Consider the following 72,089-nt stretch of genomic DNA (forward strand, 5'->3'; position numbering starts at 1 on the left):
GCCCAGATCTTGAACCTTTGAACCTTGAATGTATATGGGTAGAAATCAGCGATCCTACCTGCACTATTCTCCTCTGCTGTGTGTATCGTCCTCCTAACTCCGATAATTCATTTTGGAAAAAGTTTAAATGGTCCCTTGAAAAAGCTGTTGATATATCCGATAGAATTGTAATCTTAGGTGACGTAAATGTAAACTTTCTAAATCTCCAAATCACACATGTAGTCAATGAAATTCTCTTAAAATACTCCTTTCCAAATACAGTATGCGACGCAACTAGAGTCATGAAAAACACGAAATCTCTCATAGACCCAATTCTTGTTAGCGAAAATCTACACGTCGATGTATTGGACTCTGGGACAATAGACGTTGAACACTCTCTCAGCGACCACAAAGGCACATACATCTATATTAAATCACATACAATACAAAAACAATCATATGATAGGAAAATATGGCTATACAAAAATGCAGATTTTGATACACTAAACACACCGAAAAAATAGTAACTTTAAGGCCTAAAGATAAACCCTGGTTTGATTCCGCAATGCGGAAAACAGTTCGTATGAGAAATCGCGCAAGAAATAAAGCCCACAAAACAAAAAAATTTTCAGATTTGGATAAGTTTAAAAAACTACGGAACAAAGTTAATAATATGAAAAAAAGAGATGGCAAACAACTATTTTGCTTCGATTTCGTCGTCGCAGGATGTCGAACCTGCATTACCAGTTTTTTTTTCTTTATTGTGTAATAGTGTTCTTAATAGTATTGAAATAGTTGAGCAAGACATTATTGATATAATTTCTATTCTCCCTGTGAACAAGGCCATAGGACCTGACAATATTAGTCATAAAATGTTAAAAGCTACTATTTTTAGCGTCTCATTTCCCTTGTGTATTCTGTTAAATAGATCTTTAAGAGAATGTGTATTTCCTAAACAGTTGAAAGTAGCTAATGTACTTCCTTTATTTAGAAAAGGTGACCCATCATTATTATCAAATTATAGACCTGTATCATTATTAAGCTGCGTAGGTAAAATTATGGAGCGAGTCATTTTTAAATATGTTTATAATTATTTTCATTCAAACAATCTTTTTTATAAATATCAGGCTGGTTTTTTACCAGGTCATTCAACTGTTTAAAAACTTATTGAGACATACGATTACATAGCTAAAGCTATAGATAAAGGAAAACACTGTTGTATGGTTTTCTGTGATTTGTCTAAGGCATTTGATCGGGTATGGTATAAAGGTCTTCTATTTAAGTCACAAACTTATGGTGTTAGTGATAAATTATTGCTATGGTTTCAAAGTTATTTAGATTTAAGGACACAAAGGGTATTGCACAGGAATACTATGTCTAATTTTAAACCTTTACATGCTGGAGTCCCTCAGGGGTCTGTATTGGGACAACTTTTATTTTTGATATATGTCAATGATGTTGCTGAAAATATGTCGAGTTTAAGCAGGTTGTATGCTGATGATATTTTTTTACAGAACTGTTCTGAAAATATACATGATATTCAAGTAGGATTGAATTATGATTTAAATCAACTTGAACAGTGGTCTAAACAGTGGCTATTGAAATTTACTCCTTCGAAAACCAAAGCTATTTCTTTTTAGTACTAAGAAAAATGTCGATCTACCATGGCTTAAATTTCAGGACTGTTATTTAGATTTTGTATCATCACACAACCACTTAGGTATTCTCTTTCCACACGACCTTACATGGTCAGCGTACATTGATTCTATCGTTGCCAATGCATATAAAAAATTAGGTCTACTTAAAAAATTGCAGTTCAGGGTAAGTGCTAAAACTTTATCTTTTTTATATACTACTTTTATAAGACTTCAGTTAGAATACGCAACTAAAGTTTGGTGTGGGTGTTTTAGTCAAGATTCCGAAAAACTAGAAAAATTACAGTTAGCAGTAGCAAGAATAGTCACTGGATTAACTTCTTTGGCATCGCGAGATACTCTCTATTTTGAAACTGGATGGGAACCACTTGCTATTATAGAAGAATGTCCAAAGTAAGAACAACTATGTATAAAATTTTTCATAATATGGCACCCGAGTATCTGAAAGAAATATTTCCAGACATTCGATCACACGAATCAAATTACGTAACAAGACAATCACAAAATTATTGCATCCCTAAGTGTAGATTAAATATTTATAAATCATCTTTTGTCCCAGTAGCAATAAGGGAATGGAACTCTTTACCTCCTGAAACAAGACAATCCACTACTATAGGTTCCTTCAAAAATTGTATAAACTCTCAAAAAACACCTATTCCTGCCTCTTTTCTTTTAGTGTTCGTTACTGGAATGTAATTCATACTAGATTAAGACACAATTGCGTTCTGAATAAAGATTTATTTAGGTGCAACATCATTGACAGTCCATTATGCACTTGTGGAAAAATAGAAGACGCATATCATTACTTTTTTTCTTGTGCAAAATACACTGTCCCAAGAAACGATTTGTTTAATGCTATTTTTAGAATGATTTATTTGCGTATTGTAGACACTCACGTACTGTTATGGGGAGATGATTCGATTAGCATTTCTGAAAATGAAAGTTTATTTTTAAATGTGCAATTGTTTATTAAGAGATCTGGTCGTTTTTGAATTTATATATTTAGATTCATTTTGTACATATTACATCAAATCAATTTTGCACATGCATAACCTATGTAAGATAATCATATTGACCTTTGATTCCAGTGTAGTTTAATTTTTTAACATTATTTTGTGTAATTAATTGTTATAAAGGAGAGGACGTTCTAAGTTTTAAGAACTTGTGTCCAATCCTTTTGTTGTAATAACTAAACAATAAAATATGTTCAAACCAAATGATATACTCGTATTTTAAGGGGATGAAGGACACATGGTCACATGACTCTGTTTAACTACATGTACGTCATAGTCTCCGTTTATATAAGTGCAAAACGTGTAAAGGAACAGTTCTTGTATAAATTTTTGACATTTTTTTAAACTTTAATTACCATCTTATATAAAAAAAAATGAAAAAGTTTTAACATTTTTGTAAACATTAACAAATTATGGAAAAGATTGATCCACCTCTCTGTTTCCCTAAACTGCGAGTCCAACAAGTCGGTGACGTCACACACGATCTGTTAGTACAGCAAGATCATATTCGGTGAAAACAGGGGCGGTATTATTATGTAAAAACAGGTCATAACCAGTACATGATGAAATATTTAGAGAAACGGGGAACACAAAAATTATTTTTGCATGGCTAATGGCGGAAATCTTATGTAGGTATATCTTATTTCGCTTATTTAGCTTACGTGTGACGTCATAGTTGGTTTTTCCCGTACTCTAGAAATGTAATATGACACGTTTTTGTCATGCTTATGTCCTCTTTAACGATGTCCTGTGAAATATTGAGGTCAGCTTCATCATTCGAAATTTTTACAGTAAATCAATAATTTGAAGGATTTGCATTTCAACATAAATTAAAAAATATTGAACGATAGAATTTTTTGTAAATTACGTTTTATATTGTTTAAGTTGTCTTAAAAAGTGAGTAGTTTTCCCTGTCCGGATGCAGTGTGATAGACGAAACTTGCTTTTTCGAATTTTAAACCCTATTCATACTCTGAAATATTTTAAACGATACATGTCAAATTTTAATATTTTTTATATATGTTAAAAAAATCCCACTATGGACAGAGTAATAAGCCCGGAAACATGGATACTTAAAAATCCACTTAGATGCTACAGGGCCTAGTATTTGTCAATCAATATCTCCAAAATAAGATATGAAACCTAATGATATAACTGCTTTAAGATATGTGGGACATACTTAATTAGAAATATACAAAATATGAAAAAAATTGAATGACAAGTATTTTTTCAGCTCAAGATCCTTCTCCTCCTTAATAACGAGGAAATATTTTTTTAAAGCGCAGAGATAAAGCCTGGAAAAAGAAATGCAAGAGAAAATATTCGTCAAGCTATATTTCGACTAGTTTCGTATATTATAAAAAAAAATAGGTCTTTCTTAAAAAAAAATATTCCATGGGTTTTCCTGAAGAATACTAGTACCGGGTAATATTCAAAGTGTGCTAATTTATCAAAGATTACTAAATTGATTAGTCACGGGTTGTCATTTTTTGTGAACAAAACAACTAGCAAAGGGATTAGGCATCAGGGGGTCGTAACATAAAGCTTGCTAAGTTTTTACTTAAGTATGGTCATAAGTATGTTTTAGGTGCAATCTTACGACCTGCCTAAGTACTACTTAAGTATGTCTTAAGGACATACGCAACGTACCTTACCTACTGATAATTTTTTGAGATATTCTTAATTTAAGATTATAGTGCAATCAGATGTTCGTAGACAAAAAATCAGCATGTATTACCAGGGCTTTTGAAAAGATAACAATTGATGAAAATTCTTGTATAATTCAAAGAAAAATATACAAAAATTACTAAACATATATTCTAGATGTTTTGCTTATCCGCACTTGTTTTAGAAGAAGTGTACAATAGCATATATTGACATTAAAATGTAGGACACAGTTCTTTTAAGTATTGGAACTCTTCAACTCCAGGGAAAAATACAATAAAGTTCAAACTACGTTGCGTATGTCCTTAAACCGTAACCTAAAACGGACTTAGCTAGGTCTTAGCTTAGTCAAACTTATGATCAAAATATGTTTTGTTAATCATCCTAGTTTTTCAATTTATTTAATATGTATTTGTAAAAATGATTTAGTTACGTTTTTAATCACATGTATATTAAAGTTGACGTCCTTACCTATCAGTTTTAGCTAGGTTAGATTATATTTCGTATTTAATTAAAGTTAATTCTGTTTAAATAATTCTGAATATTTGAAAACAAATATTGCACGGTCACAAAGTGGCACTAGTGGTTCATTGTAAATGCCTGAATATTGTTTATCACTCGAGACTGCGATGTTTTCAGTTTACCGTTTGTTGTTATTCTTCCGTTTGACAAATGTTCACTTGCTTTCAAATTGTCATTCTCGCAGACATGGCACGATAACCGAACGTCTACGTACTTGAAATTGAAACTCTTAATAAAAAAGTTTAAAAAAAAAAATAGGGGCATTTTGAATTTTTCTCCTCCCATATCAGCAAGCAGAGACTGCAGACGTTTTATGATATACTTATTTACAATTTAATGAAGGGTGGAAAAGAATTGTTTTCAGAAAACAATTTTTCGTACAACAACTCTCTCTCTCTCTCTCGAACTCTCTCGTGTTAACGGTAGTGAACCCCTGTCTGAATCCTCGCTTGTTGCGTTCTACATTCAATCTAATTTACAGAAAATCTTTATTAGTTTTCTACTCATCATCCTTTACTTCACTACAATTTTTAAAATCATTTCATCTCATTTTTTCACAGTAAACAAACAAATCCATGATTACTGTATACCATTTACTTATAATGATTAGTGTTAATAACCTAGGTCCCACTTATATTTCAAACGTATCCCAAAAATAATATTTTGCATTTACATGTATGTCATTTAGAGAGTGATATTAGAATAAGTGATGTATAACCCCCCACCCCACCCCCACCCGGACGAAAAAATAAAATTCTTATACCAGTATATTAAATAGAGAAAATTATTTTTTTAATGCATAATATTAATAGAAGAATGTTTTAACATAGTAAGTCAACCTTAAAATAGTTCTAAATATGTGTTTAAGAAAGCAACATTATGTAAGACATACTTAAGTCACCTCTACCGACCGCTTAAGTTTTGCTAAGATTGTCAAATCTTAACACTCTTCTAGTTACGGTCCTAAGTTTAAGACTGTACTTAAGTCTTACTTAAGCAAGGTCTTAGACTTAAGTATCCTTTATGTTACGACCCCCAGAAATGAAAACTCACTGGTTTCAATTTGTTTGTTTTTCTTTTGTCTGTATTTTAACGTTTTATATCTCTTGAATTCATGTGTAATTTCAAATTATAATAGACAGTTTTGTTTAAATGTTAACAGCCTAAAGAGTACATCAATATCCAGGTGATTCTATTTACACACATGTACATGTATTCTACAGTTACAGGCTACCTTAATATACAGGTAGTTTTAAATACATTTTATACTTATACTTCCTATATGTGTAGAACATGGAAATTTGCCGTGGTATGAATGCTTTTCTCATAATTTTCATGACTGAGTACATTGTTCACTTGCTTGGAAATGGTATGTAAAATAATTTCATTTGCTTTGTTTTCGTACTTCACAATTATTTCATGATAATAATTCACAGGAAAAGAGACAGGATATACATTGAATCAATAATTATTTTGATCACATGTTTACTCCTTTTAAAACTTAGGAATACACATGTGCAATATGAAAGTCATAGCTCCAACCAATCAAAAGTTATGGGCAAACAGACAGACAAAGAGACGGACAGGGCAATAACTATATACCCCCGAATCTTCGATACGGGGACATATAAACAATTCATTTTACGGTAGGAAAATTCAACGTAAGGTAAAGTATAACATGAAAAGATATATAACTCGAATGTCGTCTTTCTGGAAAGCGAAATTCTCTTTTGTCTGTCTGAATATCTGCAACCAGAGAGTAAAAGATCTGTAGCTCATATATACATTGTACCTATAAACATTAACTTTAATTTTTAATATTATTTGATTTTAGACGATTTATCGTTTGGTAAAACAGCATTTCAAAGTACAACTGACTTGTGTGTGGATGTCAAATGTTGAGCTGGTAATGCTCTGGATAGAAATACTTCTACATGCATGAAGACTTACAATGTATCCAATCAGTCCTAATTATATTGATTATACCGTATGGTGGTATGTAGATTTGGGTGGCATCTTCAGTATATATGTACAACATTAGGATATTGTTTAAAAACTACGGAAATAAAATGGCGAGTATTATTTTTTAATTACATTTTTCACTTTTCCTAAACACAGGTTTAAATACCTCAATAATATATAACTTTCCCAAGAACTTGTGCTTGAAGTACTGAAAACTTTGATGCTGTTACCTTTATTATACCACTGGACAGCTGTTGGATATCACTTAAATTGCTAATATTACACTTTGTTGTGTATATGTCTTTTAAAACAAACTGAAAACAGTTTAGAAAGCACGAAATAATAATAATCATAAATATTTTTGAAAAGTTGAAAAGAAATGCAAAATCAGATATTCGAGTAACATATCGTCAGACTTGAAGCCAGTCAAAGATTCTCCCTACATTTCTACATTCCCACATACCTATCTTTATCTGTATAGAACAATTCAGATACCTAATGATTCAAAAACTCAATGAAACCTCTTACCCTTTATATAGATTTCGAACAACATTTTGAATAAATCAAATATTTTGTTGAAAACTATGTTACATGCATCTGAAAAAAACATATTTGGAAGACAAAAAACTCATTACGAGAATTTTATATAATCTTTGTTACAGAATATTATTAATATATGAATGTCTTCTTGAACGGATTAACTCGCTGACCTGACATAAACGTTTCTTACTTTTAAAACATTTTCAACAAATAATAACGATTAAGAGCAAGAGTCACGAACCATCAAAAATGGACCTATCTAAAAAAAATTATTTTTTTTTAGTTAATTGATAGTGTAGACTTTAAGCTTTTCTTTATTGCTTTTCTTTTTTCGATATCGATTATATTTCACACTTTCCAACAACACGCTTGCCTAAAGGCGCGTTATAAGACAAAATGAGTTACATACACATGTATGAAAAAGAAGCACATGTATGTTGTCCTCTAACATTTAAAGTATAGTACCCATCTTGAATCGAAACTTTATTTTGTGTAAATAGAGGGCCGAATATTATGATTCGTGGATTTAGCTCTTTAAATATACTCTTGTCGGTAGAATGAATTATAAACATTAGTGTACATCATTGTACGAATGCAGGGAACTAATTTCGTTACATAAATCATCATAAGCAAAATACATGTAAGCATCAGCATCAAGCCAGTATCAGCATTTAGAAATTGCATTGCCAGGATCAACATCAGCAAACAAAGGATAGAACTTAGATAACAAGCATTATACTTTTTTTTTAAATCAGCATAAAAATTCTATGAGGATCTAACAGTAAAAAAAATGAAAACTAATTAAATAATTCAGAATATTGATATATGATAAAAATAAAAGTAATATTATTATATAAAGTATTTTATTGTTTTAGACTGCAATGCTGATATTCAGTTATGTACTTTTGGTGTTATCAAGATTTAGTAATAAACATTATGATCTGGTCTTACCCTTACCTTGCTTAATTGACAGTTTTAAAACAGAGAGGCAGAATTGCTGGATTTTCCCTTTATCTTTTAATTACTACTAAAATACAAAACGAATTTAGATGTTACAAAGACGGAACAGAGTTGCCTTCTTTAGATTTCACTACAAATTGTATCGGACATGGTCGATAGGTCATTTATTACAACGAGAGAATGAAAAATGTCACTTACCCTGGTGGATATGAGACCATATCTTACAACAACCTATGCGAAGTTATCGAGAAAGTTCAGTATATATATGTTAAAAAAAGTCGTAAAATGATCATCACAGCTGCCAACTACTTTGTTTTCTTACAATAAATACAGTGTACGTTTCATATGTACTTGAGGGAAATTTTAGTTTTCAAAAATCGTATTTCAGTGCACATGATGCTTAGCTAAAATTCTCCAATGCTCTCTTTTTATAACTCAATGCTTAAATATTTTTTGCTTGATGAATTATCTCCGGGGTAGTGTTGAACTTTTCACTTATTCGTTAAGGCAATTTTTCTATTTATAGACGTCACGTGATGACGTCGTAGTGGAGTGCTTCTTTTAGCCTGAGACTCAATGACGTCTATACAATGGATAATAATAGTAAATGTTTTATCTAATGCTTTTCCGATTTATCAATGTTACATTTTTCAAAAAAAGTCTAAATTCGCCGAAATATGATCTGGGCACTGCCTTAACATACCTGCGTTATATCAGGAACAAAGCGGTCTCCTCAAGTCCCACTTATGCAAGAGAGGCTACAATGTCCGCACCGTACAAACTGCTATTGATGAGATGGCGGGACATGACAGGCAAAACCTATTACGCTACAAGGAAAAAGACAATAGCAGCAGGGTCCCTCTGGTAACCACATACCATCCCGTCCTTCAGAACCTCAGCGGTATCCTTCAAAAGAATCTGCCAATTCTCCACTCAAATAAACGAATGGCAGAGGTCTTTAAGGAGCCTCCATTGGCTGCATACAGACGCCCGAGGAATCTAAAGGACATGGTAGTAAGAACCAGATTGGACAATCCATTACCTAACGGGGGCTTTAAAACTTGCTCTGACAGAAGATATCTTCTCTGCACAGCTCTGACAAAGACAGCTTTAACAGCCCCGTTACAGGCCGCAGCTACAAAATACTAGGGAATTTGTCCTGTCAAACAGACAACTGCATTTATCTCATCAGTTGCAAAGTTTGCTCCAAACAGTATGTTGGTGAAACAGGAGATCTCCGCAGGAGAGTCAATAATCACCGTTCTACCATTAGGACCAAAAAACTCAATGAACCCGTTGGGGAACACTTCAACCTTGAAGGTCACAAATGGGAGGGCATGACAGTAGTGGTTATTGACCATAATCCAAGATGGACAGACGCTCAGAGAAAAGGCAAGGAAAAGTTTTGGATGCACAGGCTGAAGTCATTTCGCCCTAATGGTATAAACAATCTTAATGACTTCACCAGGATGAAGGTGAACTAGACCCAATCCCGGATTGCAACAAACAAGTTCATTCTCTCTATATAGTGTAAACTTTACCATTAATTCGCATTGGCAATTCTGGAACAACCTATTCAGATATTTACAGCTTACATTTTTGTGTATTTCTATTATCCGATTTCCAAATTTATAATATATCCAAATTCATATTTTTAAAATTGCCCTTCCATATTATCTTTCTTTAATTTCTTTTTATGTTCCTTTGTTATTGTTGCAAGTCTGAAGCCAAGTCAACTGAGCTAGTTTTTTGATGGATAGAAGAAAATAACAACAGTATTGGAAGTGAAAAATGTCATTTATTTAAGTAAATGACGCAAAACAAAAATACACATAGTAAGGGGGTCAGAGAGACTAGAAAAACTTCTAAGAACACAAAAATCTTTGGCATCATATTATGCAAACTGACCCCCTTTAAAATAAACATACCATAAAGCAGGCACTGATATGCGTGCCATCAAAAAGGGTGGGATAAAACAAATAGCACAAAAATCTTTGGCATCATATTATGCAAACTGACCCCCTTTAAAATAAACATACCATAAAGCAGGCACTGATATGCGTGCCATCAAAAAAGGGTGGGATAAAACAAAATGAACACGCAAAGTATGATCTCTAATACATGAATAACAATAAAAAAAAAAAAAAAAAAAAAAGACGGAGGAAGAAAGGGGATGGATGGAGGGTTTTTTCGACAAAATTTTCCCTTGCAATTTAGCGTGGCTTTCTCCTCTGGTAAATAAATAAACAATGGTCACGTGATTGGGAGAAGCCACGCTGATTGGCTGTATATTAAGACAATGGTGTCATCGATTAAAAATAGGCAATTGATCCCGAGATAAATAGTTTGTAAACATCAAACAAAATTACAACAATTACCAAAATACAATCATGTCACATCAAAATTAAATTAAAACAAATAAAACAAATACAGTTTCTTTATCTCCGTCACATAAAGGATATTATCATTTGTAAATAATAATAACTGATTTATGTTCCTTTGTTATTGTTGCAAGTCTGAAGCCAAGTCAACTGAGCTAGTTTTTTGATGGATAGAAGAAAATAACAACAGTATTGAAAGTGAAAAAATGTCATTTATTTAAGTAAATGACGCAAAACAAAAATACACATAGTAAGGGGGTCAGAGAGACTAGAAAAACTTCTAAGAACACAAAAATCTTTGGCATCATATTATGCAAACTGACCCCCTTTAAAATAAACATACCATAAAGCAGGCACTGATATGCGTGCCATCAAAAAAGGGTGGGATAAAACAAAATGAACGCCACAGTCCAATTGCAAATTGGATCCACCCTCCCAAGGCGACTTGGCAAGGCGCAAAATAAAAAGGAGACAAATGCTCATGATACATGTTAAAGTATATGTCATAACAACAAAAAATTAAATAAATATGGACATATATATATATATATATATATATATATATATATATATATATATATATATATATATATATATATATATAATACAACACTAGCTAATAAAAAATAGTTCTATTGAAGACATTTTGTTATTTGACATTAGAGCATGTGGTGGCCAGCAAGATAGCTATGTTCAATATGCCCTAAAAAAAAAAAAAGTTTTTACCAATAATGTTATATACAAACATAGGGAGATAGAAAATTATGTCAGCAGAAGACTTCTGACCTGACATGTTGAAAACAATAACTTTCAGGCAGCAGAAAACTTCTGACCTGCCGTGTACCCAAAAATATGTGTATGGAACAGGATCTGACCAGGGATTGAAAGACAGCAGAATACTTCTGACCTGTCTCCTATATACAAATGCTTGATAAAGGGCAGCAGATAACTTCTGTCCTGCCCTACAAAGTCTATGTGGTTATTTGTGACAGCAGAAAACTTCTGACCTGTCTAAAAGTTTTTCTTACACATGTGTATGTTTTGGGGGGCTACACCGGGGTATGCACTAAAAATTGAGCATGTCAATTACTTATAGATGAAAGGACTTAATACGAATGTAGTGCTTAAAAGCATCGGAATTCCACCTTCCCAGTTTTTGAATGACATTGTCTGAAAATCCAAGTGAGGCTGCATGTGTTGCTGCCCCAATTCTGAAACTGTGACCTTTAAATTGATCCGGACTTAGTCCAATAAACTGAATTGCTGCTTTGAGATGTGAAGTAACAACCGAGTATGTAATTGGCAAGCCATCCATGGTCTGGAACAATGGCCCGGATGTATGTTTGTACAAGGCAAGATACTTATGCAACGCCTTAACTGGACAGTATAAGGAACTGGGACATGCTTGAAGGAAAATGATTATTGGAGCATGGTGTTTATTCGTTTTATAATCCCTCATAATTATTTGAACTCCCTCTAACAAAGCGTTTTCCTGTTTGAATGTTATGTCAGACCTCTGTAAAATACAATTCGTAGCTTTAACTGATTTCGCTGTTATTTCCCCTAATCTCAAAAAAGCATGAAAGGCTACCAAGAAAAGTGCTTGCAAAAGAAGTCTGAGTGAATACTGAGACACAGTGTGTTCTAAGGCTGCAATGAGTTTCTGTAAGATAGGTGCTGTGATAGGCAGGCGTGTGTCCCTCCTTGAGCCTACAGCTTGACACCCTTTAAGAATTTTTTTGGTCACAAAGGCTTGAGTAGGGTCTGAGATACTTCATAACTTGTGAATAAAACTGATAGCTGAAATGTGGGAAAAAATTGTACTGGGTGAGTAATTTTGAAGAAATAAATGGCCTATGAAGTTACAAACATCTGTCACTGAGACTGGAAGTGATATGTCAGGTTTCCATTTGAGGAGCAAATTCCAACTTCGGCGATAAGCTTTTGAGGTTGATGATGAGAGAGCAGATTCTAGTAGTTTCATGCAGACTGGATTCAAATTGTTAAGAGGTCCTTGGGAACTTCTGTCTGTACAGGACTGAGATGAGGGGCTATCTGGAAGGCTTCCTGCAATTTAAATCGTGAAAGATGATCTGCCAGAGTATTTGTTTTGCCTGGAATATGTTTAGCTTTGAAAAGGATGTTGTGTGAAAGTGCTGTTAGAACTAATCTGCGAATCAACTTCATGAGAATTTTGTCTTTACAAGTCTGTTTATTAATGGCATGTACTATGGCCATGTTGTCGGTCATGAATAGGAGCTTTTTGTTGGCTAAAGCAGGACCCCAGATTTCCTGTGCTAACACAATGGGTAACAACTCTTTAATGGCTATCTGGTATTGTGCTAAATCTAGAACTTCCTCCCAACTTAATGCAAACCAGTTGGTTCCCAAAACTGCCGCAAAACCCAATGAGCCTGATGCGTCAGTAAATAACAATTCTTTATCGGAAGATGACCAAACATCAGGAAGTATAACTGACCTGCCATTATAAGATTCTACAAAATGTGACCACATATGCAAGTCCGCTCTTGCCTCACAAGTTAGGCGGATGAAATGATTAGGGTTGGAGACCCCACATGTTAAATCAATGAGGCGACGCAAAAAGGTTCGACCTGGAACAACAACTAAACAAGCGAAATTTAACAATCCTATCAAAGATTGTAGGTCATGTAAAGTAATTTTCTTTCTGCGTTTTGCTGCTTGTAAACTGTCCCTGACTTTGTTTAGTTTAGATTCAGGCAAACGACATACCAATGTATTCGAGTCAATCTCAATCCCATATATGGTTAATACGGTAGTAGGAAAAACTGTTTTTTCCTCTTTGATGGGTATGCCTGATTTTGCACAAATAGACAAGAATCTTTCAAGATCAGCTTGACATTTAGTAGAACCCTTGGGCCCGATAAAGAAAAAATCGTCTAACATATGAGACATTCCGGAAGCAGAAAATTTTTCACACATTGCCCACTGCAAACTACTACTAAGGCGTTCAAAGATCTGACACGAACTACTCGCACCCATTGGTAGACACTTATCATAGAAGAACCTACTGTCCCAAGAAAATCCTAAGAGTTTGTAATCATCAGGATGAATTGGAATTATGCGGAAAGCATCCTGAATGTCTGTCTTAGCCATCAATGCACCGCGACCAAATTTTCTAAGTAGGTCTGTTACAACATCTAAAGAGTCATATTTCACTTTTGAATTTTCTTCAGGGATCATAAAGTTGACTGAATTATGTTTTGGAAAAGAGAGATCGTGTATAACTCGGAATTTACCAGGGTCTGATTTAGGAACAACTCCTAAAGGAGAAGATATAAACTGGGAAAATGGTGGAGAGGGGAAGGGCCCAGCTATTCTCCCTGATTCAATACCACTATTAATGAATTCCTGTATAACAGAACTATGTTCAAGTGCACTTTTATGATTCCTAGATATTTTTGAGCTTGGTATACCACTACAACCTAAGTGAAAACCATAGGTGAATCCATTTTTGATAACTAAAAGTTTGTCTTTGTCATAACCTTGCAGGATTTCAAGCAGATTTTTTACTTTGATTGGAGTTGGGAGTTCTTGAGTGTGAATTCTGCATTCTGGGCTTGGAAGAATCTGTGCATTTGGACTTGGGATGGTTTCCTCTGCATTGCATGCAGATGTGACGAAAGGGACAGGGGTTTTTACTACAACGTTCCCCTCTGTTGTATTGAAAACAAAACTTGATGCGAAAGGGCTGGGTTTGATTATTCTGTGATTGTTTGGGAGGGAAAGCTTTTGAGAGTGTGGCTGCCCTCAGCCTTAATTCCTGAATAGGTTGCTGCCAAGGTACATTAACAGTTTCTTTTAACTTTCGAAACTGCTCATCATATGAACGAAATGCATTGTCCCCATGAAGTTGTTGAATTTCCCTTACCATGTGCCCATACTTTAAAAGATTGGGGGCTTCAGCAGGGTACTTTTCAATGTACACTGCTGCAAACAAAAAGAAAGCATCTGTCCATTGGGAAATACTTATGGGGCTTTTGAATTTTGGACTTTGGTGCAATTTTATGACCCCAGTGGAAATCGAAACACTCAAAGGTTCTTCCCTTGTATTTTGTAGGGATCGAAAGTCAATGAATTCATTATTCCAAATTTTTGTCTTAAGTTTGCTAGAAACTGAAGACCCAAGGGGAATGCCATCACTAACAATAGTAGATGAGTAAGGAAGATCAGTTGCCCTTGCTGGCTCACCTGCAAAAACTTGATCTAACAGATCCCCCAACAATGGCGTTGAACTTGACACACTGTTTGTTGGTTGCAGAGATGAAGGACCTGGAACTGAAGGTGGTTGTGGATCTGCTGTAGGTTTTGGTGATGTGTCAGCTGAGTGGGACGTAGGTGCTGGCACTGAAGGGGCCTCCTGAGTTGGAACGTTTAGCCCATTGTGCCCTTGTGAGTGCTTTAGAATTGCCACAGCTAATTTGTCATAGTCAATGTTTGTGAGTCCATTGTTTTGAGCAGGTGGTCCCACAGGCGGCAGGTCTAGTGATATGGCTTGACTTCCTTCTGTCGGTTGGACTGCCCTTCGCTTTTTGGCTGTTGTAGCACCTGAGGACTTCTGTCCCCTCTTTGGAGGCATGGCTGTACACCTCGACAATAAAGCATAATGAACACAATTAATAATTATTCATTGAATGATACTGAAATGTCCCAAAGGGCTCAGTAGAAATACAGCTATATAAATATTTATATACACATGTATATGTATATATATAGCCTTGGACACAAAATAAACATATACAGCCTCAATGCTGCATAATACAGATTATGGCTAAAGAATGAGGTATAAATTTTTATACAATTTTTATCATTATACCTGAAAAGTAGCTGAAAACAGAACAACACCAAAGGAGAATCTGAAGCTTGTCTGACCCAATTTTAAGATTTAAAATTTTCAGCTAGTTAAACAAATTAGAAGGTTACAAAGACCTGAAGCCATACCTTAGTGAAATATATTGTATGTACATATGATGATTACAAGGATGTTGCGTGTGGTCCCGCAACAGTTGAATATATAACCATATTTTATAGAGTGTATAAAAATACTGTCGAGTAAACAGTAGTGTCTTATGTGGATGAATCACCACCAGAATAAATATTGAAATAGTACAGATAAGGTGCACATGATCCTGCACTAAAGAAAAATGCATATGGAATGTAATATAGTATATCTATCATAGTATGATGATATTGCATATGTTCCCACAACATCCAACAAAAACAAACTACCAATTCATGTACAGTCATAAAATGATAATGCGTATGGTCCCGCAACATCAAACAACAACAGACTGCGAATTGGTGTACGGTCATGAAAACAGTTGTGTAAGGTGTATGGTCCCACAATACAACAACCAAATGAGCATGTCTTTGGTGGTATGGTCCCGCACCAAAAGAAAATGCACATACAATTATATACTCATACAAGATGAAGCGTATGGTCCCGCAACATCAACCGTAAGCATTATGTAATGTGTATGGTCCCACAATACAAAGAGAAATTGCTTACAAAGTATATAAACCAGTCAAACATATAGGAGTTAATAAATGCCTACTCCAATAAAGTTTATGTAAGCTGTATTTATGTTGTTCATTGACCACAAAAAACAAACTGAATGTCTAATAATCATCAGTAAGTTTGATGAAACACATAAAGCATTTGACATTAAAGCCTATGACAGAATGTGATGCATGCACTCAATGACTTAAGTAGACCATAGTTATGGTCTCAGAATATGGAGGTGCATTATTTAAATAGAACATTTATATTGAAATACATCCCTGAATGTACTTAGTTACAGAATATGGTTATATATATGTAAAGCAATTGAAAAACAAGGTCAGACAAGCAAACTTAAGCAGAATGATACTGGCCTGAAATGTGTCTATGATGTAAGATAGCTGAGCGAACACTTCGCCAAAAACGATGCATAGGAGAGGCGGTCACAACAAGAGGCGATGGGGTAGGGCATCGGAGATGTACCCCGTCATGGCACAGGAATGTCAAGTCTTCCCAGAAGCCTCTATGAGGCCAGAAATGTACACCGTTCATAGCTGCACACTGTTCTTTTAGCATAACGTTGATGGCGACGATGCGATCGTTGAAGTCCGAAGACGAAGCCCAAGGCTGGCGGCGTAGAAGCTGGCCTACAATGACTGTTCGTATGCCCACACCCGAATGCAGATAAGACGCTAATGATAAAATATCACGCACAATCACTTCGTCACTATTCAACAGAATGTCATTCTCCCCAATCTGCATGAAGCATATGTGTGGCAACACATCAAAAGTCAACAAGTCTCTGGAACGAGCAATGCTAGAGATCCGTAAACCACCACAATTTTCCCTTGCAATTTAGCGTGGCTTTCTCCTCTGGTAAATAAATAAACAATGGTCACGTGATTGGGAGAAGCCACGCTGATTGGCTGTATATTAAGACAATGATGTCATCGATTAAAAATAGGCAATTGATCCCGAGATAAATAGTTTGTAAACATCAAACAAAATTACAACAATTACCAAAATACAATCATGTCACATCAAAATTAAATTAAAACAAATAAAACAAATACAGTTTCTTTATCTCCGTCACATAAAGGATATTATCATTTGTAAATAATAATAACTGATTTATCATGTATAGTTACGCTATTTTGAGAGAATAAGACAATGTACGATTTACTGCTTGTCGTAATTAATTAGCGATAATTAATTCGTTCAATTATGTAAATCGCACTTCACCAGAGTTCACCCGATAGACCGGAAGCAATTCATAGCGCTCCGGATTTCTTTCTTCACGACTGTTTATTAACTTGAAATTAAACATGTAACACTGTAAATATTTAGTGTTTGGTAGTTAAGTAGTAGTGCTAGTTGTTTTGGTTTCTCTATTTCCCTTGTTTTTATGATTTATTAACTTATTCTTTGTCCTGAGGAAGGGGCAGGTCGTCCCGAAAATTTGACAATTATTATTGTTCGTGTCGTTGGTCATTTTTAGTGCTTTGTGTAAATTTCCATCCGTAACCTTGTATCTACTTAGTAGATCCGACACTTAAGACATGCAGTGTTGTTCGTTTTTAGTGCTTTATATATATATATATATATATATATATATATATATATATATATATATATATATATATATATATATATATATATATATATATATATATATATATATTATGTCAACTGCATATTTGACAACGTAAAACAGATCCCGTAATTTCTGTTAGGTTGTTCCAATGGATTTTATGGTGTGTATTGCGAAAACATATGTCCCTCTAATTGTCAAGACAACAAATGTGATGTCATCCAAGGCACATGTCTTGGATGTAAGCCGGGGTTGATTGGAAGGAGCAGTCAAACACGTAAAGCTTTTTGAATATGTTTATAAGACAAAGTTTTGTGCCAACGTGAGATATTTTGCGCTTCAAATTTGTTAACTGTTTATTTTTTAGCTTGTCAAAGTGGCTCATACGGTCTAGAATGTAAATTCCAATGTACAGGGAAGTGCAAGAAAAGACTTACATGTAATCATATATCTGGTACTTGTATTGATGGATGTGCCACAGGTAAGTTATTGAAAAATGACAAGACAAAATAAGTAGTGAAATTTTATTTGTCCTTCTTCAAATTATAATATTCAAATGCGTGTACATTGTATATTCTTTTTAAAGAATTTTAGTGGTAGAATACCAAATCTTATATGGTCCGCTCTCTGACAAAACCGGGCTTAATGACATAAACCTTGACGTTGAGAAAAACGTGTTTATTGTGACGTCAAATTTTAGCGTCTAAAACGCACATTTTCTCCCTTTCCACTTTCCGTTGTTCAGTTTTATTTTCAGAGTGAAAGTATATAATGAATACGTATGTTGATCGTCATATCGTGTGTAGAATACGTTTCTTTGCCATTTTTAAAATATTTTCTTAAGATACCACCGACGAATATTCTAATATTATTATATTTTATGTTTGAATCCTACATGTGCACTTCACGAACAATTTTAAGTTGAATGTACACGATATACAAATGTATTTATTTAACTTTTGTTCAGTTATTTTCGCTAGTTTTGATATCCTAGTATAATGAATAATTAACCATACACCGAAACAAATAGATGTCAAAATTTCTATTTATACGTTAACCCGCCTGTATGAATGTAAAGTGTTATGATCCACTAAACATCACATGCTGAAAAGCCAACTTGATTTACAATACGTCACTCGGGCAAGACCTCATTTAGTGACAGAAAGGATAGGCCTAAGTAAAGAAAACAGAATGGACGATGAATTTTCAGTAAGTAATATAAGTATGAAATGTTTATACTTTGAAAGTTTGCATGCATGAAAATTGACAATATTAAATGAGTTCGATTATTTTATAATCTTCATGCGTTCTCGTAACATACAGCACCTGTTCTATGCAGCATTTGTTGGTTGGTAGATTGAAATTAATTTTTTTTTTCTGAAATTTTCATGTATGAAACTGCAGTTCGTGTTAAGATTTTTTTTTTCTCATTGTATTGCTTGCAGTTCTTCATGTAGACATTTTATATATTCACAAATCAGCAAATACTTTAAAAGCAAGTTCCACGTTTGCACTGCTGTTTTTTTTTTTTTTCTGTGTGTGTTTTAACGCCGGCGTTGCTTCTGGATTTTACGTTATATATAAAATTCCTGAATATTTCTCTAAAAGTTTAATTAAATCAAATCAATATCTAAACACTCAACATATTTTTAATGCTATTCCAATGCGGGGATCTAGAGGGGGTCTGGACACCCCCCCCCTCCCCCGAATTTGTGGAGTAATCAAATGTAGATAGTAAATTAGCTAAAAATGACCTTGGACCCTCTTCCTCTCCTAAAAAACAAGGACACCTATTAAGATAGTAGGAGGAGTAATTCTTTTGAAGCTTAACAAGTGAAGTCCACACACCCATCCCCAACCAACCCCTTTACGAAATAAGGTTTTCACGTTTGAAGCAGTGTGCGTTTTTGTTTGTTTATGTTTTTTTTTTTTCATTTTACTCGTCATCAAATTATGGTCTAGATAATTTTTTACTGGGGTGGACTCCCCCCCCCCCCCCCCCCCCCGGAAAAAATCCCAGATCCTTGCTTGATTCCGATACATAATGGAGGGATACAGAGAGAGTGGGATACTTATATACCACTTAAACATGGCTGGAGTGTCGCTAGCCAAGAGTTTGCGATTCACAAACCATTGCTAGCAAAGATGGACCAACCCCCTCCCGCTAATAACCATAAAATATCTTTAAAAACATTCTCCGCCAAATCTGTCATTCTTATTCTGTACCTTTATTAAGAATTCACCCACATATTAACTTACTATAATCGGTTTAGTAGTAGTGTATATTTGTTAGTATCGAATAATTTTTGCATTAAGTATTCTACAAATATGTAGTGACGACTATTTAAAAAATCCTTACTAGGTAAATACAGTATATTTTATAGCATTTTTGTTCTTTCGGGTGATTATTTTCCACAGCATTTACAATCTGTAAAATAATATATAAATAGTGCACGTTTTTGAGGGGTAACAGTTGAAGTTGACACCCCAAGGAAAACCATTGTCAACCGACGCGTCAGCGGCCGCGGAGGTTGACAATGGTTTTCCGAGGGGTGTCAATTTCAACTGTTACCTTCAGAAACGTGCACTATTTATTTTATTATACTGAATGTCTTATTGATTTCGGATGTCATAAAAAAAATTCAGTGATCGTCGTTAAGTTCATGCTTAGAAAGCTTTCAAACTCCCCGCTTCTATTTTTCTCAATAAGAAAGCTTCGGAAAAGATTTACCAACCTCTTTATTGTTTGTTTGCTACTCAAAAAGTTCTTTATCATCTAAAGTTTGCACTCGCAAGGATGTTTCGTCTGTCGTTTGTTGTTTTCAAGTAAGTTACATCGGGCGCAAACTGTTATTGACTTCGTTTATTCGGTTTCTTTCAAACGCACAACCTACGTTTTGAGAATTCTACGGTGAACCGTACGCGCATGATTTGAACGCATGTGATATTTTCGTAATGTTACCCGTTGTCAAGTGTGTTGCTCTCGCTGAGGGTAACATTACGGATTGTTAAATGCGTCTAAACCAATCAGATTTTAGTATTTAACATGAAAGTATAATAACCGTATATAACTATCATCAGTAAGTAGAAACTAATACAATCTGTGCAAGCATAGAAAACAAAAGTGTGTAAATAAATACGATTAAATAAAAAAAAAAATCAGTTTTTACAATATTTGGGATAGATAAAGCATCAATTGCAAATTAAACTTTAGTTTAATATTAAATTAAATTTTGACATCTAAACAGCCATGTGTTTTTCCTAGTTTCGGTTTATGAATTTCTGAAGATCGAAAGGTGCATGTCGTTTTAAGATATACAAAATCAGGAAAAGCTGGCAAAAGGGGAGATACTACCGAGACAAATTAAAAGCAAAGGCGTTCACCGAAAATGGGTCTCCGACATGGTTGATTTTAATAGAGCATATCATGAAAAGTAACTCAACTTAAACTCCGTCCGAATGGGGGGGGGGGGTTGACTTGACGATAAGTTCATGTCCTAAATCCACTATTCAGGTGCCTGTGGGAAGTACATTACTTAGCTTGTGGTTTGTATTGAAAATAAATAATTCTTATATACCTGCATATATTAAATATATTTTATTGAATGTTACACAAACTTCCAGTGCTCATGGAGAGATATGACCTAAAATTGCATAGTAAGAAAAAGAATTATCCTTCATTCTGTACTATATACAATATCCACAAGAACAGGGGAAGGGGAGGGGGCAATATTTTTACAATTATATACTTAACAATAGAAAACAAAGCTTATCAAAAGTTTTACCCCTCAAAAATACTTTACAAAATAATATACATGTAAAGCTATGTTACGGTTGTTCCCTTTTCAAAAGTAAATTGACTTTTTTGGTTTTGTTTGCTAACATTTTCTTTTAGGCTGACACCCCCTTTCAACTAAAGTTAGCTCCTACAGCCTGTGCATATAAAGTTTAGTCTACTTTAATCTTATTTCGTTACATTTAATAACATCTTAAAAAATATATGTAGCAAGTTAAATTTATGCGTGTTAATTATTTATTACTTGGCAAACATAATTTAAATAGAGTTCTGGTTTATTTACAGGAGCTTGGCAGTTTCAGCGGTCATCACTTCTCCCGTACCCCATGCAATAATCCAGTTACATCACAAAAACTGATTTTCCGATACCAGTGAGTAAACCTCATTATGCCCTAAAAAATGGGGCCACTCTATTTCTTGACTCTTTGCAAAATCCAGATCTTTGGGTTTCGAGTAGACGATATCCTAAAGCAATTTTTAAAAAAGAAAAAAAAATTCTTAACATGAAACTATAGTATGTAAAGGTACAAATACTCATGGACCAGATTCAGTTCTTCAAACTAGTCGTTTTCTCAATACAGAACTTACAATTCATACTGATATAATTGCAACCGCCAAAACAAGAAACAGTTTATGATTGGAATGCATGTATTTCAAGTGGCATATTATGACGGGACAGCAGTACAAACAGTATATATGGTGCAACTTCAGCGTCATACACTTTGCAGCATACAGTCCCTGAAACGTTCTACTTTCCCACTTGAACGGTGAGCGAACGGTGAACGAACGCTGAACGAACGCAGAGCGAACGGTGAGTGAACGATGTATGAACGCTGGACGCAACTTGTTGAACGATGTGTGAACGCTGAACGGTGAGCGAACGCAGAACGCGAACGGAGCGCAAACGCGAACGCAAAGTGAACGGTGAACGAACGGTGAACGCAAGATGAACGATATATTCGGAAGGCCTCTGATCTTTTCCTTGCATTGAAACTATTTTATTGTATTATAATGTCAGGTGCCAAAAAAAAAAAAAAATAATAAATAAGTAAACCAATAAATGAATGAATAAATAAGTCAATAAAATAAATTCTCCAAAATTGTCCTAAGAAAGACGATGCATGCACATTAAGTTTTTAATCACACGATTTTTATCGCATTAAAACATTGCAATTGTTGCCGAACGCTGAAGCATAAACAAATCAGAGAAAACTCTGACTTATAGAATGAATTAAAGCAGTTGTAACATCCATTCATATATCTCCGATTTCGTGTAAAGTAATGAAAAAAAATTAATTACAAAGGTCAGTGGACGTTTTGCATTTATACGCTCGTATTTTAAATTTTTAATACAATAATATATTATGTGTCATTTTTATTTTTCATGATGATTTATTGAGCTGACTTCTACATGTATATGTAGATGGCCGTGGTTATACTCGGACAAGATAATACAAAGATACATATTCATATTATTTGTTATAAATTCAATTTTCAGAACTTGATATTTAAGTTTTATGCTGTTATAGTTTTTATTAAACAGACAAATGAGAGAGAGAGAGAGAGAGAGAGAGAGAGAGAGAGAGAGAGAGAGATTCCGTTTTAGCCCACCCCCTCCTCCTTTCAGGCTTCACTAATTGTTTGTACCTATATCAAACAAAAACTCTGAAATTTTTTTTCTATATATATCGGACATTGAAAGTAACTTTTTTATCAACAAATCATATCCATTTGTTTGACAGTCATACTCGTTTTTATTTTCCTGCTTCAAGTTCACATGAAGTCCACGTGCTTGTCCTGTCAATCAAAGTCATTCGACACTGTGCAGGTGTGAAAATTTCGTCACATCGAAGACGAAGTGCGAGTATTTCCAACAAGTTATAACATCTATTTTTATTATTTCTAGATTTGATCCAAACATTTGATTAATAAATGAATAAAATACATTGGGCATTAACACTTAATTTGAAACATACTCTCAGCCAATTTCAAATACCAACGCCGACACGTGTACATTTTGAACTGCTATTGTTTTGTGATATTTTTAGATGCATGTTTGTTTTGAGACTGAAATTTTTGTTCTAAAAAAGACCTTAACTTTAAAAAAAAAAAAAAAAAAAATGTTAATTAAAATATTCTGGAAATACAGCACTGACTAAGTAACCAATCTAGGGGGAAAAGGGGAGGGGGGGTATTAATCATATTGAATGGCAAACATATAAAGTTCGGTGAAGAAAGATTTTTTTTCTCTATAACTATATATAGACTTTACATATTATAGTAGAGAAAATTCTGTACTGCAGTGCATTTCAGATAAATATTTCCTTTAACCACACTATCAATTTAATTCGCTCCAATATAAAATAAAATAATAGGATATAAAAATATAAAATAACAGGATATCCGCAGTACTATGTATAACTCTCAGAACTAGTTCTGTTATATTTTCTGTAGTGATTGAAAAAAAAAAACGTGTTAGAAATAAATATTTTCGTAATTTTGCTGTGTAATTATTTGACTTGGATAATTATATCACCATTAACAATTTGTCGTCTTTAACAATACAACAAAATGTTGCAGTGCTTGAAGTATTTGCATATTGCCCTTAGTTAAATTTAATATTTCAGCATGCATCGTTCTACATAGGTACAGAATGTGCTTATAGCAAAATTTATTTTCCAGAGCAATTTAATAAATAACCTAACAGCTACATGTAGCTGGTGGATTTGTTTTAATCAAATAACTTTAGAGACCAACTCCATTGATAAGCTTCAAACAATCGTAGACCAGTTTTCAGTCGCAATTTCGGCTCCCCAGTACCATGCATGACAGTGGCTGGAATGGAAGACTTTCCTAAGCCTCTAAAGGGAATACAAAAGTACCACTGATTTCAAAGAACAGAGATTGGTATTGTGTCCGTAGATGAATGAGTTTCATTAGCAGAAGTGAGGATCAGCATATTTAAAGCAATCGTAACCAGGATAGGCCAGTTATTTTATATCCCATTGGTCTCACTGACTCTCGCAAGCATTTACCTGGTCATAAATTTCCCATCGGGTCTGTCAACCGCTTGAATACCGTACATGTAATGACACAGCTTTGTTTTGTATTTATTTTCCTCTTTCTTTGTTATCATAATTATTTTCTTTGCCGTTTTCAACAATATTTATTGAAAGCAAGAAGTATAGTCTACTTTATGAAATAAAGTTGATATACATAAACATGTTTTTATTGTAGGAAAGCACTGTACAACATGTACAGATACACACAAAATGTCCTTAGTTTTATTCAAAACTATTATTTTTATTCAAAATGTGTAAGGATAAAGTTAGGTTAAAATTCTATTTCATCATCAAATTAATCTTAGTCTCTGTTTCTAAGACGTCATTTTTTTTAAAAAGATGACGTTATTGAATAACGTCAATGACGTTATCGTTTTATTAGAAAATGATGATTTCAAACATATTATGTGTAATTGGGTTTTCCCGTGAATAAAGAAAACGCTGGTCAGTTTGTAGAGTTCTTTAATTCTGACATGGATGGTTAATTCTGACATGGATGGTATTTTATATATAAATGAATCAGCCCAACAAAACATGTAAACATAATAAATATTTCATATTATTATATAGTCTATTTATAGTCCCCGTATAATCTATACAAACGCAAACGGTTCATAACACTACATATTCACTGGTTTTGAAGCCATATTCACCGGAGGATCGGTGCGCGTGCAGCGGTATTGTTACGTCACAATCAACACCTCAAACAACGTTGTAAACAATAGTTGCAACGGCCGGAGCCAGCCTTGTATTTGAGCAGGAAAAACATAAGCCAAGCCTATCGCAAGATTATTTTCTGAACATTTTGATGTCTTATAGTCCCTGAAGCGTTCTACTTTCCCATTTTTCCGTTCGCTGACCGTTCGTTCAGCGTGCGTTCACCGTTCGCTCTCCGTTCACAGTTTTGCGTTCAGCTTTCAACTTGCGCTGGCGTTCACCGTTCATAAAGCGTTCAGCGTTCGCTCTTCGTCTGTTCACTTTGCGTTCATCTTACGTTCAGCGTTCACTAATCGTTCAGTCTTCATTGTCATTCGGAACTCCAAAGTGAAAGGACTTATCTCTTTTTACAGTGTAAGTAAGGATTTACAGGTTTTTCAATTTAATGATTAACATATCGTGTTTAAAGAATCATTATTTCATGGCAAAAAAATTATCTACAATATTTTCTTTATTATTGTAACTTAACTTATTGATTTACTCTGGAAAATAAATGTTGTTACAAGTATGTACCTATAAAGAACGATGCTGAAAAATTAAATTTAAATACGGACAATATACAGATACTTCAAGCACTACTGCAACATTTTGCTGCTTTGTTAAAGACGAAAAATCGATAATAATCCAAGTCAATTAATTTACCAACTGCAGCAAAGTACTAAAATATTTATTTCTAACACTTTTTTTCAATTACTGTAGAAAGAAACATTAGCAGTAGTTCTGAGAATTATAAATAGTGCTGCGGATATCCATTCAATTAAATATCTTTGGAGTGAATAAAATTGATAGTGTGGTTTAAAAAATATTTATTTAAAAATAAAATACACTACAGAATTTTTTTTTACTTAACATATGTATAAAGTCTATAGTTAGAGGGAAAAAAATCCCTTCCTTCATGATCACCGTAACTTTATATGTTTGCCATTCGATATGTTTAAGAGCCCCCCCCTTTTTTTCCCCCTTAATCTGTTACTTTGTCAATATTTCCAGTATATTTTAATTAACATTAAAAAAGAAGATAATGCGTTTTGTAGCATAAAAAAATTCAGTCTCAAAACATACACGCATCTAAAAAAAAAGTCATTACGGGTAAACAACTGCATTTCAAAATATACACGTGCCGGCGGTGGTACATGTATTTTAAAATTGCAGGGAGTATGTTTCACATTCACGTGGCTGAATCATGCCAAGTGTTTATTCCCATGGGTCAATGTATTTTATTTATTTACTTAAAAAAAAATGTTAAAAAATCTTGGAAATACTAGCACTTCATCTTCGATGTGACGAGACTTTCACACCTGCACACGGTTGAATGATTTTGATTGACAGGTCAAGCATGTGGATACCGTGTGAACTTGAAGCAGGAAAATAAAACCCCCCGATTATGACTGTCAAACAGATGGATTTATTGATAAAATAAAATGGTTATATACTTTCACTGCCTGATATACTTTAAAAAAAAAAGTTTGATACAGGTACAGACATTTGGAGAAGGGGGGTAAAACGGAATCTCTCTCTCTCTCTCTCTCATTTGTCGGATTGATAAAACCATGACAGCATATTACTTTTATACATGTTTCAAGTACTGAAAATTTAATCTATAACAAATTATATGAATGCCTCATTGTATCATCTTGTCCGCGAATAATCACTGGGAAATGTCTACAGATACTTGTAGAAGTCTGCTCAATAAATCGACATAAAAAAAAAAAATAGAAATGACACATAAATATATTTTTGCATTACAATTTTAAAATACGGGTGTATTTATGCAATACGTCCACACACCTTTGTAAATTATTTCAATTTCGTTATTTTACACGGAATCGCCTTGACACGGAAATACCTGTATGGTTGTTACAACCGTAGTAATTCATTCTGTAAATCAGTAGTTTTCTCTTCTAAAATCCACATTATTTATTATGATTTTATGTATAAGATAAGAATAAACATTTATATTTTACAACTAGAATAATTAAATCTTTTATACTACAGTGTTCGGTAACAATTACAATGTTTTACAATGATAAAAATCGTGTGAACATCATACATACATGTATGTGCAGAAGATATTGTAAGAAACTCAAATTAATAGTTTTACTTATTGTCTTTCTTTGGTCAATTTTGGAACATTTCTTTTATTAATTTATAAATTCAATGATTTGTTTATTTATTTATTTATTTTCTGGCACCTGACATTAGAATACAGTGGAGTAGGTTCAATGCAAGGAAAAGATCAGAGGCATTCCGAATAAATCGTTCATCTTGCGTTCACCGTTCGTTCACCGTTCACTTTGCGCTCGCGTTTGCGCTCCGTTCGCTAACCGTTCACCAACCGTTCACCAAGTTGCGTTCAGCGTTCACACATCGTTCACTCACCGTTCGCTCTGCGTTCGTTCAGCGTTCGTTCACCGTTCGTTCAGCGTTCGCTCACCGTTCAAGTGGGAAAGTAGAACGTTTCAGGGACTGTACAAACAGCAAAAGGAAAACAGGGGTACGGAAGCTATAACTTGAAATTTGGATTTTTTTTTATTTTTCCACGACAGAAGTTCGTAAATGAAAGTGGTATCATCATGCAGCCTTCAATGTCTTATTTTTTCAAATCCGGACTATATAACAAAACAAATATGGACTCTTTCGGTGGTGAATATGGTTTGTTATTCACCACAAACCATATTCACCACTGGCAGAGTCCATAATTGTATAACTTTAACATAAGTATATATTTTATCCAATTTATTAGATTTATTTAGCATAAAATCCATATTACACTGATATTCTTACCCATTTACTCATTATCACTTAATAGTTCACAATTGAAGGGAAGTAACTCTTATTTCTTCATATGCATAAAACTCAAGTAAATTTATATAATGTACCAAAAATATTTACAAATCTCAAAATGAGCAATAATATTGATAAATACCAAGTTGTGGACCTAGGCTGCATATGTATATAAATCAGTGTTACAGCTACATGTGTCAATCCTGACATTAACAATATCTGGACCTGTACACACAACATATAGTTGTATTTACTAATTTTTTTATAATATACAATATTAACAAATTCCTCCAGGTCAGATCTCATCATAAAAGATATTTCATATATCAGTGTAACTTTAAAACAGGTCTCTTATATATTTATCTTCATTTAAATCATTTACTGTATCATTTACAAATTTTCTATTTACTCATCAACAGGGCTCTCCATCATTTGAAGTATTACTGTGTGCAGACTTTACGTGAACCACTAATATCCACGATATTTTAGCGATCAAATTCGCAGCCGAACCACTATTCATTATAATTACAAAAGCACCCTCCCCCCCCCCCCCCCTACACACACACAACGATTTTGAATTACCAATTCGTACATATGATCGTGCATATTGATAAAAAAATAAATAAATGGAATGGATATTTAAAACAATTAGAATTTTTCCATATAATAATGTACATACAATAGTACAGTGCTATAAGACCAACCAACTGTAACACCCCCCACCCCCAAACACACACACACACACAACAAGCAACTTAAAAAAATAAGTACGATATATAAAAAAAATTAAATAATGTACTTGTATCACTCTCAACAAGTTGTACGTGTGTATTAAACCTTGATATTGTTGTATATACAATGTATATTTAACTTCGTATTTTACACATGCTCTAAAGAGCAGAGGGACTTCTGGTGGACAAAATCGATCTACTTCCCCACTTTAAAAGTAAATTTGCCCCGATTTTTGTCAGTTGATCAAATTTCGGAATTTAAAAAAGAAATTTTAGAATAGTTAAAATACTTTTAGAGGGTGCCTTTACTTCTTCAAAAATACATGTACATTTATATCAATGAATTTTAAAGCAATCATTAATGTCTTTAAAACAACGTTTACATACTAGAATCATGTGTTCAACTTTGCGCCAAATTTCAGTCAAAGTTTTAACTCGCCATCATGTCTTATTTTCGAGCTTTCTTCGGAAAACTGACTCCATTGTTGTTACATGAATTTATTTCAACATTTTCACTGATTAACAGTTTAACTGTGCTTTCATGTTGATTTTTACGTGCTATATCCAGAGGACTGACTTCATTGAAGTTACATGAATTGATGTCTGCGTTGTTTTTTAGTAAAAGTTTAACAATGCTTTCATGCCCATTTTGACAAGCTATCCACAGAGGATATTTTCCATCTTTGTCACATAAATTTAAGCTAGCGTTTTTGTTCAGTAAAATTTGAACTGTGCTGTCATGTCCATTTTGACAAGCCATCCACAAAGGACTAGCACCATCGTTGTCAATAAGATTGACGTCAAAGCCTTTGTTCAATAAATGTTGTACAATGGTGTCATGTCCCTTGTAACAGGCTACATGGAAGGGGCTAATGCCATTTTTATCACATAAATTGATGTCGGCAGCGTTGTTCAGTAATAGCTGTACCGTGCTGTCATGTCCATTTTGACTTGCTATCCAAAGAGGACTGGCACCATCGTTATTATATAGATTGATATCAGCGCCGTTGCGCAGTAAAATTTTAACAGTACTATTATGTCCATTTGCACAAGCTATCCACAAAGGACTGGTACCATTGTTATGATAAAGATTGATGTCCGCGCCGTTGCTCAGTAATATTTTCACCGTGCTGTCAAGTCCGTTTTCACAAGCTATATAGAGAGGACTGACTCCATTCTTGTTACAGAAATTGACATTAACCCCTTTACTCAGTAAAACTTGAACCGTGCTGTCATGTCCATTTTGACAAGCTATCCAAAGAGGACTGGCACCATCGTAATGATTTATATTGATGTCAGCGCTGTTGCGAAGTAAAATTTGAACCGTGTTGTCATGTCCATTTGCACAGGCTATATAAAGAGGACTGACTCCATCCTGGTTACAGAAATTAACATCAACCCCTTTTCGCAGTAAAACTTGAACCGTGCTCTCATGTCCATTTTGACAAGCTATCCAAAGAGGACTGACACAATCGTTAGGATAAAGACTGGTGTCTGCACCATTGCTCAGTAATATTTTCACAGTGCTGTCACGTCCGGCTGCACAAGCTATATAAAGAGGACTGACTCCATTCTTGTTACAGAAGTTGACATCAACCCCTTTACTCAGTAATAGTTGCACTGTGCTGTCATATCCATTTTGACTTGCTATCCAAAGAGGACTGGTACCATCGTTATGATGAAGATTGATGTCTCCGCCGTTGCTCATTAATATTTTCACCGTGCTGTCATGTCCGTTTTCACAAGCTATATAAAGAGGACTGATTCCATTCTTGTTGCAGAAATTGACGTCAACTCCTTCCCTTAGTAAAAGTTGTACTGTGCTGTCATGTCCATTTTGACTTGCTATCCAAAGAGGACTGGCACCTTCGTTATGATATATATTCATGTCAGCGCCGTTGTGGAGTAAAATTTGAACCGTGCTGTAATGTCCATTTGCACAAGCTATCCACAGAGTACTAGTACCATCGTCATTAAAAAAATTGATGTCTGCGCCATTGCTTAGTAATAGTTTCACTGTGCTGTCATGTCCGGCTGCACAAGCTATATAAAGAGGACTGACTACATTCCTGTTGCAGAAATTAACATCAACTCCTTTACTTAGTAAAACTTGAACCGTGCTGTCATGTCCATTTGCACAGGCTATATAAAGAGGACTCACTCCATTCTGGTTACAGAAATTGACGTCCATCTTTTCACTCAGTAAAAATTCAACCGTGCTGTTATGTCCGTTTTGACAAGCTATCCACAAAGGACTGGTACCATCATTATGATAAAGATTGATGTCTGCACCATTGCTCAGTAATATTTTCACTGTGCTGTCACGTCCGGCTGCACAAGCTATATAAAGAGGACTGACTCCATTCTTGTTACAGAAGTTGACATCAACCCCTTTACTCAGTAATAGTTGCACTGTGCTGTCATGTCCATTTTGACTTGCTATCCAAAGAGGACTGGTACCATCGTTATGATAAAAATTGATGTCCGCACCGTTGCTCATTAATATTTTCACCGTGCTGTCATGTCCATTCTGACAAGCTATATAAAGAGGACTGACTCCATTAATACCACATAAATTGATTTCAGCTCCATTGTTTAATAAGCAAAGAATTGTTTTATTACGTCTTTTTCCTCCTTCTGTCTGTCTACCAGCCTCTTTTAAATGTTCTTCGTCATTATATGCTGCCAATATTAACGGTGTCCATTCATTATCAGTCGTAAGCATGTTGACGTTGGCACCAAGTCTTACCAATTCTTCAATGATTGAAAAGCTATGGAATACAGAAGCAATATGAATTGGTAACAATATTCCCCACTTTTCCAACATAGCTGTTTCTTTATACTCTTGGCTAAGAAACTCTAAGAACTTTGAATCACCATTTGCGCAAATAGCAGAAAATATGGGCATTTCTCGAGTTGTCAATTGAATGATGTTTTTCAAAAGAAATATAGAAATATCATCATGACAAAATGTAATGAATCCAATCAGCGGACATGTTTCACCTTTCAAATCAAGAAAACCAAGTCGAGACAAAGTAAAACTCCGGTATGATTTAAGAAATTCTGATTTGTCTATTTCACATCCCATAATTAAAAGAAGCTTTGGAAGAACTTCAGGCAAGTCAATTTTTTCTTTTATACATCTGATCACACTTTCTTTCCTTAAACATGGATTTAAGAGTACGTCTATCACATTTTCTGTCTGAATGTCAGTGATAAACCTGTCCACAAGATCACCTATGTACACTTCAGGCAGGTAAATTGTGAAGGGATCATGGTCTTTCTCTTTTTTCTCAATCTTCATCCGTCGTCTCAGAAAACCACTGTCTGCGTACTGTATTGTCTCCTGAGGACAATCAACACCAAAAACCAATGTCGTTATCTCCATAATGAAGTCATGGAGGAATTGAAAAGCATGCCCGACACATTTGACGTAAGATCCTTTCATTTCATGAAGAGTACTGCGAATGACTGAAATATTTGTGCTTTCTTGTAATTCACACATTCCTAATATGTCTTTATATTTTTTCATGGAATTTTTATTCCCTTTAATAGCATCGATATCCAAATTGTTTTTAAAGACAACAATCAGAATCAGAGCGCAAAATTTCTTACTTTCTGTTTTCTTCCACATTTCAATTTCTTTTTTAATAAAGTTGTATGGACATTGGAAAAAATCAACCCCCTTCTTGTATTCTGAATCCCTAGAGAAAAGCTTACAAAGCAATGGAAAGTAAGCTTCTGTTTTGATAATTTCTGAAACAAACTTTCGGGACAGTTTCAAATTTTGTGTGTACTGGTTTAGGATCGTTCTTTTCTCTACATCTGTCATTCTATTTTTTTCGTCGTCAATTTCTGCTACTGTGGATTCATCCAATAATATTCCCTTCACTCTCTTATCGTACAGAACCCATCTTCTACATGACACCACTAGTTTAACCTTCTTCAAGCAAATCTCCAGCGTTTCTTTACACATTTTCCATGAATTATACAATACTACATCTATAGAATCCTTACCCAAAGGGTCGTTGAGAACAAAAAACAGTTTTTCTGAGATGCCAGGCGAGCAGATCTTTCTAATTTCTTTCACTTCAGCCACTGGTATGACATTCCATCCTTGCTGTTTATACTTGAGTGCTATGTGTTGAATAAGAGCTGATTTTCCGGACCCAGAATTTCCAGCCACCGTAACAAGATTTTGATGTTTAAGCATTTCTTCCACGACTGCACTCGCTCTTGTAGGAATAAAGTCAACATCTTCTTCCATCCAGTTTTCCAGAATTTCATCTTTCAGTGTTTTTCCTGTAAGAGTGTCACTTAAATTCATGAAAAAGTAATTGTCAGTATTTTTAACGCATATATACCCAGGGACCATGACTTTCACAAGCCTGAATCTATCTAGCAGTATTCCAAACGATTTTATTCAATCTGTTTACATTTCCATTAACATCTGTGAACAAATACAAGAGGTCAATGGGCCTTGAAAGTCACCTGATTATAAAGGGTTTCTTAAGTTATGACCACTTTGGTCTCACCTGGAACTGGAACCCTGGACTCCAGTGACCAAAAAAATATATATAGGATTCTATAACCATTATCATAGTCATGTAGCTTGTTATCTAAATAGTTTATGAATAGAATGCGTTTGAAAAAAGAAACACACTTAATATATATTTCATATATGACGAATCAACCAAAGTATATACTGGAATGATGCCTAAAATTTGGTTTTTAAATATTCGAAAAAAAGATGTACAATGTTCAATATCTTTCAATATATGACCATACTAGCCCCCACTCTAAAACCCGATCGCTTGATCTTGGGGACATTAATTTGATTGATCAGATTGTATAGGGTTAGATGCTCATTATAATGGCAAAAACAATTTGCTTGCTAGCTAAGACATTTTGCCTGCTAGATGTCCATGAATACTGAAGAGGGCTAAAGCAGAAATCAGTTCAGTATTGAAAAGTTTTAAGGGGGGGGGGGCAAACTTAAATCAACACTACCTCAGGATACATTTGTATACATTTCTATATCAATATTACTAATCATGACTTTGCTGTTCTTAAACAGAGAATTTTAAATGTTTTTCCCCCTATGTATTCCTATCTAAAACTGATTGCTCATTGTGGCCCCATCCTACCCACTGTAGATTTGAACAAATTTGAATCTACACTACCTGGGGATGCATCTATTATAACATGACTAATCATGGTTTTGCTGTTCTTGAGAATAAGGTTTTTTCAAGATGATTCCTATATATTCCTATATATTCTTCTGCAAAACATTGACCCTCTGTTGAGCCCTCAACCCCTGGGGGTCATAATTTGAACAAACTTGATTCTAAAATACCCAAGGTTGCCTCTGTAAAAAAAAAAATATGACTAAAAATGGCTTAGTTATTCTTTAGGAGGAGATTTCAAAGATACTTCCTATGTAACGTTTATGATCAGGTTCTTACAAGGGATATATATAGGTTTTCCTTTTACTCTTTCTGAGTTAATGTTTGGAATGATTATTAAAACTGCTCTGTCTGAGATTATATCACAAAGTACTTAGATTTTCTTTATATCTAGAGAGGGGGACTGGGTAAGATACTACTTGCACTGTTTCTCTTCTAGGTTCCCAGTGATAGATAAGATTTGGGTCTCAATTTTTCTTTCAAATTTACTTCACCTAGATTAAATACAACAGAACTTAACAACAAATCCTTAGGATACTTCTCACTGGTGTTTAAAACTTTTACACTTTTATTTTGCTTTTACACTTAAGGTTTTCCATCCTCTATTCCTAAATGTCAATCACATACAAAATACTCTGATATTAATTTAAAGCATTTTACAGTACAAAAGGATATACTAATAGAAAGCTTCAAAAATGTAATTAATTAAGAAGTACATGTGACTACCTAACAAAGATTGCATTGAAGTATGGAGCAATTTTTTAAAAAATAAAAAAAAAATCAAATAATAAGAATATCAATAAATACTGTAGCGGTAAAATGCACTAAACCACATTAGAAATAGAATGACAATTGATGACGATTTTTTTTTTACCAGATAAGTTTTTTAAGGTCAGACGATAGTTCCTCAAATATCTGTTTTGCAAATCTTCGTAATGTATGAAAAATAATCAAAATTTTTATTACCTTCTGATTTCTTAGCAGGTTTCTCCTTGTCTTAAAATAATCAAAGCACTAAAAAGTGTGATACTGGCAGATAAAGTTTTTCCCAAAAGGACTATATAGGAAACAACATCCTGTGGTATTGCACAAATGCCTGGTAAGGTACCTCAAGTTTTTGTAAGTAAACATGCTAAAGTACTGGTAGCAATACTTCAATGACAAAATCTTGGGGAAAAAATATACTATTGAGGAACGTATCGTCTGTCCTTAAAATTGATTTTTTTTAAAATCAAAAACAGAGGGAGATAGCTCTTACAAAAATTCAAGGTCATAAATTAGGACACATTCCACCCTTACATATTAATAGTAATAAATGAGAGTTGTCTAAATATACCTAGTATTCAACACCAACATATCTGTTATGTATTCAATTTCATTGAAATAGGATGGAATACCTTAACTTCTTTATTGCTCATTAATCGTCCAACTTCTTCAGCTAGCTTCTGAATGCTTGACTTTCCCAAAGCTTTGCATTATATACCCTTAGGCTAGTCCATTCCAAGGGATGTCAGGTCATTCCACTATTTGAAGTCTTCAATGCGTTTTACTCTAACATAATTATATCCTTGGATTGGGGGGGGGGGGGGGAGGGGGCTAGATTTATTCACATTTTAATCTACACTAACTCAGAATGCTTTCAAATTTCTTTGAGTAATCATAGCTTAAGAAGATTTTTTTCATAAGTTTGATCTTTAATTGTGGCCCGTCCTATCCTCAGAGGATATGATTTGAACAAATTGGAATATACCTCACCTAGGGATGTTTCTGAATAAATATGACTAATCATGAATATGCTATTCTTGGTAAGAAGATTTTTAACGATTTATCCTATGTATTCTCATGTGAAACTTTGATCGCCAATTGTGGCTCCTCTACCCATGGGGGTCATGATTTGAACAATCTTGAATGTAAACTACTTGAGGATTCTTCCATGGAAATATGTCTAATCATTGCTTTACTGTTCTTGAGAAGATTCATGATATTGTTGTTTGTGAGAAGAAGATTTTTCAAGATTTTTCCAATGTATTCCTATGTAAAACTTTGATCATAAACTGTAGTTCAACCCTACTTCCGGGGTTCATGATCTGAACAAACTTGAATCTACTCTAACTGAGGATGCTTCCATAAAATTATTACCAATCATGACTGTAATGTTCTTGAGTAGAAGATTTTCAAGGATATTTCCTATATATTTCTATGTAGTACTCTGATCGCCAGTATTTGCCCCACCCTACCCCGGGGGAATTGAATCTTGAATCTACACTACCTGAGGATGATTCTACATAAATATCACCAATAATGGCCTTGCTGTTCTTGACAAGAAGATTTCTCCTATATATTTCTATGTAAAACTTTAATCACCGAAAATGGCTCACCCTACCCCCAGAGGTCATGATTTGGACAAATTTGAATCTACGCTACCTGGGGATGCTTCAATATAAATATTACCAATCATGGCTGAACTGTTCTTGAGAAAAAGATTTTTAAGGATATTTCCTATATATTTCTATGTAATAATTTGATCGCCCATTGTGGCCCCATCCTACCCCCAGAGGTCATGATTTGGACAAATTTCAATCTACGCTACCTGAGGATGCTTCAATATAAATATTACCAATCATGGCTGAACTGTTCTTGAGAAAAAGATTTTTGAGGATATTTCCTATATATTTCTATGTAATAATCTGATCGCCCATTGTGGCCCCATCCTACCCCCAGAGGTCATGATTTGGACAAATTTCAATCTACGCTACCTGAGGATGCTTCAATATAAATATTTCCAATCATGGCTGAACTGTTCTTGAGAAAAAGATTTTTAAGGATATTTCCTATATATTTCTATGTAATAATTTGATCGTCCATTGTGGCCCCATACTACCCCCAGGGGTCATGATTTGAAAAAAAATGAATCTACACTATCTGAGGATGCTTCAATATAAATATTACCAATCATGGCTGAACTGTTCTTGAGAAAAAGATTTTTAAGGATATTTCCTATATATTTCTATGTAATACTTTGATCGCCCATTGTGGTCCCACCCTATCCCCAGGGGTCATAATTTGAACAAATTTGAATGCACACTATCTGAGGATGCTTCTACCTAAGTATCACTTATAATGGCTTTGGTGTTCTTGAGAAGAGGATTTTAAAGATTTCTATGTAAAACTTTGATCATCCATTGTGGCCCCACCCTGCCCCCAGGGGTCATGACTTGAACAAATCTAAATCTACCCTTCCCTGGGATGCTTCCATTTAAATATTACCAATCTTGGCTATACTAGTACTGTTCTTGAGAAGAAGATTTTTAAAGATTTTTCCTATATATTTCTATGTAAAACTTTGATCGCTTATTGTGGCCCCACCCTACCCCCGGGGCTCATGATTTGTACAATATTGAATCTACATCATGTCAGAAAGCTTTCATAGATGTTTCATCTTTTCTAGCCCATTAGTTCTTGAGAAGAAATTTTTGATTACTCCCACCCATTTCTCACTATTTCTTAGCTATCTCCCCCTTGGAAGAAGGCGTGGCCCTTCATTTGAACAAACTTGTGTCCCCTTAACCCAAGAACACTCTGTGCCAAGTTTCGTTGAAATCGGCCCAGCGGTTCTTGAGAAGAAAAAGGAAATGTGAAAAGTTTACGACAACATCGACGCCGACGACGACAGATACCGGACAAATTTTGATGAAAAAAAAAATCATTTGAGCCTCCGGCTCAGGTGAGCTAATAACCACCTTTTGTACGCCGTAGACATATGATTGTAGTGTTATTATTCGCTTTCAAATAACTAGGTCAATGACCTTATTTTCAAGCTGCTGGGCCCCTGAGTAATTTTTGGAAAATACCTCAATTTCTAACATTTATACAATATCTTCTTTATTTACAAAAATAACACGTAACAAAACTCTTTGAAATATTATATAAATGAAATAGTTTTGATAAATATTAAGAAAAAAATGAATGTTTGAACTATAATCTTATTAATTATTTCAGTTCAAATTTCCTCTGATATTTCTCTAATTTTTACCCATTTTTAATTTTATATTACATAAATCTTAATGACTAAACTATTCATAGCCTCAGTTTACTTTTATTGCCCTTATTCTACTGGTATTAAAATTATGTGAGTCAATGATCAAATTCTTGATATATGTTGTCTGGAATGGTTTTTGTTCATATTTTTTTGAATTCTTCATTCCATGCTATCAATTATTTGAAATAATACCTAAGCTAACACACTTATCTGCAAAACGGTGTTAAAAATCACATAAAATTATAACTTTATGAACAATATTGAAAGAAAAAAACTGTAAAAAAAAAAAAAAAATGAAAATGAAAAAATCATGTCCGAATTTCCTCTGCGTCACCATCAATTTACTTTTGTTCTTGTATATTTTCTTCAAATAAGAAAATATCAATTTTTTTTTTAAAATTGATATTAAGTTATAGCATTGATTTAACATCTCGTACTTTATAGCATCCCGTTTCTGTCAACTAAAAGCTTACTCCTCCGAGGCACCTGATCCCTTCTCTGGAATTTACATTATTTTGAAAGATGCATATTTAATCTATTTCAAAATATATAAACGTCATCCTTCACTACGAAATGTTCCGTCTACCTGATCAATACACAGGCGGGTGTGACCTTTCAACAGGAGATGCTTACTCCTCCGAGGCACCTGATCCCTTCTCTGGAATTTACGTTATTTTGAAAGATGCATATTTAATCTATTTCAAAATATATATGAATTCATACTACTTGGACGTGCATGTAATTATATTAACTAAAGTAATGGCTTGGTTTTTTTTTTATGAGAAAGTAAATTTGTAATTTCTCTTGTATTTCTGCAAATTTTATCTGTATCCGTGTTTTTAACGATTGTCTAAAACTATAGAACTAGTGACACGTTACACTGATAACTATTTAAAGGTAAGGATATGTCTATTCCCAGTTAGTTGTGAATTGCTGTTTTCAATCGACAAAATATGGAGATAACGAACAAAAGTCCATTCAAACAATGCAAATTGGAAGCAAAGCAAACACTGACCTCCAAAAACATCAGAAGTTTGATCAGGTGCCATGGAGGAGTGAACATCCACTTCCAACCGGTCACAACCGCTGTGTGCTCATTGTCATAAAAATGTAAAAATCCGTAGATATTTCAGCGTGTAATAATGACCTAACTACAAATTGTGATATCTTATCTTGACTAGAAGAGATAGGAGTTGGTGTATCTCAATAAAACCAGTACGTTATCTTGACTTGACAAGATAGTTATCTTGACGTGACACGATATCTTATGTCGACAAAAATTATGTGGATGGCGTAAATATGCCACCATATACACTACCTGCGGATGCTACTACATTAATATGATTCATCATGCCTTTGCTGTTCTTGCAAAGAAGAGTTTTAACGGTTTTCCCTATATAATCCCTTTTTGTGGTTCTTGAGAAGATTTTCCCTATATATTTCAATGTAAAATCACTTAACTTTCACATTTTCTGGTCCAGAGGTTCTTCGCGGCTAGGATAAGGCTGTCTGTAAAATATCACAGTGCACCAGCAGTAGTCACTTCTCTGAACTACTTAGATATGACGTCATAATAGTATATGACGTCATGTAACTGCAAACTTGAGCTGACATGAATGACAGAGAGAGTGTCATACATTTTACATTTCTGTCTTAAGGCATGTACAAAGTATTTTACGTTGATGTTCGCGGGTATGTTAAGGCTACAACCAGAGATATCCTACTTGCCTCTACAATATGACGTCATAGTAAGCTGTATGACGTGAAGTATAGAAAGAATGATTTCTTAATATCTATATTTAAAGTTTAATTTCAGGTCCAAGAAATGAAAGAAATCATTCAAAAACATAATATAAACAAAATCTTGTCGTTTTTGGGTGGTATAAATAGCTAAGCATTTATCACGGGGGTTAAATACCAAACCTATGAAGTCATAACTATTGATCAAATATTTGCCGAGTGAAAGTTAAACGTGACGAGAATTCATGTAAACAAATATATAAAATGGGAGTTTTGAAGCATATACCCTGAATGTTATGTGTGATTCATAAGGAATTAAAGATTAAGAATCAGGTACGCTGATATTTACTTATCATGTTTTCTTATATTGAACACAGGCAGTGCTTTGAAATCCCGATCAGCCTTTCCTCTGTCGTTTTATAACAACAAAGTTGCAAAAGTTCAACACTACGCCGCATACTTTGAGGCATAATTTTTGTTTGTATCGAAAGCTTGTATTCTATAGTACTTGGAAAGTGCTGCTAGAATCGTGTGATTAACATGAATTGATAACAATTCCTTGATCGTTTGTACAAACTGTAATAATTTTGGTAAGGTTTCATGTGAAACTTTGGAAAAAAATTTACTGTGTCGGGAGAGTGGGATTCTAGCAGCATATTTTCAAGACCCAGTGATGTTTTTATATAATTATTTTTACAAAAAGAAATGAATTCTCCCCGGGGTAGTGTTGAACTTTTCACTTTTTCATTAAGGCAATTTTTCTATTTATAGACGTCACGTGATGACGTCGTAGTGGAGTCCTTCTTTAAGCCTAAGACTCAGTGACGTCTATACATTGGATAATAATAGTAAATGTTCTATCTATGGCTTTTCCGATTTATCAATGTTACATTTTAAGAAAAAAGTCTAAATTCGCCGAAATATGATCTGGGTACAGCCTTAACATACCTGCGTTGAATTCAGGTGTCTGGATTGTTTATAAACTTAGTATAATGGTGAATATTTTCATTATGATTTCTTTCTTTTCTGATATACAGGGTAATCAAGCAAAAGTAGAATGTGAAATACTCCCTGTTACACGTCGGCAGATAGAGTTAGAATTGATACATCGTGTATAAATTAGACTGGCACAAGTTATTAATAAGGATAAATTAAAGATATTCTGTGTGAATCTACAAGAGTGGTATGATCTCTAATCGAATCTTGCTGGAGGATAATTTGATTTATAGCCTATTTATAGCCTATATTTGTATAAATTGCAATAAAGAGTGTAAAATACACTCATATATATGTGTGAGTAAGATGAAATTCTCGTGAAATAGTTACTATATAAATAAAATTCAGACCTGCCCCAGCACTTTATATATACAATACGATACAATTCAAATAACAAAAAGTTCACAATAATTTTGTTTATCACTTGTGCCGATGTAATTCGTATGCAACATTTTGGAAATGTTATAAGTGACCGTCACGTGATCATCGAAGTCATGTGACATCACAAAAACATGTTTTTTGATACCTGATAAAACTATCTTCACAAGTTGGTTTTACTATATATACATAAATTTCAAATTGATATCACAACACAGACCAAATAAAACAGCTTGTTTTAGTGCATATTAAGCCTTCGGACAGCCTAGCTTAACATAGCTGCGTTGAGAAGATTTTTTAGGGCATATTAAAAAAAAAACTGTTTGGTTGCCCTTTTCCGATCGACTGGCTAAAAATTTTCAACTCAAAACTTTTTTAACCTTCAGGAAGCAGTCATTTTTTTATGCATTCAGGGAAATAGATTTTGAAAATTCAGCATTGAACATAAAATTTTCTTGTTAAAAAATTCTCACCTGCCTACTGACCCAATTTTTTCATCCTAAGTCGGTATAGGGCAAACAAACATTATCTAAAAGTTGGCCTTGACAACTACGCCCTATTTTTTTTTTTTTTTTTTTTTTTTTTTTTTTTTTTTTTTTTTTGCTTTTCAAAATTACCTCCACTTCGAAGGGGGCTTGGCCCTACATTTTAATCATTTAGAATAACATTTAGAACAGGTCATTAGAAAAGCTCACTTGAGTTTTCCGCTCAAGTGAGCTAAAAAGTAATTTTCACTTATTTAAGGACGTTCGATCCTGAGCTTTTGAGCAGATTTTGGTCTGGACCTTTATTTCTAAAATTCTGCATTATTTTTAAGTTCTAACATTAAATGTGGATTCTACAATGCAAATTATACTATATCCAATGAAAAAGCGCGATTAAATTCCATTCAAATAGGATTAAGCCAGGAACTATATTTTGTGGCGGAAGATTTTTTTAGAAGAAAATGATCATTTTTCCCTTTTGAAATATATACAGTACTGTTAAGTTTAGATTCCTATTTTTCCATGCTGGTTGCACACAGAGCTATTGTGTGCATTGAAATGTTTAATGCTAGTTCTAAAATATTAATTAAATCAGTTTTTGTGAATTCTATCATCATATTGTGACAAATATAGAAAATATATTCTGAAACTCCAGGAAAAAATTGAGCCAATTTTATCACAAAATTACCAGTTTTTTAGTAATATCTAAAAAATAACATCATAGACCTCCACTTTTGATTTTCTTTTCTGAATATATAAGATAACTCTGATCAATCTACTTAAATTCAGCAAAAGTTTAAGACTTTAAAATATTTTTCTTGCTTGTTAAATTTTAATGCCCGAAAAATGACATTTTGTGAGTGCAGAAAGGTCAAATAATTGATTATGCGAAGCAATTTGAAAATTTTTCTTTGTCACAATTTTAATGTATCTTTTTTAAAAGAGAATAATAGCATACTTTGTCCCATGATTTATTTGGATAAAAAATATTGGAGGGAAAACGTCGAGGATGTTATTTTTGATTAAGACACAAATTCAGTGCAAAAAGGTCATTTTAAATGTACTGTAGCGCCAAAAGAAGCATATTGACCCCCATTTTTTGTTTTGATTTTTAATTAAGCTATGTGTGTACAAGCTAAAAATATACTTGACAAAAAAAGTTTAAGACTTTAAATATCAGGATCCAACGTCGTTAAGAAACAATGAGGTGATTGTTATCTTTCAACACAGCACAGCTGTTTGTAGAATTACATACGTTTAGGTTTCAGTTTTGGTATGCATCTGTAAAGTACTTCCGGCTTCATGACTCTCTGAATTTGTCAACAGGAATTTCCATGTTAAATAGAAATTACATATGTCACATTTTCTATTAAACAGGGTATTCTTGTGAAATTTAAGACATAAAAGTACTGTTGCTTTGTCTGGACCTCCTAATGAATTCCAAAAATTAAGGAATTTTAAGGGAACAGTCAGGAAAGCCATTTCTCCAACGTTACTTTTCATTTTTTTTTTCACAATCATTCTTTAAACAATTTTTGGTTTGAGTTTAGCATAAAGAGTTGTGGTTCCTCCGTGGGGGCAACTTTCTGACTCTTTAAAAGAGTTTACAAGGACTGAGATATAGTAAATTGTAAGTAATTTAAAAAAAACAGCACAGTAAGATTTATATCCCTTACCACAGAATCATAGATATTCTTTAGGTTTCCATTTTGCTATGCGTCTAAAAAGTACTTCTGGTCTTATCAATTTTTTTTCTATTATAACAGTTATTGCTGTTTAATTCAAGATCTTGACTTTTTAAGGGTCGAAAAACTCTCCATTGTTGTTGTTGGATGAAAAAAAGGTTTAGTTTAGACACTTTATCTTTCGGTTCTATTGTTTTCCTCTCGTTTTCCTTTTCTGACAATATTAAACCCGTGAAAACGGATGATCTTTGTAAGACAAAAAGGATTGGTTGAAATATTGTTTAAAAAAATCACCTTTTGAGGGGGATTCCAATACTGCTTTCAGTTCTTTCAAATGAGATTCCAAAGATGACAACATTTCCTTGAGAGATTTGTAATTTTCATATTCCTCTTCAAGTTTTTTAATGACAGCATTTTCGTTTTCCTCCTCCAGGGCCTGTCTTTGAATGTTATTCAGTCCAGACATATAGTCTTTCTTTGTGTACGTTTGTAGTCTTTGGCAGATATCAGTTATGATTGACCACGTATTATCAAAATCTCTCTGTGAAGTCGACGCCGAGCTTATGTGTGCAAACACACCATTTCTTATCAACCTTATCCTCTCAATGTCATCGCCAATCGTTATTTCTCCTACTGCTGGCATTGTATTTCCACCCCAATTAAGTTTTGTTGGAAGAGGAACCTTTGTACAAATATTTCTTATCAGTGTATATATTAGCGTAATATCAAATTCTTTATAGCCATTATTATTGGCGCATATAAGTTTTTTTTCTTGTTCGGGGCGTATATTATAATAAAATGAAGATGCTTTCACCTTGCTATACACCAGTCCAGGGGGAACCTCCATTTCTAATACATCCCTGCAAGCCTGGGTCAATTCTTCGGTTATTGCCATTCCGAGTTTAGCAAACCTAGCACGATCGCCGGGGTTTGGTTTAGAAGCCATTCTGTTGGTTTTTATGCAGTTTGATTCACACTCTGAAAGGATAATAGTTGCCTTTTTTTTCAAATGTAGTTTATTATTCTCTTCTAAAAGGACAAAGATTTGAAACTCAGTCTCAACTTAACTGACTGAGAAAAGTCTTTAAAGTATAAGATTCTAAAGTTCATAATCCCCAAGTAAGGGTTGCAAGTAAAAAGGTAAAACCTTATAATTTTGGAGATGTAAATGAAATAAATACAGGGAGAAATAAATTTTCCAATTTTTTTTTCGCCAGAAGCATTCATACGTTTAATATCTGTTAAAGGGGCTTGGATACGGAATCCCGTTGAGGCCAGTTCAGAAAAAGAAATATTTTTTATTGCTTTTAAACGCAATAATCATTGCGTTTAAACGCAAAACATTGCGTTTAATCGCAATAATCATTGCGTTTAAACGCAAAAGATTGCGATTAATCGCAATGTATATTGCGTTTAAACGCAAAACACTTTGCGTTTAATCGCAAAAGATTGCGATTAAACGCAATCTTTTGCGTTTAAACGCAATACTTTTTGCGTTTAAACGCAGTAGTATTTTTGCTTTTAAACGCAATACTTTTGCGATTAAACGCAGTAGTATTGCGATTAAACGCAATACTTTTGCGTTTAAACGAAATAGTATTGCTATTAAACGCAATAATTTTTGCGATTAAACGCAATAATCTTTGCGTTTAAACGCAATAAACCTTCCTTATAAGGATTTGTTTTGCATTTAAACACAATGATACTGTAGTTTCAAAATCAAAGATGAATTAGTCAAAGCTTATAATCTTATGTACTAGGATCCGACACTTCAACTTTAAGAAGATCCGATTTGTTCTGTATCTTTTTGCAAAATTTTCCAGTTTTTGAAAATTGTAGTAAAACACTGGCATTCTAACAACCTGAATGTCTTAAATGTATTAGAACCCAAAACTCATAATGAAGTGTCTGATCAATTGCTTACGTATATCACAACTTATAGAGAATGTTTCAGTAGTATAAATAGCACTTGTCAATTTAATACATGTAGTGCACATCGATCAATCTGTTTTCATTTGATTTTGATTTTGATCTTATATAAATCCATCACATATGTTCTTGTGTTTACTATATGCAACCATAGGAAGGGTTATGAATGTACATTAAAGTCTAAATATTTCATCATGTTGTACGTAATTCCAACATTTCCTCAGTCCTTTCCAAAAATCCCTTTATACATGGGTTAAACTTGTGACCGCAACGTAGGGGACAGTTTTTTTAACAGAGCAAATGACCAAAACTTCATTAAGAATGTAGAGAATAATAAGCTTTAAGACATGTCTCGTTCTTAGGTTGCCTTTGTTTTTACAACCCAACATTTTTTTCTCCTCTATCAATTCTTATTAGTGATTTATCCTTTCAGAGAGAGTTTGATCGGAGAATTCTGATTCTATAAAGCTAAACAATACGCAATTTCCTCATAAGTAAAAAGAGAAAGAAATAAAAGATATAAGTATGCGTGGGTCCACTGTACTCTGCAAGGTTTGATACATATGAGTGCCTTTAAACACAAAGATTATTGCCTTTTAACTAAAAGATAATTGCGTTTTAACGCAAAAGTATTGTATTTAAACGCAAAAATTATTGCGTTTAATCGCAAAATTATTGCGTTTAATCGAAAAAGTATTGCGTTTAATTGCAAAAGTATTGCGTTTAATCGCAAATGTATTGCGTTTAATCGCAAAAGTATTGCGTTTAAACGCAAAAACTATTGCGTTTAATCGCAAAGTTATTGCGTTCAAACGCAAAAGATTGCGTTTAATCGCAATCTTTTGCGATTAAACGCAAAGTGTTTTGCGTTTAAACGCAATATACATTGCGATTAAACGCAATCTTTTGCGTTTAAACGCAATGATCATTGCGATTAAACGCAATGTTTTGCGTTGAAATGCAATACTTATTGCGTTTAAACGCAATAAAAAATAATTCTTTTTCTGAACTGGCCTCAATGGGCTTCCGTGCTTGGACACAGATTTCAAGTAAATAGTTTCTTAAATTTTCGGTATATTATTATGACCAACCTCTAAGCGCTGTAATCATACAAATTTCATTTCATTTGAGTGTATTTTTGATAACTAAAGAAATTTTTTTTTTTTAAAAAAAATTCTTACATATTTCTAGAAAAAAAAAGGATTAATTTCACTAGTACAGCTGTCGTTTACTGATTTTTATTACAAAATGAAAATAAGTATAAGAAAATAAACTTATTTTAATTTTCAAATAAAAATCAGTAAACGACACTGCGCACAGCGTTCGTTCATACATTATAGTAGACATGTGATTCAGGGACTGTAACTTGCATAAAGTTGTATTCTTGCCATTGAATTAAATTTTCTTTGTAATCAACTTTTTTAAATGAAAATACTTACATATTTGAAATATAAAATCCATCTGGAAAAAAATAACAAGAAACAAGAAATCCAAGATTCATGTATTGATAGCAATGGCAACAGGATATGCATGAATGACTAGCTCATCTTTTTCTTCAAAGATTACGATGTTAAGATATATGGTGCAAGTTGTGAAATGAAGAGGAACTAACCTTAATATTTCCTTTTTAATGAAATAAACACTTTTTTTATTTTTAGAGCGTGACGTTGACAGTTTAAATGCGTAGAATATGTGCTTGGACTTGTAAATACTTTTTCTATATTCGTTTCATTTATATTTACAATTATAAAGTATTTTATATAAGTTTGTTTATCATTTGTTACATGTATAACTAGTGCAAGTAAACAAATGTGATACATCGATTTAAATGTAGCGAATATATTTATTATATGTGAAGTATAACAGAAACGCCGGCACCTGACCTGATCCAAACCCCATTTAATTTCAATATTGATTGATTAATTGTATGTTGTTTAACGTCACATTCTAGCAATTTTCACTCATAGAGAGACGTCACCATATACTAGTGAAAAAAATTCAAAATTAGAACTTTTACTCTGCACTCAGGGCCATTGAGCAGCGAGGGTTCTTTATCGTGACAAACGCCCCACTTCTGGTGCTGGGCGCTTGGTGAAGGATCAATCAAGACCTATATTTACATTTTAGGTTTGACGTGGCGCAGCGAACGAGAATCGAACCCCGGGCATTCGATCACGAAGCAAACGCCCTATAACTAGGCCACTTTGATCAGTATTTCAAAATTGAATAGAGATGTATAGCGTATATTTTGTATACATAAACTATATACAGGGAAACTTTCGCTCCCCTTTTATTTTCGCCCCTTTGTCCTACTCACAGGTTGGCGAATTTAAAACGGGGCGAATTCAAAATACACAGTATAATTGTAAATAGTTATTAACACTGTTACATAGCATTAAGTCGGGAACGTTGCTTGCGCAGCGCGTGGGTCAGGTTATATATATATATATATATATATATATATATATATATATATATATATATATATATATATATATATATATATATATATATATATATATATATATATATATTGATTATATATATATATATATATAAACAGAATGCTACAGTCCAAATTAAATAAAATCTTTACTGTTAGCGCTTTCAGCCATGGTGGCTCTTCAGACAGTTATGAAAAGTTCAAAACGTTGTCAATAACGTTGCTAATGAAGTCGAGATAATATAAGTCATTATGATGTCACAATGAAGTTTGTGGTAGCGGCTGCGTGAGCTTTTTCAGCGCAGTTAAAATACAATGTATACATGTAATTAAAGCATAGAAATAATATAAAATCTATGAATACATATCATTTGCGATTTAGTTTTGGGTTGAACAGTGTTATAAAATAGCCCTATTTGATTAATATCATATCAATATTAATATCAATATCAATAATAGTGACGAAGTAATTCAAAGAAGTCTTCAAAACAATACATGTACCCTGGGTATGTTCAAAACAGAGAACACGATCCACACAGAATTGAACGAAAGAGATTCACTGCAAAGGGAAGAACTGCACCCAATAAATCAAACCATAAAAACTCTTGGAGAAACTTACACAAGAAACATACAAAAATGCTAGGAATTCTTCCTTTTAACAGAGGACAACTCAGAGAAACACAAGGAGTAAGTCACTGCAGAATTCTAGGAATTCTTTTTTTAGGACAGGGTTGGACTCAAACGAAACGAAAGAAATAATAAACTGTCCTGAAAATACAGAGAACATATTTCCTACAGAACCCAAATTATCAACCTATCACAAAGAGACTTAAATAGTGATGAAATAAAATTTTGGGAACATGGTTTAAAATTCACGCCTACGCCGAAGTCTGATAAGGTTGATGTCGTCACGGACACAGAAGAATTCTGCCGAAAATTACGCTTGAAGGAATTCTTTCAAAATCAAACCAATGATGACATATCTCTAGTTAAAAGTAAGAAGGGTTTTAAGCCACCGTTTAATAGAGATAAACATTTGGGGGATTATATCATGTTTTAGAAAGGCAGCTCACTTCAACATGGCGGATAAAAAGATAACATCAAATATTCCACATAATCAATATCAAGCAATGCAAAATCTTAAAAGAGACCAAACAATTGTTATCAAAGGCGCCGATAAAGGAGGAGCTATAATAATTATAGACAGAGGACACTATAAATAAATGTGAAATGTGTCTATCTAAACTCCAGGATAATCAGTTCTATAAGAAACTAGAACAAAATCAGGATCGGCAAACTATGCTTAAAATAGCAAACCTCACAAAGAAGTACAAAAGTAACCTCACGAAAAACGAAATTGAATACCTTACGAATTTTGAAGTTAAAACTAGCCATTTTTATGGTCTTCCCAAAATACACAAATATAAAGAAATCCAGAAAAATGTGAAGAAATGAAAATCTACCTACATAAAACTTCCTAGACCAAATGATCTTAAACTGAGGCCCATCATTGCAGGACCCGCATCTAGTACACAAAGATTAAGCAATCTACTAGATATACTCTTAAAACCACTGTGCACCAAACTGACCAGTTACGTTCGTGATGATTTGGATTTCTTCAACTATATTCCACAAACAGTACCAAGAGATACACTAATTGTTAGTTTTGATGTTACCAGCTTATATACTAATATTACGCATGATATAGGAATTGAGGCAATCAAATACTGTTTGGATAAACATCTGGAAGAAATCGACGATAGATTTCCTGCAAACTTCATCTTAGAAGGACTTAGAATTGTACTAGAGAATAATAATTTTCTCTTTGATGACGTAAATTATCTACAAATTAAAGGTACTGCCATGGGCATCAAAGTTCCCCTACATACGCTTGTTTAGTTATGGGATTTTTAGAAGAAAAACTTTACAATATTTTACCGGAAACATTTGATCTGGACTTTACGCAGTACATTAAAGAGAATTGGAAAGGTACTTGGATGATTACTTCATCTTTTGGACAAAGAGTGAAGAGAATCTTAGAAAATTCCATTCAGTCATTAATGAATTACACGATTTAATTAATTTCACAAATGACATGATTCGTGATTCACTTCCTTTTCTAGATATACTCATTATAAAAAAAGGAGAGGATATCTCTACAGACCTATTCTGTAAAGAAACAGATACTCACCAATACTTGGACTTTCGTTCCTGCCATCTGTCACATACAAAAAGGAACATTCCATACAATATGGTCAGACGTTTTGTACAATTGTGACGCTTGAAAAGACTCCAAGAATTAATACAACACCTGAGACGACAAAATTACCCAATGAACCTTATTGAGGACGGAGTCAACCGGACAAAAGACATACCTATAACCCAATTAAGAAAAAGTCGCCATCCAGATGAAAACGACGGAGAGAACATCCGATTTGTGATAACTCTAATCCACGTAACCATAATATTCTCAATTCAGCAAAACGATTTTTTCCAATATTAGAACAATCTGAAAATATGAAAAATCTTCTGGACAAATCGTCAATTATTAACGGTAGAAGACAAGCACCAAACCTGAGGAGGATATTAACCAAAGCAAAATTTCCTCTAGCAACGAGAGAAGCGTCAAAAAGTGTGGTTACCCCTGATGTGGAACGTGTGATTTCATTCAGGAGGGCAAACAGATTACACTTAAAAATATGAAAGTTTTAAAACCAAATGCTAGTATGAATTGTAAATCTTCAAACTTGATTTACTGTGCAATATGCCCTACCTGCGGAGAATATTATATAGGGCAGACAAATCAACTCAAAGCACGCGTTAGGGTTCACAAACAACATATTAGGGACGAAACTGTCAGATGCACCCCATGTTCAGAACATTTCGCTGACTGTGGCAAAGGAAAATTTAAGATTTTCCCGTTCTACAAAATGTGGACGTCGGATGGAATCGCCCGTGTTACCAAAGAGAACTATTTTATAAGACTGTTCAATCCAAAACTAAATCGCAAATTATAGATTATGTATTCACAGATTTTTTTTTTTATTCCTTGGCTAAAATTATACATTGTAGGGAAGTCGTTGGGGGAATTTATTTCTTTTATTTATTTCCTTATTAATATTTTAAATTCCTTAAATCGCTGTGGCAAATTTTGTTACCAGATATTGTACAATACATGAATAAAATTTAATTTCCTTCTAAGTAAAATTTCTTTTTAACAAGAGTTCCTTATTAATACACTTTGAAAAAAATTGTACAAAGAAAAGGATATAATGTTTTGCTTTTTTATCTTAATTAAACTGCCAATTTCAATTATTTATTAAAAAACTTACCTAGCTACTTTATTAATTTAGATTTCATATTCTTAAGCCAGTTATTGTAAATATACTAGCTATTTCGATATACTCAGACTCACATTTCGTAACAGTAATAGTCACCAATTTGTTCATGCCTGGTAGTACTACATGTGCCCCTTCTTTAAAATGTATTAGATGGATGTTGAAATCGTGCATTAAGCGATTGAGGGGCAATAGGATAACCATCTATCCTTTTGTCTTCGACAACGCAGAAGTGAAACAAGAATTAGATTGATTACATGATCAGTATGTACTGGTCCCCGCTGACAAAGCGGGTAACAACATTGTCTTTGTTTTTAAGGCGTCATTATTTGAATTGTATTTTAGAGGAACTAGGATTTAATACTGCAAGTGGTAATCCAACTTATACCCATAATTCCCTTTCCAAGGAGAAAATTCTTCAAAACCATATGTCAGATTTAAATATTTTTATATTCCCAACAATTAAAATGAATTTGATTTACCATACCTAAACTGGATTCCCAAAACTTCATAAAAATCCTTACAAACAAAATTACATAGCGGGTTCCAGTAAACGTTCTACCAACTCCTCACTGAAATATTTACAGCTGTGAAAGAGAAACTTCAGGAGTACTGCACAACAGTATGTTCAAGAAGTGGTGTAAATCAGATGTGGATACTTTAAAACTCCAAGGAACTTTTAGGAAATTTGAAATCACAAAATTTTAACAAAATCAATAACATCAAAACGCACGACTTAACACTTTGTACAACAATCCCCCACGCTAAATTAAAGTCCAGGCTTTTTGACAGCATAGACATCTGCTTTTTCAATAAAAATGGAAGTCGTAAATATACTTATTTGGTCATTTGCAAAATTATTTGGTTAACACTCGTACTCAGTAGTTGATATTAAAAAGATGCTTGAATTTCAGCTTTTTGGAGATCAGGTTTTTCAACAATCTGTTGGAATTTCCATGGGTACCAATTGCACCAAGTTGTTAGCAGACCTATTTTTGTATTCGTATGAAGAAGAATTTATTCAAAAACTTCTACATGAGAAGGAGAAAACACTTACTGTGGCCTTCAACTCTATGTTCAGAGATATCGACGACATATTATCAATTAACAATAGTTACTTCCATTCATATATCAACTCGATATATCCCAGTGAGCTTGAAATTAAAGATACCACAGAGTCTGACACATCCGTCGATACAATGACCTCGTCTGCAAATACAACCTATCATTAAGTCAAATGCTGACGTTTTTCATACTAATTGTTAGTCAATTATTTACATACTGAAATGTCGAAGGATTTTCGCATTTTCCCGATCATGACAAGGAGCACACGGCGGGTGAGACCCATCAACAGGGGATGCTCACTCCTCCATGGCATCTGATCCCACCTCTGATGTTTTTGGGGTCTGTGTTTGCTCTGATCCCGATCTGTATTGTCTAAATGGACTTTGAGCTTGAATTCTGTTCGTTATATCCATATTTCATTCTTCGAAATAGAGTCTCGGAGTTTGGCACCGCTTTTAGTTTCCTTGTCAACCTCAATTTTTTTTCAATGAAAAATAAAATAATCAGCCCTGACTGAGCATTAAATTCTATTTTTCTGTTAATTAAAACTAGAACTTTGATGTAGACTAACTGCTCATGACAACCAGCTGTTAATGCACGTGTGAATGTGGGCATATCAAGACCAACGGAATCAGATACTCTTTAATGTACAAAGCTTTTGTTTTTATTTGTGTACGTGTGATGATAATATTTGACAAAATTTACAAATATTTTACAGAAAACAACGACAATTTAGAACGACATCAGCCTAGTTAAAGAGACCATGGGAAGAAATTAAAAAAAAAAAAACACGCTAGCATGGACCAAGCATATTCAAAAAACGATTATACTGGACTTTATTTATGCATTCCACTTAACATATTTCAATGCTGATTTCAGTGAATGATATATAGCCAGATTTGCTTTTAACTATGTGTATTAATCGGAAAATTCTATGAGAAAATAACAAACTTTTTCTTTTTATACATTGGAAGTATATTACATAGTAAGATCAGCAATAATATCTAGAGTTGAGCTTGTAAAGTCTGTAAACCAACCTCGTTTTAGCAATTACAAATAGCCTCTATTTATTTATTTATTTTTGTGACGGAGAGGATCGTTTTATATTTTGTAAATGTCCGTTTTCAAAACGACACCACCGTCACGGTAGCTCAGTCGGTAGAGCGCTCGCTCAGTGATCGGGAGGTCGTGAGTTCGAATCCCGGCCGCGACTGACCTAAGTCGATAAAAAAATGGTTAGCAACTGTTCAACTATGCGCTCGGCACTTTGAAGTGAAAGTTGCGGGTCCTTCGGATGAGACCTTAAAAACCGAGGCCCCGTGTCATGGCAGGCGTTGGCACGATACCGATCCCTCACTGCTCAATGGCCCTAAGTGCCGAGTAAAGGTCAACATTTCACCGGTATATGGTGACGTCTCTATATGAGTGAAAAATTCTCGAATGGGACGTAAAACAACATACAATCAATCAAAACGACACCAGCTTGTAATATTGTTTTCTTTGTTTTTACTTGCTTCTGTAATCATTTCTTCCTTAATGCACATGAATAACAATGATTTTATTAGGGCTTGGGTGCGGAAAAAAGCACAGGATTCTTAAACATACTTTCAACTGTTTAGTTTCCAAGACATTAATAGCAACAGGAATAGGGTAAATCACAGCTATAGAAAAAAACTAAATATTATATTCACTTTTATTTATTACACATTGTACACATATTTATAACAATACATGTATAGCATTTTATATGAAAAAAAAATATCAGACATAAATTAGATCACAAGCAAACCCGTTGATGCAAAGCGAATAAAGAATCGCTTCAAGTTCTGTCGATTTTTTTTAGTTATTTTTAGTCTCGAGTAGTTTTTTTTTTTATCTTAGAAGATGTAAGTACAGATGCATGATTCGTGATAATTATGTCTTAAATTGCTACGGACAACCTCCGTCCTTCAGGCGCCACTAAAAATATTAAAAGAAAATCTGACATTTAGATAGATTGACGAGGTTTTATCAATTAAGATGATAAATTTCATTCTTCTTTCCTACATTGATTCAATTTATCCCTTAGAACTCGAAATAAAAGACCCCACGGTCTGACACATCTATTTCATATTTGGGTATTATAATTAAAAAAAACGTTAATAGCAAACTATAAACAACATTTTATGAAAAACGTGATGGCCTCAACTTTTCTACTGTAAACGTCCCTTCTTTTTATATCAATAAACCACTATCACCTGCATATGGAGTTAATGTCTCAGTTGATTCGATATGCAAGGGCATGTTCTATGAACGAACAATTGCTTAAAAAAGATGTAAGCTATTGACAAATAAGTTGATGATTAAAAAGGATATCGATACTTCCGTTCGATAGCCCTATTTCCTCAGTTTTATTTTCATTTTATTTCACGTTTAGAGTGTTTCTAACTGTTTTTGATTAAAACAGACTGGAAATAATGATTTGATCAATTTTTCACACCTATCTTTTGTTTTGATTTTTATTTGAATGTCAAAACCAAACTGACATTGTTCGAGTTGATTAAGTAGATTATGCAACATATCGGTGTATTATTCTTGAGATTATGTAATCAAAGTTTTATTGAGGGGGATGGGAGGTTATAACCTTTGTCTCCTTCGGCATTCATGACACCAGGAAAGAGTTCATGGCACACGTAATACCATTAGATATGTGACGTCAAATGCGAACAATAATTAACTTCCTTTTCCCGATTGTTAAGCATCTTTTATTTCATTATCAATTTAAGATTTTCAGATATATTTCGAAAATTTTGTTATTGCAATCAACTAAGATGCATTGAGAATGTATGAGAACATGGAGGCAGCCGATTTTTTTTACGACAGAAACAAGGTCAAGATGTAGTTCCAGTTGATAAGATTTAATGATAAAGAAATCTTTTTTGACCAATAAAAATACAGGATATATATAGCGTTGGATAAGATTGGAATTATTTTGATATATTAATGGGATACTTGCTCCTATTAGGCATCTGATCCCAGGGGTCTGTGTTTTGTTTTAAGCCTTGCCACAAATTTGTATTGTTTGTAGATTTAAATAAGATCTATTAATATTTGTTATCTTCACCTTGTCATTAAGGCTTTGAATTTTGTAATTAATAATTGTAAATCATTTCTAGTTACTAAGACAAATTTAGGTTTCATATTCTGTAGCAGAACCAGTAACCGTAAACAATACAGAGGTTTAGTTACACGTCAGGCAAGAACTTGTACGGGTGACGTCATCAATTATTTTGTTCTTTGACATCGTGACGTCAAAAGCAACGTGTATCTACACGTATAGAACGTGTAATAAGCTGTTTACAAGTACGGAATAAACGGGTAAAATTGTCGATAAAATTCTTTATAATCTCTTGTTTCTAGTGGTCGATTTTATTTAAAAGATAAAAAATAAGAAGCATATCAGCTGGCTAAGGAGTTAGGATTCCGACAGTCTGTGAACTTTCAGCAATTTAACAGATATCAAGCAACGTGTGTCTACAACATTTCTGAGAACGAGAGACTCCTCACATGTCACCTATAAACATTTTTGTGCTTTTGAATGTTTATGTGTCATTTTTTAATCTTTTTTTTTTTTTTTTTTACACTTTTCACTCCATATGCATTTAACTTTTCTTAAATAAACATTTTCTTTAAATAAAGTCTAAATAAAGAAACAGAATAATTTATTTTTATATACTAGTCCAAGCACGAATTTATTATACAATTGAAAAATGCATTATTTTGTCTCAATATACTAATTACTTTAATGTAAGAAAAAGATCTTTCCTTTAATGTCACACTGAACATTTATTAATTGCTGAAGGTTGATCAATTCTTTATCTGAAATAGTAAAATGCAGGATGCAAAACAACGGAGGGGGGAGGGGGGGGGCTACGAATATTTTCCGTGAACAATATGGATTTTTCATTCTTACTGCTTCCTTTTTTTGCTATATGATCGAGCCTCCCATGTAATCGTACCTTAAAAGCTTTCTGCTGGTAGAGGGCCATCCCCCCTTTTCCCACCACCACTAATTTCTAGGTTGAGGAAAATAGAATTTTGTGACACGCTTTATTTCTTGGGGGGTTGTAGTGTGTTTTACTTTTTTTTCTTTTTCAATTATTTAGTTGGTTGCACCCACTTTTAAGGCGATGTTGCCTCAAAAGTAAACTGTAGAGATTCAAAATATACGAAGCCACTTCAATGCATTACCGTTAAGTGGAAATATTTTTATTGATAATTATTTGCTGAGAATTAAATAATAATTTAAATAGTTCAGAATTATTCATTGTATATGAAATCTCTAGCATAGGTATATTTTTCATTAGAAGCTTGCCAAAAAAAAAGACTCATTAAAAATTTGCAAATATGGCCTACCCTAGTCACTCGAACATATGCATACGTACTATACGTATAACTTAAGCGTAATATCTACGCTGACGTCAAATATTACGTGTACGTCAAAATTACGCGTACACGTTGTGACGTCACTTGTAACTAAACCTCTCTAATACTTAATTTCTTGATGCATTAAGATTTCAGAAATAGTGCCAGTAACACAAACATGCATGGTTGTTATTTTAAATATATCTGACTACTTTCATGGTTTAGGTTTTTACAATCTGTAGCAGTACGAGGAATCCAGAAGTTTAGGATGCTTACTCCTTAGAACCTATTCCAATCTCTAGTTTTTCCTTGCGTTGTGTTTTTGCCATGCAAGTGGGCTTTTCGAAAAGTTCGTAGACACATGCTATAACGACACTGTCAAGTGCCTGTGCTAATATTTTGAAATTCGTTTATGCTACTTGTAAATCCGAGGACTAGAAATACTCTGACTTTTCTCTCTTGGTTCAATTAGTTTCATTCTTTCTAATGGAGTTTTTTCCAGTTCAGCATATATTCTTTCATATTCACAACTTTTTCATTAGACAAATTATATTTATCAGTTTGCCCGACCATGACAAGGAGCACACGACTGGTGTAAACGGTCGCTCGGGGGTGCGTACTCCTCCATGGCACATGATCTTACCTCTGATGTTTTAAGAGTTCCTGTTCCCAGTTTATATTTGGGGTTTTGAACTTGATTACAGTTTCTACATATATCATATCAAATAACAGGGTACGATTTCAGTACAAATCTGGCTCTATATTTTTCTTAAATATGAAAGTGATGTACGGAAATAAAACTCATCTCTATTCTGAATCTGAATTCTTTCTGAATCATTGAAATTCCATGCAGTAAGAACATACAATACGTTTTTCTCATAACCTCCTAATGCTAATTGTGGCGTCATTAATTTGTGAGTTTTCCCGTATTTTCTTAAAAAGTAACAGAAGGCATCAATTCTTAGTGAAATTTTCTATAAATAATATAGAGCACATGCATCGCCCACAAAGATTTTGATAAATGTGATTTTATAAAGTATTTTACACAACATATCCAAAAATTGAAGTGGGTGACGGCTGTGGATACTAATTTCTAAAGGAAAATAACCCCATAAATGTGTCATTTTGAGGCTTTTTCTGTTAAAAACTGTGAAAAAAGAAATGCATCAAGTTAATAGGTCTAAATTTGGAGCTTATGTGCTTCTCACTTACGACCATGTGCTTTTAGGGCCTTTGAGCAGGGAAGTTTCTTTATCGTTCCAACTCCTTCCCTGACATGGGACCTCGATTTTTAAGGTCTCGTCCGAAAGACCAGTGACTTTAATATCTAACAATGGGCGCTTGGCAGAGGAATAGTTACTATTAGTTTACATACTTGATTAATGGCGTGCGAGTATCGTCCCAGAGGCCTTCCGACTACGAAGCAAAGGCACTTCCACTAGGCCAGCGTGCCCAGATCCGCGCTATTGATAATATGATACATAAGAAGTATTTACAGGCAAAATGCTGTAATCTATAAATCTCTTTATATCTTAAATATAAAATGTATCTATTGAATAAGAATTTCAAATAAATTTGAGGAGGTTTTGAGTTATGCTTGAAAATCATCTAAATTCTTTAAATAACAAAATCAGTTTTTGTCGTAAAATTTCAAGGAAATTTTTTGGGTAAAAATGAATTGTTCATTCTTTTGAAAGGGGGTGTAAAAGAGATTTTTATGTGCTGCAATGGATTCGATTTTAGAATACATCAATACGAACAAAAATTAAATTTTGTTTACTATCATTTCGATTTCTCGTAATATCTGCATGGATATTCATGTATTTTTTTTCCCTTTTTACCAAAATAATAACTTGCACAAAATTATGAAAATGAAACATAAAAATCGAAATGTGTTGATTTAAATACTATGGTACACTATGATAACAGGAAATTCAGTCCAGACAAAAAAAAAACTATAGACAGAAAAGAGTTGGAACTTAGGAACAACAGTATGTTTTGTTTTTTTTTCATTTACTGTAACCATACCTTTGTCACTTGCAAGCCCTGTAACTTTGAAGTTAAATTTTCGAGTCAAATCTTTAAAACCGATGCCCTGTGTCACGAAAAGCATTGACACGATGAAAAACCCTCGTTGCTCAAAGGTCCTGTATGCCGAGTAATGGTCTAAATTTGTAACAGTTCATCGGTATTTGGTGACGTCAATCTGCTCAATCATTTCCTTGTACATTGTTTACTGACGTAAATTCTGATTCACGTTTTTCTACATTCAGTCATCTGAGTACTCAGTAATGAAATATTTCAGTGATATTGTTTGGATGTAATGAAATATATGGAGATAACGAACAGTATTCAAGCTCAAAAGTCCATTATACAATACAAAATAGGAGCAGAGCAAACACGGACCTCCAAACATCAGAGGTGGGATCAGGTGCCATGGAGGAGTGAGCATCCCCTGCCGACAGGTCACACCCGCCGTGTGCTCCTTGTCATGATCGGGAAATAACGGAAAAATCCGTCGACAATTCAGTGTGTAAATAATGGCCTAACAATTAGTATGAAAAACGTCAGTCAGCATTTGACTCAATGATAAATTGTATTTGCTGACAAGGTCATTGTATCGACCAAAGTAATTACGAAATGATGACTTTAAACGAGACAGCTGATATTCTTGTTTCATCAACTTATTTGTCAATAATTTACCTCGTTTTAGAAATTGTACATACGTAGAGCATGCTCATGCGTATCGAATCAACTGAGAGATATATACCCCGTATGCAGGTGATGAAGGTATATTGCTGCATAAGTAAGGGAAGTTGACGATTGAAAAGTTAAAGTCATCACGTTTATCATAAAGCTTGGTTGTTTGATTACCATTAACGTCTTTTTCAAGTAAAATATCCAAATATAAAACAGATGTGTCAGACTCTGTGGTATCTTTTATCTCAAGTTCACCAGGATATATCGTATCGACATAAGAATGAAAATAGCCATTGTTGATTGACAATACGTCGTCGATATATCTAAACGTCGAGTTGAACGCCACAGCAAGTGTTTTCTTCTTTTCACGTACAAGATTTTGGACAAATTCTGAATACAAAAAAGGTCTGCTAATAACGGGGCGCAATTGGTACCCATAGGAATTCCGATAGATTGTTGGAAGACCTGGTCTCCAAAAACCACATAGATATTGTCAATCAGAAACTCAAGCATCTTTTTAATGTCAACTTCAGAGTACTTGTGTGTACAATCAGAATGTTTTTTAACAAAATAATTTTGCAAATGACCAATGACAAGGTAAGCATATTTACGAGTTCCATTTTTATTGAAAAAGCAGCTGTCAATGATATCAAAAAGCCTGAACTTTAATTTATCGTGGGGAATGGTTGTGTATAAAGTTGAAAAGTCGTAAGTTTTTAAGCTGTTGATTTTGGTAAAATCCTGTGATTTCAAATTTTCCAAAAGTTCCTTGGAATTTTTAAGTAGCCACATCTGATTTACACCACTTCTCGAATATATTTTTGCACAGTACTCTTGAAGTTTCTCCTTCACTACTGTTAGCATCTTAGTGAGGAGTAAAGATAGAGGCTTGGTTGAACATTTACTGGAACCCGCTATGTATCTTTGTTTGTAAGGATTTTTATGAAGTTTCGGAATCCAATATAAATATGGTAATTCAAATTCATTTTGGTTGTTTGGAATATTAAAAATATTCAAAACTGACATTTCTCTGCTATCTTTAATGATAATCTATGAGCTTCCGCAGTTAAACAGTTTACTTGACAAATACAGTCCACAACGGAGACGTTGAGAATATCACCGTATCTTAAACGATAGGACATCTTCAAATGAGATCACTGTATATAATGTATAACAAGGTTTATGTACTGTAACCGAAACCTTTCTGGTAGCCACTGCTTCATTGCGTCAGGCGGCACCGAAAATGGCGAATATCTACGACAGCATATTTGTTGTTTTTGTTTGTTTGTAGGATATTTGTTGTTGATGGAGACGTGCACATTGCCAGCTGCTAAAGAAAATGTTAACAATTAGCTTATACTTTGTGTATGTAATACACGTGTAACATGAAAACAAATTTGTCATTAATATTTAAATAAAATCAATGTACCTCGGTGAAATTTTTCGAACTATATAAAGGGAACGTCACCCTTTTTTTCGTTGGTACATAGGTGCCGTCCATTTCCTGATATCAACTCTCATGCTACCCATAAATGGTCGCACCGTTAAAAATCGTTAGTTGGCCATCTAATGTGAGAGCTCAGACCCAGTGATGGTGTCGAAGTTCATTTTTGACTGTGTAGTACTAACAGAGTTACTCTCTTTATATAGACGGAGAGTACAGAGCCCCTTCCCTACAGTATCTGTAATGTACTCTAAACTTTGATGTTGAGTTAGGTTTCATTCCATCACAGAGGGAAGCAAATGCGGTCATTCTGTCATTTATCAGTGTATGACTATTGTATTATGACACAAATTTTGATATAAAATCATTAAGATGAAATATGTGGAGATAACGAACAGCATTCGAGCTCCAAAGTCCATTAAACATTACAAAATAGGAGCAGAGCAAACACGGTCCTCTAAGACATCAGAAGTGGGATCATGTGCCGTGGAGGAGTGAGCATCCCCTGCCGACAGGTCACACCCGCCGTGTGCTCCTTGTCATGATCGGGAAATAACGGAAATTCCGTCGACAATTCAGTGTGTAAATAATGGCCTAACAATTAGTATGAAAAACGTCAGTCAGCATTTGACTTAATGAAAGATTGTATTTGCTAACAAGGCCATTGTATCGATCATAGAACTTACGAAATAATGACTTTAATCAAGACTGCTGATATTCTTGTTTCATCAACTTGTTTGTCAATAATTTACCTCGTTTTAGAAATTGTTCTTACGTAGAGCATGCTCTTGTGTATCGAATAATATAAACCCCGCATGCAGGTGATAAGGGTATATTGCTGCATAAGTAAGGGAAGTTGACGATTGAAAAGTTAAAGTCATCACGTTTATCATAAAGCTTTGTTGTAAGATTACCATTAACGTTTTTTTCTAATAAAATATCCAAATATGAAACAGATTTGTCAGACTCTGTGGTATCTTTTATTTCAAGCTCACCGGGATATATCATGTCGACATAGGAATGGAAATGACCATTGTTAATTGACAATACGTCGTCGATATATCTAAATGTCGAGTTGAAGGCCACAGCAAGTGTTTTCTTGTGGGAATTCCAATAGATTGTTGGAAGACCTGGTCTCCAAAAACCACATAGATATTGTCAATCAGAATCTCGAGCATCTTTTTTATGTCAACATCAGAGTACTTGTTTGTACAATCAGATTGTTTTTTAACAACGTAATTTTGCAAATGAACAATGACAAGGTAAGTAAATTTACTAGTTCCATTTTTATTGAAAAAAAACAGCTGTCAACGATGTCAGAAAGTCTGGACTTTAATTTATCGTGGGGAATAGTTGTATATAAAGTTGAAAAGCCGTAAGTTTTTATGTTGTTTATTTTGGTAAAATTTTGTGATTTTAAATGTTCCAAAAGTTCCTTGGAATTTTTTAGTATCCACATTTGATTTACACCACTTGAATATATTGTTGCACAGTACTCTTGAAGTTTCTCCTTCACTACTGTTAATATCTTAGTGAGGAGTAAAGAAAGAGGCTTGGTAGAACATTTACTGGAACTCGCTATGAATCTTTTTTGTAAGGATTTTTATGAAGTTTCGGAATCCAACATAGATATGGTAATTCAAATTCATTTTGGTTGTTTGGAATATTAAAAATATTCAAAACTGACATAAGATTTTGAAGAATCTCCTCCTTAGAAAGGGAGCTATGGGTATAAGTTGGATTACCACTTGTAGAATTAAATCCCAGTTCCTCTAAAATACAATTTATATAATGAGCCTTACAAACAAAGACAATGTTGTTACCTGCTTTGTCAGCAGGGACCAGTACATACTGATCGTGTAATCTATCTAATTCTTTTTTCACTTCTGATTTATTGAGTACAGTAGGATAGATGGTTTTCATACTGCCCCTCAATCATTTAATGCGAGATGATTTTAACATATATCTGATACATTTAATCCATTCTGACCAAGTGTTAAGTTCGTTTTCATGTCTGACCCAACGCCTGGCGTAATCCTCTACAGAACCCATTATATGTATGAAATTACTACGCCACTTGAAGGATAGGGGTTCCCTATATTTAGAACCTTTTGAAATTAGTGATCTAAGGTCCTCATTATTAACTATATTTACGTCACCAGTAATAATATCCAGCAGGACTATAGTTATAGGGTGAAGAACATGAACACGAAGGAGGATTATGTTTCAGATATTCGATATCGAGGTCCTGTAAAGTTGTCTTGTAATTAAAAAGTTTGGAAGCAATAGTCGATGTATGTTTGTAGGAAATACAAGGTGTAGTCTTCAACTTGAAATATGGTGGAATACAAGACTGGGCCCTTTTGTGATTAAGAATATTACTGATATAAACTGCGTCTATTCCTTTGTTGGCATATTGGAGTTTAAGGAAAAAACGGGTTGTTTTAGCTGCATTTCTTCTGTAAAACATGGCGGTTTAGAAAGTCTATGATTTGCAATATCCAAAATCACATATCCGAGCCTGTATTCTGGTGTCGAGGAATCAAAAAATGGACTTTCCTTGACCATTTCAAGTAGACTATTCAAAAGTTTCAAAGGGACAGAGTAAAGTTTGGTGTGAATGTTTTGTTTGTTTGTATGTTGTTTAACGTCCCTCTCGAGAAATTTTCACTCATATGGAGACGCCACCACTTGCCGGTGGAGAGCTGCAAATTTTGTCCTATACTCGGCACTTACGGCCATTGAGCAGTGAGGGATCTTTTTCGTGGCAGCATCTACTGCGACACGGGACCTCGGTTTATACGATCTCATCCGAAGGACCGGTCTTCACGTCCCACATTGGAATTCGAACCCGCGACGTAAGGATCAACTCCTTACTTCGCGACTCTAGAGCAGACGCTCTAACCACTGCACCACGCGGGCGACTGGTGTGAATGTGATGACGACCAAACTGTTGATTTAGTAACGAATCAAAAGAGACATCGTGTATTAAAGGTTTATTATAAGACCTATACCCATGACTACGTTTACGTCTCTGTGTATGGTTGAAAAGTCCCATCACATTAACATTGTTACACTGTGGACTGGAAAGATTCCCAACACTATCAACACTATTGTCATTGCTTCCATAGGGAAAGACCGTCCCTAGTTTTCTAATCCAAAATTCTTCTCTTTGTCTACAGAAAAGTGTACTCAGTGATGGATTGTATGATGGTAAATCTTTTCTAGAATTCTAACTTTCATTGACAAAATTGAATGACCAGGTAAATTAAAGTGCTTGTAGAGAAGCTGCTGGTCCATGTTTGTTTATTTGAAATCTCTGACCCGATATTCTTTTCTGATGTGAACCATTGGTTTCACCAACATAAATAAGTCCACAAAGATTACATTCTATTCCGTAGACAACATTAGAAGATTAACAGTTCAGATTTTCCCAAGTTTTGGTATAGAAGCTCTATCCAGTAAGACTACTAGTGAAAGAAGTGTTAGTTATCAAAATGTCACAGGTTTTACAGTTTTTGGCATTTTGAAATAGAAGACATGGGATCGGAAAACGAATCTTTAAATATGTCTCTTATAGAAACTTTACATTCTTTCAAATTTTTGTATGAACTATCGGTTCTATACCAAAACTGGGAATCTGAAAACTGCACATAAGACTTATTTAAAAATATTTACATTTGCAAATATTTTTCCGTGATCCTATTAAACAGAAAATATGTTAACTTCTGTATGAACTTATAAGGAGGGTCAGAGGTCATAGCATGACCAATTCACACTACGAGATGATATCTTGCCTGCATATTTCTGTCACGATGACTTCCAAGTTGATAGCGATAAAACTGTAAAAATAATTGATGTGCACAAACAAGCTCCAAAGATTTTTGAAGATGTTTACTGGCCTCCTCATTCATAGATTTACTTCAGAGGGTAAGAAGACTACAATAATAAAAAGTCATCTTACAAAGTGGTAATTAGAGGCAAACAACTTAAAATTATAAACATCAAATTGACAAAGTTGCTACAAACTAACATTCCACGTTTTACACAATGCCAAAATTCGAGAAAATAAGGATTTACGACAGTAAACATTACATTCACAGATATATGTTCATTGTAGAATATATCAATTGACTTTTTAGTACAAGTAACTTTATGTTAAGGTCATGGAAATGTAACAAAATAATACAGATGATAATATCTAATCCAGTTTTCACATAATGCCATGACCATGTGCACTTTCCAATTCATGTTTCATTAAAATATGCAAAAACAGTTCGACGACAATAAGCGTAGCTTTACATATTTGATAACTAAACAGTATTACACATTTTGCACATAAAACTTACTCTTTGGACTGTCTAATTGTAATGGGAAATCCCGGCATGAATTTGTTGAAATAAGTTGAAGAACATTTAGTCTTTTAAAAATTATCTATTCATCATATCACAACATAACTGGCTCTGAAATTAATATAAAACATACAATAACATTAGAATAGTACAATAAAATATAATAGTAGATATACATAGGAATCATTATACAAATTGTGTTCTAAATAAATATTTCACTCTATCAGCTATGGAATTTAATACGCTCTACATGTGTAAAGGGAAATAACTCTTACAAGCTTAATCTTAAAATTCACTTTCCACAATCGTGAAGAGTTATCTTTCTTATATAATAAAATAACAAAATAACAATGCATACCGGTTTATGGAACCAAGTCCATCTGACAAACTGTATGGGTCTGTATGATGATACACTATATTAATAATAATAAATTCCTAAAGATATGCTCTTTACTATAACTCAGTATTTACAAAGAAACTCCAAAATATTTCTTATGAAAATATTTATCCATATACATTTATTAGGATCTTAATATATTAAACTTAATAGACATATCAGATTTATCCATATCTGATTTAATCATAGGTATAAAATATTCTATACACATAATTTTTACCAAGTAACAATTTCTTAGTTTCTCATGTATATCTTATTCTAATTAATTAGATTAAAAGGTTAAGATATTAGTACTTACATTTCTGTCTCTGTCCAGGAATTTAATGTCAGGAAATATAATAGTTACAATACTGTAGATTTCAATAAATTCAGTAATTCACCAGAAAAACTTCTGTGTGTCTACATGACTATGAAATTTAAATCTGAGTAATATTCACACTGGACAATGTAAAACTTTCTGACCAATGGAATGCAAGTGTACAACCAATGAATGAGTGTAGGTATGAAATGTGTAGGTGGATCTAAAGGGATGGGTGGCATAACTTAATACTTTATTAGTAATAGAAAGACTTAAGATTTTATTTATTTATTTAACTATTTTAAATTAATTATATCTATTTATCATTTATTAAATTATTTATTAAAATATACATCTACTACAGACCCCCCCCCCCCCCACCATCAGAAAATGACGTCCCCGTCATTTACTTAATGGGACATTACCTGGTAATATGCAGCAACACATATACTTACGAAACACTGCACTCACTTCTCACTGCATCTGAAATATATACAAATAAAATCGAATTAATTGTTCTTCAAAATATCAAGCATTGTGCGAACAATTTCGTCTTCATATTTCCTCATTTCCTGGGACTTCTTCAAGTCATGTAGAAATTCACATTTCTTCTTCCATTCCAGTGAATGTTGTTGGGTAAATACATATTCCTGGTTGTTCATCCAGGTAGGCTTTCTCCTCTCCCTTGTACTTCTTCTTGGTATCTGTCTATCCTCAACTGACCTCATACTTTTGTCTTCATCCACATGATCCACTTCTGCATCTTGTTGCTGATGCTGCTCATGCGGAATTTCTTCTACAGCATTCTCCTGCTCCTGTCCTCCTCTAGGAATTTCTTCTTCAGCATCTTACTGCTGTTGCTATTCCCGTGGAATCTCTGTATTAGGTTCCTGACCCTCAACATTACCTGCACCATGATGTTTCTCTTCTTCTGTCTGGTTCTGTATAACATCTTTTTGTACAGTATGTGATGATCAACAGTAATTATCTGTGTGTTGTGTACACCAATGCACTAACCAACTGTCTCTAGACTGGGATAAGACTGATGAATTGAGACTTAACCCGAATTTCCTCAGATCAATACATAACTGACACCTGTAGTCAATTTCTAACCTTCCAATTCTAGGTCAATGTCAATGGCAGTTATAATTAGTGGTATGAGTTCTCAATAATAATATTATAGAACCACTAAATACACAAAATATACCACAAAGTAATTAAACTAATTAATAGCAAAATGTCAATGCACAGTGACCCTAAATACTCCACGAGTTTGGGTCAAGTAAATGTTCAAACACTGAAATAAAGTAAATAAATAATAACTATATACACCTTAAATAAAGGAGTCAAATATATTTACTTTATCCAACGCTGTTGGTCCATGGTTTCCGCGAATGTTGATCGACGAAGGTCTTTACAGTTAAATATGTGCACAATGTAAACAAAGAAAATTCAGGTTACTCACTGATCAGTGTCACTGAAATGCTTGTTCGGATATTTCCGGAAATGTTCAGAAGAATGCATGCACTGAGCTCATAGAAATCGGATACTTCCGGAATTGTTTTAACCATTGGTGATTCGTTGTGGCGAAGAGGAGCACTCGATCTAGATGATTGAGGTTCATTTTGCGTTGGGCGCCATTTTTGTAATGGGAAATCCCGGCATGAATTTGTTGAAATAAGTTGAAGAACATTTAGTCTTTTAAAAATTATCTATTCATCATATCACAACATAACTGGCTCTGAAATTAATATAAAACATACAATAACATTAGAATAGTACAATAAAATATAATAGTAGATATACATAGGAATCATTATACAAATTGTGTTCTAAATAAATATTTCACTCTATCAGCTATGGAATTTAATACGCTCTACATGTGTAAAGGGAAATAACTCTTACAAGCTTAATCTTAAAATTCACTTTCCACAATCGTGAAGAGTTATCTTTCTTATATAATAAAATAACAAAATAACAATGCATACCGGTTTATGGAACCAAGTCCATCTGACAAACTGTATGGGTCTGTATGATGATACACTATATTAATAATAATAAATTCCTAAAGATATGCTCTTTACTATAACTCAGTATTTACAAAGAAACTCCAAAATATTTCTTATGAAAATATTTATCCATATACATTTATTAGGATCTTAATATATTAAACTTAATAGACATATCAGATTTATCCATATCTGATTTAATCATAGGTATAAAATATTCTATACACATAATTTTTACCAAGTAACAATTTCTTAGTTTCTCATGTATATCTTATTCTAATTAATTAGATTAAAAGGTTAAGATATTAGTACTTACATTTCTGTCTCTGTCCAGGAATTTAATGTCAGGAAATATAATAGTTACAATACTGTAGATTTCAATAAATTCAGTAATTCACCAGAAAAACTTCTGTGTGTCTACATGACTATGAAATTTAAATCTGAGTAATATTCACACTGGACAATGTAAAACTTTCTGACCAATGGAATGCAAGTGTACAACCAATGAATGAGTGTAGGTATGAAATGTGTAGGTGGATCTAAAGGGATGGGTGGTATAATTTAATACTTTATTAGTAATAGAAAGACTTAAGATTTTATTTATTTATTTAATTATTTTAAATTAATTATATCTATTTATCATTTATTAAATTATTTATTAAAATATACATCTACTACATAATTACAACGAAACAAGTGGCAAATTTGTCGTTGACAAAATGCGGGATCTTTCCGGATGTACACATACATAATCTGAACACTATAAAATCTGAACCGTAACGGATAATATCCGTAACACCACAATTGAAACATATGGATTTTTTTTTTCATTCAACAGATATCGATGTTCATTAGATCTGTTTTCGGTGTGAAGAATGATTTGAATAAAGAATTAGCCTAAAATCGTGCTTACCTTTTAAACCCGAAATTCCTTTGAAGGTATGTATTTCCTGAACATTTTCTGAACTGGACAGCCCAATGTAAATATTCAAATGTTTGAGCGAGGCGAATTTTTTACGTGATCATATTAACTGAGAAGCCCTGTGGGCTTCACATTTTATCCCGTGACCAAACAATTTCATTTTGAACTTTTTAACGCTGTTGTTTATTTCTTAATTTAAAAAAATGCTTTATTTAAAAAATCGTTAATGAAAACGATGTTTGAATCCTGATGTATATTTATTTAAAAAATAAGTCTCATAGAAAAACTACTAAGATTAAAATTATTGAAAACATTACTTAATTAATTTTCAAATGTTATTTCTTGAATATCTGTCCTCTGTATATCCCACCATATAACAAACTCTTCTTGGCAATGCAGATAGAGAGGCAATTAAAGTGGATTTACGATTAATGCTTTCTATCCAGTTGCACTCATATAAAAGATTCGAATGATCCATTTGTGAGTGTGTTCATTCTGAATATTGTAGCTTCCTTAAACATGTGACATGGTTTTTGCTGTAACGAATATTGATAAGACCGGAGAGATCCCGAATAGTCTCCACAAATCTGTTGACAGATACCCAGTATTTGCCATGAAATATCACGGAGTTCATGTGGTACATGTAATCCGTCATCACTGAGTATAAACGTTTGTAGATCCTGTAGAAGTTTTTGTGTTCTGTCTGCGTCACCCAGTCTGCTGTGATTCAATATCAATAACATTTGTAACATCACTAGGGGTGGGATCATTACATAAAGCAACCCATTCTTGATGCAGATTTTCTGTTCTAGCTCTAGCTCGTCAATATAAATATAGTTTACCGATAATGTAATATCCCAAACAAAAGCTCTCTTCATTTTATCATTCATAAAAAGCATCGCTTTCTTTCGACTGTACACATCTGCTGCATTTACACGATTTCCATATATAATATACGGCACATTAATTCTCTCCTGTGCTCTCTTTAAACAACTGAGTGACTGTTCATAACTACGTGTTCTGTAGAAGTAAATAGCAAGATACAAAATGTCTGAAACATAACCTAGTGTACACGACAGTTTTAACAATCCGGATGCTTTATTACCTGCATAGTAAACCTTATTGCGAGTTTTAATTGGATAAACTCTATTCTGAATCCAGATGGCAGTGGCACGTAACACCAAAGATGTTAAACATTGTAATGTACCTGCTTGAAACGGCGTCAAATTTTCCCTAACCAATCGCTCTATTTGTACCATGTTAAGATAGAATTCTTCAGTACAACTAATGAAAATACATAGCTTCCCTAGTTCCGAATACATGCTAATATCTAACTTCCTTTTACATCTGATACAGCTCTCTCTTGCCAGTGTACAAATTTTCAGTATCGATGTTCCGTTTAAAATTGCGAAACTTAGGTATGGCCTCATAGTTTGACTTAAGAGTAGACAAGATATCCCCTTACAATACAAATCATACAGCTGACTGAACAACGAAGTTTGTACAGAACCAGTGACTTTCTGTCGAAACATGTTGTTTTGTGGAATAAAAAAGTTAGGACAATTTCCAATACGTACCCAGGATATCAATAATTTAAAGCATGCCCAGAAACAATACAATAGGTTTTCAGGTGTCCAAGTCAAGGAATTATTAGTCTGAATTACCCAAAATACAATTGTTTTCGTAAAATATGAACAAATTACTGGTGTATTATTTTGAAAGTTAATTACTTCTGTGAGAAAAATTTTTAAGAGACCATAACACAAAAACTGACAGTGATTCATGGAGTAAATAAGTTTTTGTTCCGCTTGCGAAAATGAGATTCTCCATTCTTCTCCATTTTCAGGTGTGCTGCCAATCGGTACAACATGGAATCCTTTGATTAATATTTCCGATATAACGATCTCCGAGGGCCAGTTATGTTGACGACATCTCTGTATCCATGGTAATACATTTTTTGGCCATTCCTCCGAATGTAGACACCACACAACATCAATTTCTCCACCTTCATACAAATGTGTATAACAAGGTCCATGAGGGATAGTATGTAAGGTTGGACAATTATACTTATGCAGTGACAGATGCCCATCGCGGAATAATACGCTAGAGATATAAAGTTTCTGATTTTTAGCTTCACAGGAGGATCTGATTATTGTATTAGATGATGGACTCATTAGATTAAGTCTGGTAAATCCAGGTGGTAGATCATCACTCTCCATCAAAATGACAGTGGTATCGGGAATTAATTGATAGTAGAAACTAACCAAGGAGAGTTCACAGGTTACCTTGTGATCTAGAGGCCAGCGCATAAAATCATCATCTGAAGTACTCAGTCTGAATCCCTCACTCTTACTCCCACTCCATTTTATCACACGTTTGTAAAATTTGTGCTCGAGTCTCTGCGAAAGATGATAAGTGTCCATCACTTCCCTCCTGATTCTCACTTCTGTAGGAGTCCCTACCTCTCGACACAGTCCAGTATAGACCGATTCTGATAGTCGAAGTATATGATTCATTCTGAAAAAGTTAAATAGCATAAATCTGAACGAAGTTTTATTTCCGCCTACCTCTTTCAGTCAGATTTAAGGTAACACACAAGTTTTGTAATTATTGCTGTCATAAATAGAATGGACTTTATAAAGGTTACAAATATTTGGCTTGTCCTTGCTCATTAAGGTCAGACGACATGTTCCTCGAAAATATAAATTTTTTTTCCCAAGAATTTTCATTGAAGTATAGCTAATTAAACAAGTTTCCTCACAAAAAATTGAGGTACCTTTCCAGGCATTTGGGCAAGATACCGGGGGGTGAAATTTCTTATATAATCCTTATGGGTAATCTTTTAAATTGCCAATGTCACATTAACTTTAGGTGTATTAATATTTTAAAACACATTGAAAACAATTTAGAAATCACAAGAGAATGACAATTATGAATAATTTTTGATATAATACTACGGTATACAAAACATATATTTGAGGAACGTGTCATCTGACCTTAAATAATCTCTTAAATCTACTTGATTTTCGAACTTGTTTTCACGCAACGTTTTTCGGACACTGGTTCTGACCTACATTTTCCGGATGAGTGACCAGGTTAAAGTTTTTGGTACAGGTGATAGATCTAAGGATGCACACTACCAGGCTTGCTACAGATGCTGGATCTGAACTACATTTTCTGGATGAGTGAACAGGTTAAAACATTTCACCTTTTTCTGTCAATTCCTTTGTTTATCGGGTTATTTTAGTATAATTGTGTACAAAAACCACGAAAAAGTTCTGAAAAATTTTGAAAAAGATTACTTTCAAAAAATCGTAAAAAAAAAACTATTGATGAACTTGTAACAAGGCACCACAAAGCGGATTATCCCCTCGCAAAGAGC

At 33.8% G+C, this 72,089-nt stretch overlaps 4 protein-coding genes across 4 annotated transcripts; all 4 read right to left on the reverse strand.

Moving 5' to 3' along the window:
• Nucleotides 1–12,217: 12,217 nt before the first annotated feature.
• LOC133193059 (uncharacterized) lies at nucleotides 12,218–15,299 on the reverse strand. Its single transcript, XM_061329046.1, has 2 exons — nucleotides 14,908–15,299; nucleotides 12,218–12,744 (listed from the first exon to the last, which is right to left on the reverse strand). Exons 1-2 carry the CDS (start codon nucleotides 15,293–15,295, stop codon nucleotides 12,452–12,454), a joined length of 681 nt encoding a protein of 226 aa, XP_061185030.1. The 5' UTR covers nucleotides 15,296–15,299; the 3' UTR covers nucleotides 12,218–12,451.
• Nucleotides 15,300–16,570: 1,271 nt separating this feature from the next.
• Nucleotides 16,571–16,978, reverse strand: LOC133193234 (uncharacterized). Its single transcript, XM_061329195.1, has one exon. It carries the CDS (start codon nucleotides 16,976–16,978, stop codon nucleotides 16,571–16,573), a length of 408 nt encoding a protein of 135 aa, XP_061185179.1.
• Nucleotides 16,979–29,345: 12,367 nt separating this feature from the next.
• Nucleotides 29,346–44,352, reverse strand: LOC133193235 (uncharacterized). The gene is made up of 5 exons (XM_061329196.1): nucleotides 43,701–44,352; nucleotides 41,912–41,930; nucleotides 38,596–38,618; nucleotides 35,050–35,079; nucleotides 29,346–33,199 (listed from the first exon to the last, which is right to left on the reverse strand). Exons 1-5 carry the CDS (start codon nucleotides 44,350–44,352, stop codon nucleotides 29,346–29,348), a joined length of 4,578 nt encoding a protein of 1,525 aa, XP_061185180.1.
• Nucleotides 44,353–66,285: 21,933 nt separating this feature from the next.
• On the reverse strand, nucleotides 66,286–71,223 carry LOC133193236 (uncharacterized). Its single transcript, XM_061329197.1, has 2 exons — nucleotides 70,043–71,223; nucleotides 66,286–66,601 (listed from the first exon to the last, which is right to left on the reverse strand). The coding sequence occupies exons 1-2, from the start codon at nucleotides 71,221–71,223 to the stop codon at nucleotides 66,286–66,288; spliced, it is 1,497 nt and encodes a 498-aa protein (XP_061185181.1).
• Between the last annotated feature and the right edge of the window lie 866 nt (nucleotides 71,224–72,089).

The sequence above is a fragment of the Saccostrea echinata genome, unplaced genomic scaffold, assembly GCF_033153115.1.
Source record: "Saccostrea echinata isolate AGI-Se365-2 ecotype Australia unplaced genomic scaffold, CSIRO_AGI_Sech_v1 ptg000027l, whole genome shotgun sequence".
In the NCBI taxonomy this organism is placed as follows: Eukaryota; Metazoa; Mollusca; class Bivalvia; order Ostreida; family Ostreidae; genus Saccostrea; species Saccostrea echinata.

What these genes read in the sequence shown, in the direction of transcription:
- LOC133193234 (XM_061329195.1), bottom strand. Translation starts at nt 16,978, where the DNA reads ATGCAGATTGGGGAGAATGACATTCTGTTGAATAGTGACGAAGTGATT.
- LOC133193236 (XM_061329197.1), bottom strand. Translation starts at nt 71,223, where the DNA reads ATGAATCATATACTTCGACTATCAGAATCGGTCTATACTGGACTGTGT. An exon ending in TGTATCAGATGTAAAAGGAA is followed by an intron (nt 66,602 to 70,042) that starts GTTAGATATTAG and finishes AGAAATTCCTAG; the next exon opens with AGGAGGACAGGAGCAGGAGA.
- LOC133193235 (XM_061329196.1), bottom strand. Translation starts at nt 44,352, where the DNA reads ATGGCTTCTAAACCAAACCCCGGCGATCGTGCTAGGTTTGCTAAACTC. An exon ending in GGATCAGGTGCCTCGGAGGA is followed by an intron (nt 35,080 to 38,595) that starts GTAAGCTTTTAG and finishes GATTATTTTAAG; the next exon opens with ACAAGGAGAAACCTGCTAAG. An exon ending in ACCTGCTAAGAAATCAGAAG is followed by an intron (nt 33,200 to 35,049) that starts GTAATAAAAATT and finishes ACACTCTTACAG; the next exon opens with GAAAAACACTGAAAGATGAA.
- LOC133193059 (XM_061329046.1), bottom strand. Translation starts at nt 15,295, where the DNA reads ATGCCTCCAAAGAGGGGACAGAAGTCCTCAGGTGCTACAACAGCCAAA. An exon ending in GTTAGATCAAGTTTTTGCAG is followed by an intron (nt 12,745 to 14,907) that starts GTGAGCCAGCAA and finishes TTTAAATTGCAG; the next exon opens with GAAGCCTTCCAGATAGCCCC.